This window comes from Tasmannia lanceolata, unplaced genomic scaffold (genome assembly GCF_043159265.1).
Source record: "Tasmannia lanceolata isolate RefF3 unplaced genomic scaffold, GAP_Taslan_0.1 ptg000003l, whole genome shotgun sequence".
In the NCBI taxonomy this organism is placed as follows: Eukaryota; Viridiplantae; Streptophyta; class Magnoliopsida; order Canellales; family Winteraceae; genus Tasmannia; species Tasmannia lanceolata.
Window position 1 is genome coordinate 11,918,988 of NW_027518680.1, and position 72,089 is coordinate 11,991,076.

The 72,089-nt window shown below is 38.0% G+C and overlaps 3 protein-coding genes and 1 pseudogene across 4 annotated transcripts in view; 2 read left to right on the plus strand and 2 right to left on the minus strand.

The window, feature by feature from the left end:
- The window catches only part of GLYR2 (glyoxylate reductase 2), a 14,735-nt gene extending 2,343 nt beyond the window's left edge, over positions 1 to 12,392 (plus strand). The window contains exons 3-12 of the mRNA XM_077360587.1: positions 726 to 791; positions 1,348 to 1,423; positions 1,501 to 1,556; positions 10,389 to 10,473; positions 10,625 to 10,685; positions 11,231 to 11,283; positions 11,361 to 11,431; positions 11,543 to 11,615; positions 11,737 to 11,841; positions 11,960 to 12,392. Of these exons, the coding sequence (XP_077216702.1) occupies positions 726 to 791; positions 1,348 to 1,423; positions 1,501 to 1,556; positions 10,389 to 10,473; positions 10,625 to 10,685; positions 11,231 to 11,283; positions 11,361 to 11,431; positions 11,543 to 11,615; positions 11,737 to 11,841; positions 11,960 to 12,130 (817 nt within the window). The 3' untranslated portion in view covers positions 12,131 to 12,392. The remainder of the gene's footprint in view (positions 1 to 725; positions 792 to 1,347; positions 1,424 to 1,500; positions 1,557 to 10,388; positions 10,474 to 10,624; positions 10,686 to 11,230; positions 11,284 to 11,360; positions 11,432 to 11,542; positions 11,616 to 11,736; positions 11,842 to 11,959) is intronic.
- Positions 12,393 to 25,093: 12,701 nt separating this feature from the next.
- Positions 25,094 to 34,218, minus strand: LOC143851253 (uncharacterized). Its single transcript, XM_077360609.1, has 4 exons — positions 34,059 to 34,218; positions 33,843 to 33,949; positions 25,430 to 25,508; positions 25,094 to 25,323 (listed from the first exon to the last, which is right to left on the minus strand). The coding sequence occupies exons 1-4, from the start codon at positions 34,059 to 34,061 to the stop codon at positions 25,276 to 25,278; spliced, it is 237 nt and encodes a 78-aa protein (XP_077216724.1). The 5' UTR covers positions 34,062 to 34,218; the 3' UTR covers positions 25,094 to 25,275.
- Positions 34,219 to 35,282: 1,064 nt separating this feature from the next.
- On the minus strand, positions 35,283 to 58,738 carry LOC143851245 (WD-40 repeat-containing protein MSI4-like). Its single transcript, XM_077360596.1, has 15 exons — positions 58,519 to 58,738; positions 58,241 to 58,304; positions 56,655 to 56,741; positions 55,698 to 55,760; positions 55,272 to 55,337; positions 55,005 to 55,079; positions 54,617 to 54,692; positions 52,668 to 52,902; positions 52,222 to 52,303; positions 49,444 to 49,517; positions 49,094 to 49,205; positions 48,874 to 48,948; positions 46,131 to 46,210; positions 41,916 to 42,015; positions 35,283 to 35,649 (listed from the first exon to the last, which is right to left on the minus strand). Exons 1-15 carry the CDS (start codon positions 58,644 to 58,646, stop codon positions 35,539 to 35,541), a joined length of 1,428 nt encoding a protein of 475 aa, XP_077216711.1. The 5' UTR covers positions 58,647 to 58,738; the 3' UTR covers positions 35,283 to 35,538.
- A 3,380-nt stretch (positions 58,739 to 62,118) lies between these two features.
- Positions 62,119 to 72,089, plus strand: part of LOC143865468 (ATP-dependent zinc metalloprotease FTSH 5, mitochondrial-like) — a 20,164-nt pseudogene continuing 10,193 nt past the window's right edge. The window contains exons 1-2 of the transcript XR_013241875.1: positions 62,119 to 62,151; positions 63,200 to 63,282. The product of XR_013241875.1 is annotated as an ATP-dependent zinc metalloprotease FTSH 5, mitochondrial-like (transcript). The remainder of the gene's footprint in view (positions 62,152 to 63,199; positions 63,283 to 72,089) is intronic.

Below are 72,089 nucleotides of genomic sequence, written 5' to 3' on the forward strand. Positions count from 1 at the left end.
GTAATATTGCTTTAGGCCCTGCTCGTTTAAGATTATGACAACCGTGCCAAACCGATTATCAGACTCAAAATTATGTTTAAATTTGAGCCTGATAATTGGTTTGGCATTCACAATCGGTTGTCATAATCTTAACTGAGCAGGGCCTTAATGTTTTCTTGTAAGTTTATATGGCAAGAGTTTTGTCTTCGTGCTCCATATAATGATCATCTCATTATTGAAAGGGGTTCAGGATATATGCATGAGGTACCTTTGGAAGAGGCGTAGGTGTGTGTGTGTGTGTAGGTATTTGTTAGCTACCGTTAATTATTCTATTAAATTAGTGTATAAACTGGATAACATGAACCATATGCTGATTGTATCCTCTATTATCCTAATCTGTTTGTCTTCTGAAAGAATCTGTCCACACCGACTACTGCTATTGCAGGTAGGACTCACTAAGTTCTTCATATTTTTTTCCAGTAATGACTTAAAGTTTCGTCTCCATTAGAATTGTTGTTACTATTATAATATTCAACTAAATGTGCATTTTTTGTTTATATTTCTTTCTAATATCATCTATTACTGTATGACTAATCAAACTCGATAAACATTCATGCGAATTGTAGATTGGATGTGACTGTCTATAATGTTCAACTAAATGTTGCATTATTAATTTGTTTATATCTCTAACATCATCTATTACTCTATGACTAATCAAACTCGGTAAACATTTGTGCGAATTGTAGATGTGATGTGACTGTTTGGAATAGGACCAAGAGCAAGTGTGATCATCTCATCAACTTAGGGGCAAAGTAAGTTGTGATATGTCAATTGTTATTGGAATTGATGTTGACGGGAGTTTTTGTTTCTATCCATTGTTTCAACAGCATTTCTCCTTTTTTTTCCATGAAGCACTTCTTGTCCTAGTTAATGTAATGCTTATTGTCATTGTTGTGTACTTGGGGGCTTATCCATATGAAGGCTACTTTTCTCTGCTGAAGCTATTACCCTCATCCATAATCTCCACTTTCCTTAGTTACTAAATAGAGTATTACATGGAAGTGTTTCTGATGCTCTTGAAATATTTGTCCTTGATGGTAGGAATCTTCCATCCAGAACCTCCTCTTGCGCTCGACTATTAGACATTGCTACCATGACTCCATCAGGACGCCACCTTTAACTTCACTAGTTCACTTCTTAGAGTCTAGGAACACAAGCTCTGATGAGTGGAAGTTTTCTATAGCTATTCTGGAATTATAATATGTAAATTTTCAACACAGAATGATTAGTTGACAAGAAGAATTATAATATGTAAATTTTCAGCACAGAGTGATTAGTTGACAAGAATGCTTATTGTTCATTTTGCAGATATAAGCCTTCCCCAGAGGAAGTTGCATCATCTTGTGATGTGACATTTGCTATGCTTGCTGATCCTGAAAGTGCAGTGCGTATCGTTACTCTTATTAGACATGCTTTTGCTGGTTGTTTGACCTTGACCAATTATACATGATTCTCTTGTAGGTGGATGTTGCTTGTGGGAGGCAGGGGGCTGCTAATGGAATGAGTCCAGGAAAAGGGTATTCTTTTATATGAATCTCTCATGAAAAGGAGTTTTAAATTGTTTAATCACACCAAAAAATGCTTCTCTAAATGTATTTGTTCTCCTTTATGTTAACTTTGTGCGGCTAATCACACTCACCTTATTCAAAGATTTCCATTGTGTCTCTAGAAAATTTGGGATGCAACGTTTTGCTTCACCAACTGTGCTACTGAAAATACACGAGATCATGATGATAATGAATTGATTGTGTAGATTCTCTTGCAACTTATCCCACTAATAAATTTTCTTACAAAACTATATACATTTACGTATGAATATACATGTCTGTTTTTTATATTTATGAATATATGTCTTTTCTTAATTTTTTCTTTCTATTTTTTAAACTTTGATAGATACGAAAGGTTTTAACCCTCTAACCTCATCATTATGCACTTGGGATCATCATGACTAAGGGAAAGGCTACATACACGTGTATTTATGTTTGTTAACAAAGAAATAAAAGGGAGCTTGAAATGAGAAGAGAGGGAGAAAAGAGAAGAGAATAAGAAAGAAGAGTCCATTCAAAAAAAAAAAAAAAGAATAAGAAAGAAGAGGGGAGGAATGCCGTGAGGTCTGGACGGAGCGAGCATTCCAACCTCACGAAATTTTATCTTTGGTATTTACTCCCCCTCAACCTGGAGCATAAATATCTCCCATGCCCTTGGCAAAGATGTCTGCTAAGTGGTAACTGATCTTTGGACTTCAGATATTGACGCAGCCAAGAAAGTACTGATATTGACTGATCTGAGTATAGAGAAATAACAGGAGATAACATGCAGAAAATAGAGCCATGGCAGCTTATTGATTGTTGCTGGACTCGCTCTACCACAAGATATTGCAGCTCTATGGAAGGTAATTTCATAACTTTGAGATGTAAAAAGCAGAATGTAGTAGCTTGATGAAGTGTTATGGTCAAATATAGGGGCCATGGCACATACTGCGGGAGAAATGTTGTTGAAGAAATTGTCAATTGAGATATTGTTTTGATGTTCATATGAAAAGTGTATTATGATAACCAAGCGGCTGATATGTTTACCAAAGCTGTTGGTTCTAATAGGTTATGCACTCATGGATGTAAGCTAGAAATGATTGACCTCCATGCTCCAGGTTGAGGGGAGGGGGTGTTGAGTAGGTAGACTAATATATTTGTCAATTTTTTTTATCTTTATGCTCATTTGGATTTACCTCTTTCACCCTTGATTAGTTGACTAACTATTATTGGCAACTTTGTAATTGTGACCTACAAAAAAAAACTTTGCAATTGTGCTTCATTATTAATGGGAGGCCATAATGTCACTCTTTCAGACTCTTTCCTCGTCTTCTTCCTTGCAGAAACTAAATCACAACAGTTTCTCTTTTCAACTGAGATGTCTGGGTAATTTCCTGCTTAGGAAGAATGACCCTTGGAAAAGTGAAAGTGTCCCAACACCTTCAATCTATCCTACATAGTTTGTTTATCAAGGACTGTTTTGAGAATTTGGGTTATCATCTAATTGTTGAGAAAGGCTACATCCATAGCTTCAAATCAAAGAATTCTTTGGAATTTCATTAATCTTGTAGGGATATTGAAACACCTAACACTGCTGTGCCAAGTGTGACTACGGACTGTTTTTAGTGTGTTATTTCTGATTCGAGTTCATACCATAAACTGATTAGGCTAGCAGATCACTGAATCAGACATAACTAGCAAGATGCAGAACTGAAAAGTCTAGTTCAAGTGAGCTAGGTTCTCTTGGTTATTTTTCTCTTAAACCTGGTTAACTCGTTCTTTTCAAAAGTTATGTGTTTGCTTGGACTTTTAATATATTGGAAACTTCAGAAAGAGAATAAATTTTACTTTGATGAGCATTTTTTTTTTTGTGTATTTTGAGCTAATCACCAAACATTTATTTCTAAGAGATTTTACTATGAGATTTTGTTACGAATCCGAATCGGTTCGCAACGTGATTCGATCTTCTTAGAGGAAAGATCAGCCTCTTGATCCACTTCGAGGGAAGGATCAGTCCTCCTTCGTGCACAAGACACAATTTCTCAAACAAGTTTCTTCATTCATTCATTTCCATTACAGTATCATATGCTTATATACAGCTGTGGACCCCGATCCGAGAGAGGCGGGGGACGAGCCCCACACGAAGTCTCTCTGGATCATCCACGTGAATGGAGAGCTCTACCAAGGAACTCTCGAAAGAAGTGCCCCTCACAGCATGAGTGGCGATAAAAGGTGAGATACCTCTCGATTTGGGGACTAGTCCAGATTCGAGGCGTACCTTAAACCAAGAAGAGTCGCAATCCAAGGAAGTGGGCCCTGGATCCCATACTATGCTCTGTTGCAACGGATAACCAGAGATATAAAAAGAAGGTTCGTGCCTGGTTACGAATTTGGAAGGTCCGAAGAGCACCTCGTCCGCCCAAGTGCAAGCACCTGGTCTTTTATGCCATTTATTTATTGATTTTGAAGAGTTTTGGGCGAAAGTCATCTGAAATGTGAACGAATATCTCCGAGAAGACGTCTATCTAATCATGCATGTCTCGGAGATGAATAATAAGCACACATAAAAGAAATGAAAAAAGTGTCGCCTAAGAATAGCTAGGTTATGAATGTCATTCCTAATTGGTGTCTAAGTTCTGGTGTGCAAACACATGCATGCTACAGCTAAAGGTATAGGATCTGTACATGAAAGTAAGAAAAACACAGCAAAACATACAACACAAATCAACTCTATACATGACTAGACAAGACGAATCCTAAAACTCTAATGCAGGACTTGACTCAGACCAAGATGGCCGTCCATCCCAGCTGCTCTACGTATCCCGGCCTCGGGAAGAATCGGAGTCAACGTTGTTCGATGACCTATTCTAAACTACGATGCCTAACCATTTAGAATCGCTATCCTAGACTCGATCCACTAGACTCGATTGATTTTTAAAGCTTTTTGTACGATTGCTTAAATTCAAGTGAATTGTAATTTTTAGGACTCTCTATATGCCCTAACTAATGCAAGTTGGTTAGCCTTAAGCTAATGCAGGTGGGCCCTATACCCTATGTGTATCTAGGCTGTGCATTCTAAGGAAAACCATGGGTTGACTATATGCTTCCTAGTCTAGCCATCGGTTCGACTAAATGTCTAACCGATCAATTCGAGGCCTCCTAACTCTAGGGACACTCACGCAACAGGACACACCATATCAATACAAATCATGACAGCCTCCTAACTCTAAAACACCCAAAATATCTAGGACAGAATCCTAACTCTAGGGGAAGATCTCTTTGAAAAAGGTTTTGAAATATTTTTGCATTTTTTGAAGGTTTGAAATGTTTATTTTTAAAGTTTTGGCTGGACTTGGGATGTGGATCCCAAGCTGCACTACGTACCCTGTGGAAAGGAATCAAGCCAACGTAGTTCGGAAATAGATTTTCCTACTACTCTCCTAATGACACGAGATTTTTGAGATAATTTGGATTTTTCAGATATTTTGATGGTTTTGAATTTTCTAAATGTTTTTGTTATTTTTGACACAAGATGACAGAATCCTACCATCATAAAGGCAGGACGGACTCCTGATATCCCGCAAAAGTTGGACAACATCCTATGCTTTGCGGGGGGAATGAACAGAATAACAACTCTGCAAAGGTTGGACAGCATCCTATACCTTGCAGGAGCGGATAAAAATCACATGATTTGATGAGAGGTTGGAAAAAATCCTAACCCCTATGATGATAGGACTAACTCCTGAAAGAATGACTGACTCTCTAGCTAAGGATAGACTCCAATGCTAATGGAAAGACTTTCTAAACTGATAACTATATGAGAGGGTGCTATCTAGACAAAGCGTGTCTTCTTAGAGAAAGGGGAGACAAGGAAATGTGCTAATGAGACTAGGCAAGTCTCCAAAAAGAGAGAACAGTATGACCAAAGAGACAAAGCCAGTCTCCAGAAGGTTTGACCTCTCTGCTGAGACATAGCTTGTCTCCCTAAAGATGGCTCTAGATAACTCTTTCATTGCCCTTGCAATGAAAGGGCTTCTAATACTTAAGGGTATCCAAAGATTAGGCTAGTCTTCTAAATTAAAGAAGGGAGTGCTATTTGGACTGAGCAAGTCCCTTAAGGATGGGCTTGGGCTAGCGCCTTCATCGCCCTTTGCAAATAAAGGGCTACTAGTGTTCAAAGGGTGTCTAAAAAGCTAAGAAACTTCTATCTAAAGAAGGAAAGAGAAAACAGGGGGTACTACCATGACAAGGTATGTCCCTCTACATATGGGCTTGGGCTAGCGCCTTCATTGCCCTCGGCAATGAATGGGTTTGTACAATCTAAGATACCTGAAAGGAGGAGAGGTCTCTACCTAAAGAAAGATGAAATAAGAGCGAAGAGGGTACTACACGACCGGATAAGTCCCTCCAATGATGGGCTTGGGCTAACGCCTTCATCGCCCGCAATGATAGGAGCTAGCAATGAAACTTGGATTGTGTCTTAATTGACATGTACACTTGATCAACACACAACATATTGTCATCATTAAAATCATCTTGAACATAATTGTCAACCCCAAACATAACAAGAACATAGCTTTCAAGCCTATTCTTCTGAAAACAATCCATAACTTCACATCTTAAATCCTAATAGTTCTGTAATCCAAAATTAATTATATATATGGCTTCCTATCTTAAACAATGAATAAGCATGAATGATCAAATAGAGAAAGCTTCATGTTCAACAATAGAAATCCAGTTCAAGAATCCACTTTTTTTTTTAGTTCCAACAAGGCAACAACACTAGTTCTATATTTGACTCTTAGAGGCTTAAGTGGAGCTTCACAAAAATGTAACTTGGTGCAATTTCAAACATCAAGGCTTAGTCCAACTCACAGAGCCATTCAATCGAACACATGGTGGCCATCAAATGTCCACATAGGTGTTTGATCATGAACCAATAGACTGGTTCCAACACAAGTTCAACGGTTGAGAAAGAGAAAACTCAACTATTTGTTAATTGAAATGAAACTCAACTGTAGCATTACAATTCACTTCCAAGTGAATTAAAACCTTGTCCTGAGAGTGAAATTTCAGCCTCTGAAACTTAATAAATATACTGGATGCACATCTTCAAATCCTCAAAAAAATGTGACACAAGATTTTCATGGCAGGCAGAAGTTCTTAAACATGCATGTAAGGTACTTCAAGAATTATCAAAGGTCTCTGTGAAACCTCAGGATCAAAATGCTATATAATTGCAGATGAATTTAACAATGCAAGGGCAGAACCGAGCACACAGGAATTGGATATTCCTTGCTAAAAATTACTTTCCAAATATTCTCTTTAAATTTGGCATACTCAAGTATAGCCTAGAATCAATGATACTTAGTTGGAATAAATGGCGAAACCATCAGAACAAAGGCGAGGTGATCAGAATTCAAAAGAATGGCGACAAAACTTTACAGATCTGATCCGAGGTAGGAGAGCTCGCCGGATATCCAACATATTCACACAAAATCAACAAATTTGGGGGAAAATGACAGAGAATTACCTCAATTGCAGATTTCGGACAGATTTTTGCAAAGAACTTACAGATCCATACAATTAATGTCCTGTGATGTTAGCACCTGGCGAAGGCCATGAACGACGAGCAATTCACCGTAATACATGTCTGGAAAGATGACCAGAATTCCGCTCAACACCGAGATATCACCAGATCTGGTGACATTGATTGAAAACCCCTCTGCAATAACACTAGAAACCCTATGCTTCTTCATCTTCTTCTTCTTCACATTCTACAAACCTTAAATGGAGATTCTCCCAAAGTTCAAATCTAAAGAAAAAACTGAGAGAAGATCTGAAATTTGAGGATCGGAGGTTAGGGATTAGCAATAGAAATGATGGAAGCCCGAAGTAGATCGTCGGATCTATGAAAAACTCATTGAAATATGAGGAATTCCGATCGAAAAATGGGTTAGGGTTTGCAGTTTTTTTTTTCTATATTTAAAAAAAATGAGGTTCGAGGTTGAAGAAGGCGTAAATGGTGAACGGATCTTGTAGCGGTGATGATGGAGGTGTTGATGATGATGATGAGCGGTCGGAAAAACTGAAACTCCGGTGAGATCGTCGGAGAAGAAAGCTTTTGGCCAAAATGCAAGATCCGGACGAAGATGAGCTCCCCATAAATGGTGGATCGACCGGAGAAATAGCGGAGCTCTGGCGAGGTCACCGGAATGATTGACCGGAGAAGAAACCCTACTCTCTCTCTCTCTCTAACGAATTTTTTCTCCCTTTTTTCTTTTTACAGATTTTTTTTTACTTTTATAGAAAAATATGGGGCTGATATTGGCACTACCCCCTTTGATTGGGGCGCGGTTTTGCGCGATTTTTTTTTATGAGCACGCGACACAATCGTGTCCTATTCGGAATCCGCTTGGTACCGTTCCAGGATAATTCACCCCCCTTTCCGGTTTACACTACGCACACTATCTCGGCTCGTTTACTAGGCAAACGTGCTTGGATCTTGACGAAATTTCACAGGGACCTTGATGAGACCTTAACCAAGCTTAGGGTGTAATTTGGGGTCCTACCTCACTGATTTGATAGGGTTATTAATTTTCACAGAGAGGTTTAGGGCCCGGTCAAAATGAGGTGTCTACAACAGCACTCCAAGATAAACATGGAAAGATCTAGAAAGATCTTATGATAAATATAAAAACAACTAAATAAAGATTATACTAATCTAAATTAGTATTCTAATCTACCAAACTACTAAATATATCAGATCTAGTATGATATGATCTTATTCTATAACATAACAAAGTACTTTATTCCATTCTAAATGGGACCCAGGACCCATTTAAGCACGTATCATTCCACCCCTCTTGAAATCAACCTTGTCCTCAAGGTTGGAGATTAAGCATTGGTTGGTGAAAAATGAGATCTTATGTCCCTTTCTTCCTCTCTTCATCTTGTAATTAGTCATCATTACTCATGTCGTCATCATGAGTTTAGGCAGCTCCATTTTAAAACTGACATCATCAGGCCTTTTGTCAAAGCTCTTTCGTTGCGTTTTTTGGAATGGTTTGGATGGTGATTCACGGATGGTTATGAGCGAAGATCTTTACGTTAGTGTTGGACGGGCCGAGATGATTGACAGATTTTCCGGCGGCGAACTCGTCGAGCTCGACGACATTGAAAATCAACGATGATTTTCTTTTGTGGCTTCTTCAGTTTTTCTTCTATCTGCTTTCTTTCTCCATTCTTCTTTTCTCCTCTTTTTCTGTTTCGCCGTTTCTTTTTTTTATCGTGCATGCCTTTTCAATCGTCATCTCAATTTTGTTCAAGCCTTCCACAAACCGTCGATGTCCTTCCATCATTTCCCAAACGAGTGCTTTGATCTTCTGAAGATCTCCACACATGGATTTCCAAAACTCTGAAGATGTAGTCATGGCGCAAGATTGGCCGCTCCGATACCACTTATTACGAACCTGAATTGGTTCGCAACATGATTCGATCTTCTTAGAGGAAAGATCGGCTTCTTGATCCACTTCGATGGAAGGATCAGTCCTCCTTTGTGCACAAGACACAATTTCTCAAACAAGTTTCTTCATTCATTCATTTCCATTTAAGGGTGTCAATTTTGGCTCGAGCTCGGAAGCTTGCTCGAGCTCGGCTCGAATTCTTACCGAGCCGAGCCGAGCCAGCTCGTTAAGCTTAACGAGCCGAGCCTGAGTTAGGCCAGGCTCGGCTCGGCTCGTTAAGACTCGTCATGTCACATCATATGTCACATCATCTGCAAAAACGTGTCAACATCACCTGCAAAAACGTAACGAGGGTGCGTATTAAACGGCTGTGGAAAATCGAAATTAATTTTTCCCTCGTAATTGTCCTATCTTTTAACTTTTTTTGGTATTTTTTTTAATTGTAATAACTTTCTACCTTTTATTCGTAATTTTTCATTTTAAACTTTATAAATTCAGCTATTATACTTTCTGTCTGTAATGATTACTTTTTTTTTTATTTGCTTTTTTGCTACCGACCTTTGCCAAGTGCGAAACTTTCAGCTATTTTACTTTCTGTCTGGAATGATTACTTTTTTTTTTTTTTTTGCTTTTGCTACCGACCTTTGCCAAGTGCGAAACTTTATAACCCAAGCTCGATAAAGCTCGCGAGCGGCTCGCGAGCCTGCCCGAGCCTAGTTCGAGCCCGAGCCAAGCCTTTGAGCTTAACGAGCCGAGCCGAGCCTGGCCAAGCTCGGCTCGGCTCGGCTCGTTTACACCCCTATTTCCATTACAATAGCTTGTGCTTATATAAAGCACTCTAAGATAAACATAGAAAGATGTTGTGATAAATATAAAAATAACTAAATAAAGATTATACTAATCTAAATTAGTATTCTAATCTATCAAGCTACTAAATATATCAGATCTAGTATGATATGATCTTATTCTCTAAAATAACAAAGTACTTTATTCCATTCTAAATGGGACCCGTGACCCATTTAGGCACGTATCAGATTTTAATGTTTCAAATGTTTTACCAATTTTGTTGGTTGATTTTACAGCAAGACTATTGAGTGACCCTGACCTTTTTTTTACCTGAAGGTTAAGTCTTTGATGTCCTTAAGGATAGCTTACCGACTACAACACACCTTCATATGTATTTTCTTACTAAAATGATACCTTTATATGTATTTTCTTCTATAAAGCCTTATCAGTTTATATTGATAAGGGTTTGATGTATTTCTCTTAGAAATCAGTCTCTGTTCCTGTGATGTGGTTTAGGATGTCTACTGTTAGAATAATCTCTTCCTTTAATTTGAATGAGCTTTCACAGGTATGTAGATGTCTCCACAGTTGATGGTATCACTTCTAAATTGATTGGTCAACGTATTAGAGCAACAGGGGCATCATTTTTAGAGGTAAGATTGGTAGCAATTTCTTTTATTCAATTTTATCTACAATTCTTTCAGGGAAGCAGTAATCATACAATAATGCCTAGATGTTTCCTTGATATGATAATAATGTCAGAGAATTTCCAATTAGATTGCAAACAATAGTGCTTTTTAATAGGCTCCAGTTTCAGGCTCGAAAAAGCCCGCAGAAGATGGGCAGCTGATATTTCTTACTGCAGGTAACTTCTCTATATGGTACTGGATACCATTTGCTTGGGCTTCTAATTATTCATTCAACTGAGATAAATTGCCACGGGAACAAGTGCCTTTAATTCAAATGCTGAAGTTGAGAAACTCGAAAACGTTTTCTGACTTCCTATGCGAAGGCCAAGGTTTTAAATTTCGGTTTCGGACATAGCCGAAATTTTGTAAAAAAAAAAAAAGCACATTTCATTAGCTTGCCGAATTTTCCGAAATTTAAGCCGAAATTATCAAACTTTTGTCCGAAATTTCGGTTTCAGGTGATTTCGGTTTCGGTCTTGACCGAAATTTCGGTATTTCGGCCGAAATTTAAAACCATGGCGAAGACACATGCATTTATGTCTGGACCCAAATCACAATGTTACGAGTCCAAATGTTTCTAGTTTCCTTTTCAGAATATCCTTTCTTTTATTATTACGTTTTCATTAACACTGAGTTGCTGACAAACCATATTTCTTTTCGTTCCTTTTGGGACTCCCTCATTCCACTCATGGAAACTGAAGCAAAAACTGATCTTTTGCAGGTGATATATCTTTATATGAAAGGGCGGCACCTCTCTTAGACATCATGGGGAAGGTTGGGTTATCTTTTCAGATATTTTCTTTTCTTTTCTTTTTCCTTTCCCATTTGATGTTCTTTGATGTTTTTTCCAGTCAAGATTTTATCTTGGGGATGTTGGAAATGGTGCTGCTATGAAGCTTGTTGTCAACATGATCATGGGAAGGTTCTGACAGATTCCTTTCAAACATACATATAAGATAGAAGGGCTTTTGAATTGAGCATATTCTGTATGCATTGCACTCATGTTTCCTTATATGTTTCTATTTAAGTGCAGTATGATGGCTTCTTTTTCTGAAGGCCTGCTTCTTAGTGAGAAAGTAGGGCTGGACCCCAAGGTTCTCGTTGAGGTATCTTGAAAATAGGACAAGAATTTCAGATATCACGTCACATTCTTCCATTCTCTTTTTTATGATTATGCTTATTTGAGTCTGTTGGTCTGGGGTTTCATTGGAGCATATTCTTTTGTAGGTAGTTTCGCAGGGTGCTATAAGTGCACCAATGTTCTTGACCAAAGGCCCTTCAATGATCCAGTCTACATATCCAACCGCATTTCCCTTAAAGCATCAACAAAAGGTTTGCATTCTTATTCATCAAAAAAATAATAATAATAAATAAAGAGAAGGTTTAAATTTTCTCAGATTTCCATGTATGAACTTTAGTGACCTTTGAAGAGCAAGTTTTGTCATGGCAGGACTTGAGACTTGCATTGGGGCTAGCTGAATCTGTCTCTCAGCCTACTCCAATTGCAGCAGCTACAAATGAACTGTATAAAGTAGCGAAATCTCATAATCTTGGCGACGAGGACTTCTCAGCAGTCATTGAAGCATTGAGAACGAAATTGCAACGCTCGGAAAACCAGTAAACTCCTTTCTATTAGAAAGCTTCATTCATGTCTGGTTTCGTATTTTTTGCAATTGGGGGGTAAAGACATGCGATCGAGTACTTTATTTGGGCTTTCTGTTGGCATTGTGCTTTTTTGTGGTACTTAAGCCCCTTAAATGTATGCGAATGGATGAGAACATACCCCAACTAGCCTGAATGTACTCAAATTGGACACTGTCAGAAAGGAAGAGAATTGCTAAGACAATATGAGTGCATGTACTCATGTAGTAACTTATGTTCTACATCTTGATTGCACTTTCACTACAAAAGGTATAGCAAATAAGTGACCACTCTAAACAACAGACTCATTTTACTTAATGAAGTTAATGGATAAGCATAATAATATCAGATGTAGGAAAATTCTAGCAAAAAGAACTAGAAGTGAAACTAGTTTGCAACTAAGAATTTTTCAGCTATTTGACACAATTTGTACTGGTTAAATTATTCGAAAACTGTAAAAGAATTAGTAGAACTTACTAGAAAAATTTTATGGACAGAATCAATCAATTCAGATCTTGTAGCATCAGATAACAAGGGGATTTCGTGCATCACACCCAAAGGCGAACTGATATATTATTTCAAAAGCTAAAACATCCTTGGGCACATGGCAGTCCCCTTCAGACCCTACTTTTAATCATAGCTCTTTGTTGATCTAATTATTCTAAATGTCCTTGTTCAACAAGAAAAAGTTCCAAACCTCACCAAAATTTGTATGCTGAAAGAAAAAAAAAAGTTTCAGCTGAATTCTACTACTGAGTTCTGTTTTTTTTAGCTAGGCCCACAGGACCAACCTAATTCAGAATTCAATTATAAATTATTAAAATCCCTTCCCTTGTCAGAAGTAAACCACCCTCCATATTTGAGCCCTAACAAAGATCTAGCGACTTCCAAAACTCAAATTAGAAAGAAAAAAAACACCATTCATGTTTCTAGAAATAGAACTAACTCAAATCCCACCAAAATTCACCCTTAAAACCGTTAAAAGTAACTATATTTTCAAATAAATAGTAACAATCAAACACCCAGAATTCCAGTTTAGATGAAGTCCTCTAGACAACTTTTCCCCTCAATGAATGCTCTTGCATTAGCATCTAGCGTTGCTCGACATTTCAAAGTTAGCATCATCACCTGTGTGTTTTCTATATGTTTGTTGTTTCAACACTCTTTTCTATCCCTTTCTACATATTCATTACTCTAGGAAAACTGTTCTTAGTTCTTTCTACACAGTCAGGGTAAGCCTCCATGTCTCAAAGAATGATCAATAGGGATATAGAGGAGTCTGATCCATTAGTCTCATTGACTGGTTTTGCTTACTAATCTTCTCCCATTTCCACATTTGTGGCAGTTAGCTTTAAATGGTAGTTGTACTGCTTTAAGATATCAGTTTGTCATTCAAAGGTATTTTCAGATTGACCTCATTTCCAGCATAGCAAGTGGGTTCATCTCACATTGATTACTTTTGAACTCCATTTTAAGAAATTCAATGCCTTTAAGCTCAGGTCTGTTTAACCTTTACCAAAGTACTCACTTGATCAGTCACTTCCTCTGCAGTGCCTAATAGGGAAATCAGACTACATTCATCTTTAGATTTTTAGAATTTAGAGATCTTGGAAGCATACTAACCTTTGATTAGAATCAGCGGATTGGCCTCCCAAAAAGACACTAAAAAAACAAGACTGAAATGCCTGGAAAATCTCATTAACGACTAAATCATCCACATATATTAGAATAGATATTGTGAAACTTGAACAATCAATTTTGGACTGAAAATGAATTCTTATAATCTAAAACGAAGAGGGACTCACCGAAATTTTGAGTTCTATAATCAATTTTGAACTCACAATCTTTTCTCAAAATCCAAAACAAACGGAGAGAGATGCCCGCATCTAATGGGCATATTTTAAAAATTCAGCTATGCATCCCCATAGAAAACTCAAAAAGGATTTTTCTGATTCTCGAAGAATGAGGGGCAAAGAGATTATTGATAGAGAAAGATCTCTTGTTCTTATTATAAGATCGTGATATCCTAATCACCATACACATTGAACATCTACTGAGTCATGGTTCCAATGGGTTGTACTTGGTGTCTTATACGATGAATGCCCCATATTTTTCCATATTTTTCAAATATCAGGCAAAAGTACAAAGTGAAGAGCACTTGCTCAATGATCCAAACCACTTACTATTGCCTAGGCCTTGCTAGGGATGAGCTACGGAGCAAAACCCACTTCCATTTAAACAATTCAAACCCTCCAATCCAATTTGTAAAAGCTTTCTCTACCAGCGTTAGATTCATCCAACGGTGGTGGATTTTGTTCTACGGCCAATCCATAGCCAGGGCCAAGGTTGGATCATTGAGCAACTGGCCCCGCCATTACTTTTGCCCACACATATGGGAAGTGATATATTCATATATTCCACCCCCTTTTTTCCTCGGCCAAAACCCTGACCTTCTCTCCTTACTGGGATTTGCTAGCGTCCATCGCAGAAGGCATTTCACGGATGGTCTGTTGCATGTGAGTGCAGCCACCTCATGAATGAAGTCAAAATCTGCTGAAAAGTGAGCCTGTGTGGCTGCACTCACATGCAACAGACCATCTGCGAAATGCCTTCTGCGATGGACGCTAGCAAATCCCAATACGGAGAGGAGGCCGGGGGTTGGCTGAGCAAAAACAACTCCTGTATTTTATAAACTCAACTCAACCAAGCCTTTGTCCCAAACTATTTGGGGTTGGCTAAATGAATCTTTTAAAAAAAATTCATGAAAAAGGTGAAAAGATCTACCCATTGACTAAACACCCCTGCATTTTATTAAAAAAAACCCCAAAATAGTGCGTTTGGATTGTGAGATTAAGGTGCTGAAATCAATAACCTATTCTAATTATGCTTGATTCCATTGTTTGGTTAAAAAGAAAGAACTGAATCAAGGAGTAGAAATGATACAGTGATGGAATTAAAGAGAAAAGGGAAGTGATATATCCACCCCTTTTGATCACTTGGGACACCCAGGGGCAGTGTACGTGGCAATCAGCCCCATTCAATCCTTCCGACATGAAGTATATCAGCCCCTTTGCGTTCATTGATACACTACAGCTGGGTGTCCCAAGTAATCCAAAGGAGTGGATTTATCACTTCCCAGAGAAAAATACCAAAATATGTTTTCTGTGGTATTTTGATTCTACCCTGGAATGAAATTTTTATTGAAATATTTTTTGAACTAAATTTGTTATTTTAATTTTTTCCATTCCATTTCCAAAAGTGTCACAATACACAGGAATCGGAATGAGATGTCAATTCCAATTCTTAATTCCGACAACCCATACGCAGCCAAAAAGTTATATATTAGGAAAAAATAAAGACACACCCCCTCAACTTTCTGACATTTTCAATAGCAGAACCATTTTCAGTTCCAAGTCTTAATTCCGACGAAACCATTTGGAATGGTGGAAAATGAATGATAGGGTGTCATTATCAATACAATGAAGTGCAGATGTAAACTCTACTATGATTGTTATTAGGGTGATGATTTTTTCGCCCCACTGTAGGATTATGCGCCCCCTCTTTTAGTGTGATTTGACGTCAAATAGCGTTAAAGTCTGCCCACAATTCACATAAAATTGGGGCGCATAATCGTACAGGGTGGGGGGCGAAAAAAACCATCTCCCTTGCTATTATTATAACAAGTGTGTTTTGGCAACTAAATAAAAATTATCAAACTCGTGTTAACTTGGAATTCCTTAAGGCTCTGTTCACTTCTTTTCCCTGGAAAACAGCCTTTTTTCCCCCTGACAAGACAGAATTCTGTGTTCACTTCTTTTCCAAGGATATTATCAGATGTAGAATTTCTTATTTAAAGGCTAAAAATAATGTGGAAATTGACTTTTTCCGTGTTACTTGAGATTTCCTTTCTGATTAAATATATCGGAAAGAGGCTTTCCATGGAAAACGAAGCCTTTTCCTCTTAATTCCTTTCCCTTCTGCCATGTCACCTGAAAAGGAAAGGAAAACAAAGCCTTTTCCTCTTCATTCCTTTCCTTTCCTTTCCGGGGAAAAGAAGTGAACAGAGTCCTGAGAGCCCGTTTGGATACCTCGGAACATACAGCAAATTAAACCCTAATTATTGGAAATTGCTAGGCAATTTCTCGCAGCTCACTTTTGCAGGAGAGAACAGCCCACCTCATATGAATAAAGTCAATAAGACAAAGTCTCCTTAAATGAAATCAGCGCTACCTATCTTTTCTTTCCTTTCTCAAATCTTTCCTAAAAAGCTAGCTAATCTCTTCCCTGACACACTGACATTCTTTGCTTTTATTCTCTTCACCCAACCAACGTGATACGGGCACCCCCTCGCTCTCTCTCTCTCCACTCTTGGAAACTTAGGGCACGACCCTAAGCCGTACAAAAAATGCCCGAACCATTACCTCTGGACGCGTGGCGTTATCTAGTTGTTACACGTGTCGCCCAACCATTACTCTGATGGGACCCTCCTCGGTCCCAGTCGCATGTGATGTGAGTAACACCGACAACACGTCTTTATCTTTTCGAAATATCCGTCATTTGTCGCCGCCAAGAGAAAACGACCCATTTCAGAATGGGACCCACTCCCACGTGGCACACAACTTGCCATGTCAACATTACTTCCTAACATCTTCCTTCTCTCAAAACTCCCTCTATAAATTACAAAATGTCTAAACACCAGGAGCCTGAAATTTGCTTGTTTTTTTTACAATTGTATAAGTGTATAACTATGGTTTTAAATTTCGGATTTCTGTGGAGACCGACACCGAAATGCACCAAAATCGAAACGGTCATTTATTTCGGTCGAAATTTTGGTTTTTCTAAAATTTGACCCAAAAAAAATGTTTTTTTTTATATTAATTTAATATTTTACCGAAATTTCGGTAGTTTCGGCCGAAATTTAATATTAAATAAAATATTTGTTTTGGGTTATGTACCAGATTTCGACCGAAATTTTAAACCTTGTGTATAATCCTATGTCACATGTATAAACCCTTATAACAAAATGTTATTATGCTTGCATTCTAATATAGGGAAATCTTATTATGCTTCGTGAAAATTTGAAGATTAATTTAGACTTGTTGTGGCCAAAATTGGGATGCTGCTGATGTGGTTTCAGATATGAGAAGAGTTGCTTGCGAACACAGACAAACGGTGAGAAGTGATAGCTCAGTAATTATACCACTAAACAAGGGGTAACTCAGTAATCATGCCCCCAAAAGAATGCCCTAAAGCAAATTCTGTCCAATTACAGATTGACACCTATCTAAGCGTAGAAAGGTAATCTAATACCTAAGCTCCCACTATAAATAGCCTTCAAAGGCTCAAAGGTAAGGGGTCTGAATCCCCTAAAAAGTTACTATTCACGGTTTACTTTTCTTATCTGGTACAGTTACCGACTTAAGTATCGGAGGACCTATCCGGAGTCACCAGTCCGAGTCGGTTGTCTGACCGGGTGCTACTTGCGCAAGTCAGATGAGCCACCTCATGAATGAAGACACCGGCTTTTGTCTCCATTCATGAGGTGGCTGGTCTGACGTGCGACAGACTAGGCACGAAATGCCTTTAGCGATGGACGCTAGCAATTCCCTTATCTTATATTTAGAAAATGAATGAGGCATGCACATTTACCTTCTTCTATTTTTAAAATAATATCCCACTAAGGGATGCAACTCTGGTCGGGTTCAACCCGAACCCAACGGGTTGAACTCGAACGAAATTCAGGTCGGGTCGGGTTGTGTTCGGGTTTGGGTTGAGTTTTCCCAACCCGGGTTGGGTTCGGGTTAGGGGTCTGGGCAATCCGACCCAAGTTAAACCTGACATTTTTTATGAAATTCTTATTTTATAAGCTTAAAAACTCAGGTCGGTTTCGGGTTGCAAAACAGGTTGAACCTCATCGGGTTGGAAATCAGGTCGGGTCGGGTTTGGGTTAGAAAAATGGGTTCCTTGGTCAGGTCGGGTTGGCCTCAGCCCAACTCAACTTCTCTCAACCCGACCCGAGTTGCACCCCTTCCCACTGCACGTAACAACTTTATCTAAATATAACACCTTTATCTAGTAGTAGGTGAGTCAATTAAACGAGATATTGCACGTAGCAAAGCATAACGGCCGTATTTAGTAATTTTGGTTTAATTTAGCACTCATAAAGTTGTTTTAAATGTATGGATAAGCAACGATGCCCCCCGGCGTGGCATGGAAAATCTTTTGCAAAGATTACACGGAGCATGTGCAAAGTAAATGGTGATAACAAGCTTGGGATTATTTGAGGTTGAGCCTCTAACTCAATTAGTAAAGAGTAAAGACTACGTTCTTTGGTCTGGGCTTTGATCCCAGCTTACCTATCAAAAAAAAAGATTGCCAAATATAAGTAAAAAGGGTGAGAAATGACAAGGTAAAATGTATTTTTCAAAGCCTGGCTAGGAGTAGGGGTGGCAAAATTGGCCGAACCGAATCGGAACCGAGCCTAAACCGAACCGAATTCGGTTCGGTTAAACCAAACCGATTCAAATTTCGGTTTGGGGATCAAACCGAACCGAAACCGGATATTTCCAATTATTATGAGTAAGGGGTGGCAAAATTGGTGGAACCGAACCGAAACCGAACCGAAAATTCAGTTTTGGTTTGGTAAAACCAAACCGATTCAAATTTCGGTTCAGTTCGGTTTGGGGGTCGAACCGAACCGAAACCGAACCATTGCCACCCGTAGCTAGGAGGGATTTGCTAGGTAATTTTGCCGAAACCCATTTGTCCGCTCACTTTTGCAGGAGAGAACAGACACCTAATATGAATAAGTCAATAAGACAAAATCTGTTAAAAAGTGAGTGATCTCTAATGCAAAAATTAGTCACAAAATGACTTTCCGCGAAATTGCCTAGGGACTCCCAATTTTTTAATGATAAGGGGCAAAATAGTAAAATGAGATCGCTTTTCTCGAGATACTGACAAAAAGTCTCTACTAAAGACCAGGGTGCGTGTTCTTGCCTCAATTACTGAACAAATCCCTCCCTTCCACGTCATCCATCCTACGTGGCAGAACCGTTCCAATGCCGTTTTGCACGCCTGTCAAAAATATGTCCTACGTGGCAGAACCGCCTTGCCACGCTGGCACTCCTCCCTCTATATATTTCCCGTTTTTCACCTTTTCCCCTCATGCACTCTCAACTCTTTTTTTTTGAAGTCTTTTATAGGAGACTATGGAGGAAGCTCGGAAGCGGCCGGGAAATGACTCCGGCACCGGAGAACCGGCCAAGAAGGCAAAGATTCCGGCCATATTGGAAGAGTTAGAAATCAACGTTGGAGATTTTCCAATAGATGATATGATGGTGAAAACGGTTATGAAGAAGCTAGAAGACGAGATTAACGGTGGGGATCATTTTCCACCAACAGCTTTTAACGGTAATGATGAGACATGTGGGTCCTATTTATCGGGGTCTAGTTCGAGCGTGATGGCTAATGTTGATATTGGTAGTGTTGGGGTTGATATTTCATGTATGGTGGGACCCATTGGCGGTATGCCGGTGACCACGACTGCTACTACTGTGACTACTACGGTTAGTACTAATACTAGTGAACAGGACTTGCCAGTATTTTTGAATGATTTACCGGAATTTTTGGAGGAGGATTTTTTCTGGCCTTTGGATGATGTTCCTGGTGGTGAGGTGGCTGATCATGAGACGGATGATGAAGAGTGGATGGCTCGTGTTCTTAGTGGGCCCAACTTTGGATTTGAGTAGTGATGAAGAAGATGGATTGAAGGGTTTTAGGCTTTTAGTCTTATGGGTTTTTTTTTTTTTTTTTTGGTTAGGTTTTGGGTTTTGAGGAGGTGGTGGTGAGGGATATATACAGCTCATATACCCATGGCTCTGTGTAGAGAAGGGTTTTTTAAATCTTACTGTTTTTTACAGAAAGGGGAAAGGGTGTGATGGTTTTTGTCTGTGTTTTTTCTTCAGAGGTCTGTATAGTTTCTCTGCAAGTTGAACATTGATGTTTTACATCTTCTTGTTTTAGTGTATTTCTCTCTTTTTCTCTTGGGTGCTGATATTGGCACTACCATTATTTTTTTTATAATTGCACAAACCCAACTTCTATTTTATTGTTTCAACAGCTGTCTAAGGTTATTAGAAAGAAAAGACAAGCTGAGTTCGTGCAGTTATCAAAATATGGTGGTGCTGGTATCAATGGCTTTTTTTTCTTCTGTGTTTTTATTTATTTTCAGGTGAATGATATTTCCACCACCTTTCGTTTTTCTTTTCCTGAAGTAAAGAAAAGACCAACAACAGCAGAAGGTGAAAAATGCAGCCATTTTTCAAGAAAAGAAAAGGAGTAGTCGTTTAAAGTTAAACATGGAGGATAGGGGTGGAAATATCATTTTCTCAATTGGGTTTTTGGAGATTGCAAAACGGGGAAAATGCGCTTTTAATTCGATTTTTCCATTTTTATAATTTTTGAATGGAAATGGAAAAAGGGCAGCTGGTGGATTAAAGTGAAAGGACAGGGACGTTTATGTAATTTTATGTGAGGTGGAAGAAAAGTCCCTGTCTAGTGTCTACGTACGCGTTTTTTGCATGGTACGGAAAAGCTTCTGCTTTTTATCTCTTGCTTTTTTGGGGTTGTTTCCAGCAAAGTTAATTCCGTCAACTTTTCTTTTGTTATTATTATCTGACAAAAATGCCCTCCAACATATTTCAGAGAAGATGAAATTTCGCCGAAATCCTCTAGGGCCCGTTTGTATACCTCCCATTTGTATTTGTATTTGGATTTGGAATTGAGTTTTGAATACAAATTGAATAGATCCGGCAGCTCATGTAGAGGGAGACACAGAGGGAAGGAGGTACTTCCTAGTGGAGGGGAGAGGTTGAGGAGCAAAGAGGGTGAAGGAAACTGCTACATATGTGGATTTCCAATTTCTTATTTTCACCGCATATTTAGAAATCCGATTTTTTTCACTGTCAGCTGCTGGATTAGAAATCCAAGAATTTGATCCGATCCAAATTACAATGCAAAAAGAGCTGCAAATGTGAGAAATCCAAATCCAAATCTTCTCGGCATCCAAACGGCCCTTAACGTTTTGGGTATTGGGTATTGTACATTTTGGTTTCAGGGATGACCAAATTTGGATCGAAATTTAAAACCATGGTGGCCGCACAAGGATTATTCGTCTAACTTTTCATGATGGAACCCTGAGGAAGCCCTAATGGATCAAAGAGACTAGGATCGTTCGATCAAGGCATAGATGTGCTTGTAGTCGATGCAGATCAACGGATTTGATCAGTTTTAACATTTTAGCATGTAGGACGAGCCGACGAGGGTGTCATGACTAATTTTGAGGGTTTCCATATCAGATCCTTAATTATCCCTTAGTATTGGGGAAATGATATATTCGCCTCCTAACACTTCACCGGCACATATATCCATCCCCTTCTAGCGTAAAAGATTAGTCATCAATACACTAGATGGGTGGGCCCCGGGACAAAAAGGGAGTGAACATATCACTTCCATACTATTATTATTATTATTATTACAGCAAGAGAAGGCACATGGAACAAGTTTATACTTAGTGTTGGTGGGTCAAAAGAGGTACAAGTTAAAAGGATTTTTGTCCAAACAATTGCAGTCAATGAAAGTGACAAGGATTCTATATGGGGGTGGGCGTTACCAAACCCATATGGACCTATAGAAAATATTTAAATATTTAATTACCATCAATGTATGTGCACTCTATGCCTTTATTATGCTTCTTATTTAGGACTAAGTCAAAAAATAATAATTTATAGGGCACTTATATTTCTACCCATGAATTTAACACTTCCAACTACTCTACTTTTTTCTTACTTCATATGCTTTTACTCCTAGAAATTGGTATTGATCCCTAAATAGGTTGTTTGGGCACAACAACGTAAATCGGTTGTGCCCTAAAAATCATTTCCATAGGATGATCCTAACCCTCCGTAGAAGATTCTATAAATGATTTTTGGAAATCTCCATTTTCATACCAGTTCAGATCGGAAGGTTATGATCATCCTATGGAAATGATTTTTGGAAATCTCCATTTTCATACCAGTTCAGATCGGAGGGTTATGATCATCCTATGGAAATGATTTTTGGAAATCTTCATTTTCATACCGGTTCAGATCGGAGGGTTATGATCATCCTATGGAAATGATTTTTGGGGTACAACCTATTTACGATGAACGGTTTGGATCGTAAAAAAAAGTGGGCCGTACCTACTTTTTTAGACTTCACGTGTTTTCACGGCCACCCATCGTATAAATTCTCTGAGTATTGTAATCGTTTTTCACACTATCAGGTTGTCTTATTTCAATATTAAGCCTTTGGGTGTCATACCTAATTTGAAAGGTAATTATACCTCTCCCTTTGTTTTCGCCTATGATGCCCTATAAACTATCTTGACAAACCAAAATGCACCATACACGTTGGACACGTGATCTCTACACATGCACCACATGTTTTACAAAGTTTGGAATTGGGGAATAATTCGGTGAGAAAATGTTTTTAAAGCTCGGAAAAATGTTTTGAAAGAGCTACAAACACGTGTTTTTATTATTTATTTGAGAAATGAAAGAATGAAGGGCGCCCCTATTTCTGCAAAGTGTGCGCCGAAAAAAAGTAGATGGCGCCTAAAAAACGTGGAAACCGTGTTGAATTTGTAGAAATCAACCAATAAAGGCGCCCTTGAAGCTGATTTTTGCAAGGGTGCCCTTCATTCTATCATTCCTCTTATTTAGAACACCGATGTCTGTTGTGCAAATACTTTTTTGGGGATTTGGTAGGGAATTTTGCCAAAAGACATTCTTCGGATGACTGTTGCAAAGAGAGAATAGCCACACAAGCTCACTTTTATGCAGATTTTGTCTTATTCATTTAATTCATCTGAGGTGGCTCTTCTCTCCTGCAACAATCAACCGCGAAATGCCTTTCTGCGAAATTCCATAACGAATGGTTTAGTTCATGTGGTTGCTAGATTAGGATGTGAGTTGAGTTTTCACAACAACTAGTTTGTTAATAGTTTTGAATTTCTCATGAGCTTCACAAATAATTCTCAAAACTTGTGTAAAAACTGGTTACCAATGCACCTTAACGATAACAAAACCCTACAAATGATATGCAAAATTGGACATTATTCATTAGAATTTGCATTTAATTTAGGGAAATGATTTCAGCGCTCCAATGTTTTTGATAAACATGCGCTCGGCATGTTTGTCTTGTAGTATTTAAGGGCTTTAAGAGCTTTCTGACAACCGTAATATTCCTCCGACAGCCCTTTGAAAACTACATGACAAAAGTTGGAGCGCATGTTTATCAAAACATTGGAGGAGTGCAGATATCATTTCCCTTAATTTAATAGTGTCTTTTAGGAAGGAGCGTAAAAGTGACTTTCTTGGAAGCATTTTTTCAGTTACTAGATAAAGTTGAGCGAACCATGTATGGGGTCTAAAGTGGATGCTAAATTCATTGCTCATTTTTGAGTTTTCAAATAATCTGTCTGCAAGTAACCCAATTGGATGGTTAGGATCATCCGATCAACCCCATATTTAGGCCCTGAGTCATCCAGGGGAGAGTTAGTATGCTGTCTTTTGTTGGAATTTTTCTTCAATGATGTAAGAAATGCAGAGAGACTTGAGAGGATTGTGTGTGAGTTTGTGAAAAGAGAGAGTCTGATTAAAATAATTAAAGGGGTAGGAACAACAGAAGACATATAAGGATAAGAGAAGTAGGTGGGTTATTTTGGGTTTGTTGGTGAAGATGGAGAAATGATTTTGGTTGGAAAAAATTTGGGCCCTTTCCTAAGGACAATCTCTGTTTTTAATCTCTTTCTTTTTGGCTTTTGCAAGCAAACAATTGAGTTATCAGGTCATGTTGCGAGTACCATAGTTGGTTCATGCCTAAAGCATCTCCATTAAGGAGGCTAATCCTTTGATTAGTGGCCTGCAAATTGGTGATTAAGCGTTGATCTCAATGGATCCTACTGAGGATCCGAAACCCAGATGGGTTTCATGCTGCTTTCTACAAGGCAATTTGAGAGTTTGTGGGACCTTCACTATTGCATTTGATTAGGGTTATGATCGACTCTGAACGAGATCTTGAAAGATCTAGCTACAAAAAGAATAGAAAAAGCTCGGACTCACCAAAATTATTAATATGGTTCCAGGGCATCAAATTCAGTAATGGAGGTTTCTGTTGCCTATAGTTGGATATAGAAAAGGCTTATGATGTATTGCAGACTTACTTAGCTCTACATTTAGCAAACGCTCTCTCAGTTAACAAGGATATAACCAGCAACAAGAACTTAACTATGACAAGATAGTCAATCGAGTAAACAAGAGTAGCACACTCCATCCAGTTGTAGCCTTGGTCAACCCATTTGAGTTGTTTCGATGCACTTCATCAGGTATGATCTTATGGTGTGTTGATACTATCATTGAAAATTTTAGGAGAGAGAGAGAGAGAGCCCAACCAGTTCATTATGGTTGACACTTAATTAATCTTCACACCACCGTGCACTGAAGAAATTGTGATGAATCGATCCAACAATAAAAATTTTCCAAATTGTGAATCTCTAAGGACATGTTTGACAACTTCAAAAGAATCTTCCTAAAATTCTTTTCACTGGAAAACTAATTTTCCAAGGTATGGTAAACTACTCATTTAGGTTAGATAAAAGATTTTACATAGAAAAAAAAACAACCCATGTTCTAGCTTTGATTTTATTTTATTTTTTCCTGGGAAACTTTTTCATTGAACTTTTTAAAGGGAATAAAAGTTTTGCATACACAAAAAATTCAGCATGGCCAAAAATTGAAAATGCATGCAATTATTTCATTGTTGTATACCATTAGATAGCCACAAAATTGTATCAAGGAAAGATGAAAAGAGGGAGCAAGGAGAATTTAATTGCAAAGAGGTGGAACCAAACCAACTTACCTTGCTACTTCCATAACTTAATATGTATGAATTTCTTAAATGAAGCAAAGAGGCTCCCACATCTCTAGAAACAGGCACAAGGTTAACCAATAATGTCAAAAATTATCTCATTTTCATGGAAAACTACTGGCTGAGGTTCTTTGGAAGAATGAGTCTTCACTGGAATCAAACATAAACACCTGTGGCCAGGAGCAAGAATAAAGATCCAAAACCCTGCAATAGAAAAGACCAATTTTCAGCTTTAGCAACAGATTGGATTAATCTTCAGGGCCTGCCAAATTAAGCTAAAGATAACAGAAATAATAAATTCTAAGAATACCAAGAAAACAGATGCCACTGCCCCAGTTGTAAGCTCCTTGGGTAAGCTGCGGTTTCGCCTGGATGAAGTAGCTTCGTAGCTGCAAAAGACCACATCAGATGTCTACTTTCAGAAACCATAACCTAAGGTAGCGAGGTTAAAAGAAAATCATACAGGCGACAAATTTAGTTTAATTACTGTATATAACTTGTGTGATGTTTACCATGCTCTCTATGTTGAGCATGTAAAAGAATTCTAACAAATGCATCCATTTTAATCTGTGCATTATGAAAAAAACCATGACATAGGACAACCTTGACGAAGGAAAGGTTGATAATAGCCTTTCTAGGTGAATTAGATGGAATCCAAGTGGGAAAGTCCAAGAAATAGCAATTTGAAAATTTTGTCACTGCCAATATCAATATTAAGCTAGTGTCTCACTGATTTAAATATGAATTGACTGTTGGATCAGACCAAAATTAGATATATGGTACTAGATGAAAATCTAAGGTGACTACTAAATTTTAAATCCAATCCAAGCGTTGGATGACCTCAAATCTGATGAAATTGCAGATCTGCATGTTTCATCTGACACTGTGGAAAGCAATGACTCAGAATTTCAGAAAAATCCAATTTCTAACTTTACGGGGTTAAGCTCAATTCCAGATTTCGTGAGCAATCAAGAGCCAGTCTTGGGTTTGTAATAGAATTGATTCCAGATTTAGGGTTCATCCAACACACACGAGAATAACAATGAGAAGATGAAGGAGAAGAAGATAAAAGTAGAGGACAGAAAACAGTTAGTTGGAGTCTGACCAACATACCCAAAAGTCTCACACCTCTGGTCCCTTGTGGTCTCTCTCACACCCTAGAGGAGAGAAGACCTTGCCATAATCTTTGCTCAAGCAACTCAATTTCATCCCTTCATCAATAATGATCAAAAGCCCTTAGGCATAACAATTTATAGAGGTCGAAACCCCCACAGAAATTTGACGTCGAATAGAAACTATAGTTTCCAAATCCAAACACAAGTTGCTAAAAAAGCTTGTTCCTTATCCCAAAACTTTCTATTTTAATTGATTGAATTAATTAGGATCAGTTCCTTTTTCCAATTGTCTGTATTAGATAGGCATTAGGCAACAAGCTTTTTAGCAAGTAGTGCTTGGAGACTCGTAACTTACAACCCAGCTGAAGGCCCTCTAATACTAATTAGGAAACTAACTTCAATAAACTACTATCTAAAATATCTCAACCAAATTAGTAGTAACTACTAACCCAACTCTAAAGCAATTAATCTAGCAACTAAACTCTAGAATCCCATGTGTAATCCTTAGCAGACCCCACACCTATTCTTGAAAACTCAGAAGAGGAGAAAAGGAGAATACCACGACGTGTGACAGTTTGACCATGGTCAGCTGTAAAATTTATAGAATTGCCACTTGGTGCAATTTTTGAGAATCAGGAAATGGTGGAATGTGCCCAATGGACCCACTTGATCCTAGAGCTTTCGAAAGCTCAAATAGATGATTTACTTGATTGAATGTGGTGGACGATTTTTTATTTTTTATTTTAATGGTAATGTGGTGGAGGATGGTCCACATGAAAACTAGAAAGAGGGGAGAGGAATGGTTACCAAATTATACATCACCCATAATGTCAACCACTACTCAATCTTGTGTTATGAGCAACTGGTTTCATCTTTAAAAAAAAGCCTTTGCTGTATCCAATCATGGGAATTTTCTTATATGAATCTGCATACTTAGGTTAGAAACTGAGACACATGCCAGGTCAGACGCATCAACCCCAAATGAACCAACACGCTAACAACTTCATCCAGTTATGATTGTATTGAAATGATAGTTTACTACATGAATATTATTTCATAGTAGCATAATACTTTAAAGCATATCCAGCAAAATGAGTAACACATTAAAACCGTACAAGCAATAAATATTTCATAAGAGAAACCAAAACAAAAGTAGATTAAGGACTTCGCCTAAATTAAGGTCCCCAAACGACTCCGTGGAAACCCATGTCATCCTGAACCATTTGAGAGCCATGCCCATAATCCGAGTAAGAGAACAATGCATGAAGATGGAACTAACTGATTCCTCCACATTCTTTGGTAAAACACACCCAGTTTCCAAATGAAAGAGCTCTTAAGGTTGTCAATAGTGCTGATCTTACCATGCACCACATCCAACAAAATTCTTGAATCCTAGGAGTTCAATGAGAAACTGCATTGAGCTTTCGCGACCCTTACTCTACGATCCTCAACTACTTGAGAAAACATAAACCCTCCAAAAAACTAAGGATGAGAAGAGTGACAGACTAAATCCTTAAATTTTTTTATGGAACACCATCCCCAGACCACTCTCTCATAACAATCAAAGATTAGCCTTTTTGCCTCTAGCTAGCTTAAAAAGATCCGTGAGAGCATGGCACGAGGAATGGTTGGTTAGATCCACCCAAAACCTTATCCCCTTCCTCCTTCCCACCCTCAACCAAACCTTTCACAAGAATTCACCCCTAAGTCCTAACTTAACAGTCTGACCCACATATTCCCAACCCTTGACCTCTAAACCTAGCCGCCCGCCGCCCCCCCCCCCCCCCCCCCCCCAACAACAACAAAAAAAATCTGCACCAACAAATCTCCAAATCCATATCCGTAGGAGTGATTTATTCCAAAGGACAAGACTCCCCAATCCCAATTCCCCTCCTTTTCTCAATTGCCTACCTCACCAAGTGCTTTATCTTCCTCCCCTACCCCTAAAGGAAACTCCTTTGCAACTTCTTCGATGTCTTCACAATCTCTTTTTGTGGCCCCAATCAATGTCCATCTATCTCCAAATGAAAACTATCCCTTATTCCACCCAACCAACTTCCTCTCCATTCGGTAGCAAGGCTCACAGAGCCTTGGTAAGAATTTCCATACCAAGCAGTAGGCCCAAATACGAGATTGCCACAACTATACTTTACATCCAAACACCCCAGCCAAGTTCAAAAGCCTGCTATGATGAGCCATGCTAAAACCTATCATGAAGCTCTTGCTCACATTCACTCGCAAATCAGATCCCCAAATCACCCAAGAAGGTATTTCAAGTTATGCACCATCTCTTTTGCTACACAACAAAAATATCAAGGTAGCATCCGCAAACATAGCCGAGTAATGAATACATATCCTTCTCCCCTCCAAATCAACACACCTTCAATCATTCCACTTTCCTTTGCCCTGCTCAGCAATCTACTTAGCACCTGCCCACCTTGCGTCAACCCTCTCAAACTCCGAAAAACCCCACATTTGACTTCAATTAATTGAATTTTTTTTTCTTGAAATGATAAATATTTTATTAAAAAAAAAGGCTAGGGTCGAGGTGGCCCCAACCCAACAAAACTAATACTAGCAACTTCACAGAATGTGAGGAGTTTGAAACAATCATATTGCCATGCTCTGCTAACTCATCAGCCAAGGTATTTTCTACGCGGGGGATATCAGTTGCGAATGTGAGAAATCAAATTTGCAAGTCTCCATGGAGCCGAGGATGTAATGGCGACCAATGAATTGACATTAGTCGAGTCACTCTCAGACCAAATGCTATTCCCTTGGACATCATTGAGAAGCTGCAGGAAATAACCTTCAAGGAGAGCTTTTATCTCGGCTTCCTTCAAATCAACAATGCCAACAAGGCCTGAGAAAGCATTGATCACCTCTCGTCGTTTCCAATCATGCCCCCAATCCTATCAGACCAGGGTTGCATTTAGAACAGTGTCATTCCAACCAAGGTTGCTTAAATCATCAATATTTCTAACATAAACAAAGAGGATGATCACCGCCAGAGTTTCATTTAGTCCCGATGTTAGAGTTTGATGATATTTCAAGAAAGGAGAGTCCGACGTTATCTGAAAATTTCCAGAAAATAGAAGTTGAGAGAGAATGAAGTTTTGTAGGTATCATCGTACCGCGTACCAAGCTACCATCGTACCCTGCACTCGTTTCCATACTGCGTTCCGGAATGAACCACATTCCAGGAAGCATTTATCTACATGTTCCTTTCGCTCCGTCCCCTTCCATCCTTCCGGAGGAACGAACGTAGCTTTTCTTGCTTGGGTAAGGTGGGCTTACCAAACCAGAAAGCAACTCCACTCAAGAATAATAAAGTCTAAGAAGGGCATTTAGGGTGAGGGCCTATTAGCCCTTATTTAGTATGGAGACTCTATCAGGATCTTAGGAATCTACATATCTCCAATAAGTTCTATGAATCTAAAGATCTCAAAATTGAAGTCCCCTATTAGCCATTATCACGCCCCTATTAGCCCTTATTAGGTTGGTACTCTCTTCTCTCTTAAGCTTGGTTGCTCACCCTATTCACTCTTAAAGGCTTAGACACTTCACTCGCCAGGTTCCTGTTCATGTTAATGTAAATCCATAAGTAGCCTATTTTTTGGTATCCTACCTTCAGAGAAACCTACGCTATCTTCTCTCTCTTCACTTGAGCGAGTCACAGGGGACCACCCTAGCAAGGCAGAAATCAGCTGTCTCCTTGTCTCTGATAACCTGCCACCGGTCATATAGAGTTCTCCGCCCACCACCGCATGTGGGAGCAGGGAAGGAAGAACAGCCGTTTGACTTTGGAGATGAGGTGGCAGCTTTGGCTAGGTAACATAATGGAAATGTATAGGACTGCAAATCTTGGAATGATGGTTAGAACCCGTCTGTGGCCCTGGAGCCCAACTTGCATCACTAAACAAGCAAGTACACTCTTTGTTGCACTCGGCTTAGCAACGTACTGAAATGGTACTAAATGTAGAAAGCCTCAACTCACTCTGAAAGAAGAAAATCAGGTTTAAAGTCATAGAGTATAATACTCGATTTGAACTCGGAACAGGTCCCCGGAACCGGCAATCAACAAATTCATGAACGCAAGTCTTGTGTCTTGTCCAGGACCATCTATAGTTCTGGTACCATATTAATCTTCGAACAATACACTTATACAAATCATATGGATGAAGAAGAAGAAGAGGAGAGAGGGGGGTGGGGGGGGGGGGGGGGGGGGGGGGGGGCACAAAAGAATAGATGAAAGGAGAGTCTCATTGAGGTTAAAGTCCAACCCCAAAACCTCTAGTCTTTACATATTAGAGCTCAAGTAATTACGACTTATGGCATTGAGGCAATCTATGATGGGCTTTATCTTAATAACATGAAATAAGCACGAACTGATGTGATTTGGCCATGACTACATGTTACTTTAGAGACTTTATATTGGTTTTGCAGTTATTTCTGGCATCTAGGACCTTTCATTTTAGAATATTATTAATTTAGGGCCTAGACGTGGGGGGTTGTGCACATCATCTAGGACTCACCACCTCACACACTACTTCAAATGCCTTATTCCCGAGTTGGAATTTTTTGCCCTTGAGTTACAAGTTTCCCCTTTGTTTTTAAGTGAGGTAAGTAATTGTGTAATCACTTAAGTAATCTAAGTTTAAAAGAATCTCATTGGTTACAGAGGGGGAGGGGGCACTAATATTCACTTAAGTTTTATTATAAGAGACTCAAGGAGGAGAAAAATGATTTTGGATGTGCAACCCCCCCCACTGGGAAATCGTACCTGACCCGCAATCTCTCCTCTCCTTCGATCCCCTCCCCTCTTGCTACCTTTTTTATCCCTCTTCTCCGTTGGACCTCTTCTTTCTCCCTATCTATCCTCTTTTCTTCCCTTTTGTTCCCTTTTCTTTTTTTCCCCGCTTATCTCTACGTTTTCCCCTCTAAATTAGTCCCTTGACTGATTTGTTGCCATGGCTGCTACGATATCATATCTTCTCATTTTTCTACCCCTTCCTCCCATCTCTCGTCTCATCCTTATCTTTCATTTGCCGTCTTTTCTTCATATCTTGCTATCCATGCACTCCTAGGGCTGTATGGTAGTGTTTTAGGGGCCGCTAATCATAACAGTCCACTCTCCCTTCATTTTCCTAGTCCCTCTGTCACTACCTCGTCCTAGTGCTGCACCTTGCTGTCCGGGACAGCCTTGTGTTGTTTTCCTTCCCGATTCAGCCAAATTACTGCATATTTTATTCTTTCTTGGCCTCTTTGTTACCTGGAGTTGCACATTTCCGTATCTAAATCATATTTTTTGCTCTTGACACACCACGCCATTGATCGCCGCTACTTTGGGACTGATCGGAGCTTCCGGACTTCTCCTCATCATCTTAAACCTCCTACACGTGTGGTTTTCCTTCCCGATTCAGCCAAATTACTGCATGCTTTATTATTTCTACGCTTCTTTGTTACCCGGAGTTGCACATTTCCGTATCTACATCATATTATTTGCTCTTGACACACCACGCCATTGATCGCCGCTACTTTGGGACTGATCGAAGCTTCCAGACTTCTCCTCATCATCTTAGACCTACACGTGTGATTCAGACCAAGATGCTGACTTTTTACTGGGTGAGATCCCTATTGTTATTTTAGCCTTTGGACACATTTTATTTGATTTTTTATTGAATTCAGATCTATATTCATTGCAGCCTCATATATAGATGGTCTTTATTTGATACATATGAAATAGCTGATGGTATCAATTTAGCAACGCTTTCTCCCCAGGATCTATTGCAAGAAAGGGATAATGTGAAATTCCGTGTTGTCAATTATATCCTTTATAGAAATGGCAAACCAATTCGAGGAATTTATTACACAAGTATGAGAATAGCTATTGTCAATGCATGCTTGAGAACGGTTTAGACTCACTGTTGAATCATCTTGTCAATTAACTCAACGTAAGCATCCTAGGCTACTTTGATGATTTCTACATTTTCTAATCTGAATTTGGGTATGATTTGGATTTTGGACTACTTTAATTACAAGGTTAACCCATTGAGCTCCTAATGTACAACGAAATCAGAAGTGAACCCCTGGATTTGCACCATGAACTTAATAAAGGAACTACACTGAAACAATTGTATAAATCTAACTGTTTTTTTGAATGGTCAAGTTAAATCTTAACTTAAACTATATAAAATCTTAATAATTATAATTATATTTTTTGAACGATTACTATTAACAATCATATTAGTTGAATACCTATCAAAAAATTATATTGGTTTAATTAGTTTCTTTAAGAATGACAATGACTGCCCCATAGTTATTATTAAATCTGAACATATTTTTTTCCGTTTCTATTTATTTGACCATTTGTTATTGTGGTTTTTTGAACCACTACCGTATTAAACCCGATTTTTCTCATCTCGCTTTTCTTTTTTGCCATGTCATGTTTTGCTAACTATGGTCAGCCCTAACCATAAGTGCGACAACAGCCTAATTAATAAGGTTGACTTAGCTATCCGCTCGAGGTTTAAGTCACTAATTGAACATAATTTGTTCAGGGATAAACATAGCATAGTCAAAACCATTATGGAATTAAATAAAAGCACAATTACTGAAATTTAAACAAAAATGCAGAGGGGTATGATGGGTCACAATGTATGCAAGAATAAAAGGATCTAGTAGATACTATGAACAGAGAAAAAAGGGGGCAAAGGGCTGAGAGAGGGAAGCAAAATATATTATTTGAGGTGCATCTTTTACCCTTATCCCAGTATCCCCATCTGATACTCGGAAATCTCAAGCTTTTGAAGGATCCGAGCACTACCGGAGCAATATATGAATTACGATAGCTTAGTCTTAACCTATAAGAAGTTTGCCATGAGGTGTGGGGTTCAAGATTGGTGGTTGAGAGATCAAAAAGTCTTAACCTATAAGAAGACACTTTTATCTGATACTCAAAAGCCCCGAGTTTGCACTGACTTTAGGATATTAAACGCACAACGCTTGTGCAACTGTGGGTTCAAGCTTATGCTAAAAAATCAAGCAGGGGAGGTTTGAAAGTGTGAGAGAGGGAAGAGGAGAGAGTTCCGTGCGGGATTGCACATTAGGACTACTAAGGTTAGGATCCCATATGCTCCCAGAAAAAAACTCACAGTGCAAAGTACTCAGACAACAAGCTGGTGGCTTGTAATGTAATCTGGTCCTTTACTAGGATCTGTGCTATGTGTGAGGAACATGGTGATCCCTCTATGAGATTGTTTGCATGCCAATCGCGTCTTCTAAAAATTGCACAATTATACACATAATTCAACACAAAAGGAACAAAAAACCCAACAGAATTCAAGAAAGAATGAATGATCGCACACATAATCCTCACAGAAAATGCATAATTTTCTTCTTCTTTCCAACAACAAAAAAGGGGGGATGGGTATGTGGGTGCTTAATTTTACACATAATTCCAACAAAAGAGGAACCCAAAAAAAAAAAACCCAACAGTATTCAATAAAACAATCAATGATCGAACACATAATCCGCACTAAAAAGCATAATTTTCTTCTATTTTCTTCAACAAGTTAAAAAACAGAGGGGTATTTTTTGGGTGCTTACATGAAGAAAAGAGCGGTAACGCTAAGGCCCAATGCTATCAAAAGAAAGGCCAAGGCCGGATACCATGCATCTGGAACGGGACTGCTGATAGGTTTTGATGCCGGAGCCTGAGATTCAGAGAAATTGCAGAATAAAAACCCTAAAAACCCTAGATCTGTCTATGACAATAGAAAAGAATAGAAGAGATGGAATAAGGGTTTAGTGCTCGAATCTTACCATTTCTATATCTGTGATGGTGATTCGCGAGACAAGACGAAGACCGCTCTCGAGGGTTTTCTCACTCTCTTGAGTTTTGATTGAAGCATAAATAAGTAGGCTTTGAAGGTGGGAGGGAACTCGGACAGAGCTCAGTCCAACAGACCGAGTTGACAATGTAACTCAGAACAGTTCATCTTATAAGGAAGGTGGGGGATCAAGTAGGGCCCACTTCAATTTTATTGATTGGTTTGAACGTACAGGATTGACCCGTTCTAATCGTTGTTGTTTTTGCATATTCCACATTCACGAAATCAGAACAAACTAGAACATCGCTTAAAAACATAGAAGGGAAATTACACGAGGAAACCCTTGTAGGATGGCCCTTAAGACGCACATTATAGGGGTGCAACTTGGGTTGGGCACTTGGGCTCAACCCGATTTTGGCTCGGGTTGGGTTGGGAAAAGCCAAACCGATTTAATTTCGGATCAGGTTTGGGTTGATGCCTTGGCAACCCAACTCGACTCAACCCTTATGCGACCCGATTTCGGGTTAGATGGGTTTGATTAGAGTTGAGAGATTTAGAGGCGGGTTGGGTCGGATTAGGGTTGAAGGAATGCTATCTCGAATTGGGCAAGGGTTCGCCTCAACCCGAACCAAATCACACTAGGCATTTGGAATTGGAATTGGAAGTTCAAAATAAGTTGATGCTCTCTCTTTTTGAAAAAAAGAGGAATCCTAAACTGAAGGGAGCCTCCATTGGATCCACGTCAGCAATATACATTTATAATTGCAATGAATAATGTAAGTGCACTTGCAAAAAGCAGCAACTTGGATCCAAGAGATGCCCTTCAATATAGCATTCCTTTTAAAAAATTATTCAGGTAAAAAAAAGGATGAGATAGAATCTTCTGTCTGCTTTCGTAAGTTTTCTTCCCCTTCCTTCTTCTGTTCATCTCCTAAAACATACCACAAAACACTTCGCAATAAGAAATGTATACAATCTAAGCACATGTGAAAAAAATTAAAAATGGTGACATGCCACATTTCGTGAGAAAAAACCCTATCAGGGGCCGAGGATGAGAGTCTGTGGATCATGTCCCTGAGGACCCTGACTAGGAGGTAGAGAGCTTGTATAAATACTAATGAAATATAAAGCCTCCCTGTAAACCCATCTTTCATCAATTCCACTTGGCAAATTTACTTGAATGCTTTCCCACACTGAAAACTGATACCTAAAATCATGAATGCAACCGTAGGTACCACCCTAATTTTAAAAACAACGATAATCCCACACAAGTATGAAAATACATAAAGTTAAGTTTGTAAACCCATAACCTAGCACTACTCAATCTGGGAACAGGATCCAGCCTAACAGATACATGTTAACATCCAAGCATCAATCTACTCTACAAGGAAATATAACCATCCAATCCGTATTCATATACGGAGTGTGTAAGATGGATTCAATGTCCGGATCAAGAGCAGTTTACTGCCATGTCATGCAGCTGTAGGTTTTGGTTTGCAAGTGAGAATGTGTGATTTGAACTTCTCAAGCTCCGCTAGAACCTCCTCCTCTGGCCTGTATATCAAGTCACTCATCCGCCATATCTACATCAAACACGAGCAGAGTCAAAAAAATAAAAATAAAAAACTATCCGGGTTGAGAAAATCACTAAGAAGCCTGCGACAGAGATTATCACATAAAGTCAAAACGTGGTATATTAAAAATAAAAGATTATGCAAAAGGAGTCTGATACAAAGGGTAACTTTTTTGTTGATAGTGCAAGAATGTGTCAAGTATCCAAGACAACTTCGAAAATTGGTAGGTCTATGGCACCTGTCTTTTCCAAGGTCTGACGGTGGGATAAACAATAAGACACATGATCAGTTTTTGTATATATTGTTTTATAGGGCATAAATTCTGAGAACATATACAGGAGCATGTCATAAGTTAAGGGGCGGGTGTGGTTCTATGCCCAAGCAGAAGCAAGCCAAGTGTGGCAAATGGCAACCCAATCAATTACAAACAAGTCTTCTAGGTTGACAGTCAATATACCTGATGGAGCTACGGTTACATTCTCAATGCAAGATAAGGGAAGATTGATCTGTGTTAACGTCTCCTTCGCATTATGAAACACTCGGCTGACAGGAGGTTTTGTTAGTTAGAAAAGGTACAGATCATGATACGAAGCTGGCCCACCAAGAGTGAATCCATTGTAGTTGTCAGAAATGCTTTTTTAGCTACTGAAGCTGCCGGATTTTCTCAAAAGATAGCTAAGCCTTACTAAAAAAATACAAATAAAAGCCTACCAATTATTCTCCATCTTCTATCTAAAGAAAAAAAATAAAAGCACGAGAAGGAGCAGCCGCCCCTCCCCGGCGTCTTCCTCCTCCCCTCTCACGCATGATGAGTTCTCTCTCTATTTCTTTCTATTTCCCCCTATATTTCTCGTTTCTTCTTCTCCCTAGTTTTCTTCTTCTTTCTTCTTTCTCTCAACCTCTCTAACTCTCCAGTTCTCTCTCTCTCTCTCTCTCTCTCTCTCTCTCTCTCTCTCTCTCATTTCCCCATCACTTTTCCTCTTCTACCTTATCTTATTTTCTCCTACTCTCTTCTACTTTTCTTTTACCTCTGCTAATCTTTTTCTCCTCCACACAATTGTGCCTAAGAGCTTCTCACCCACACTCTTGGGCCCTCATTTGCACGGATTCGAGGTGTAAGGACTGCTATAATTCTCGGTGAGAAAAAATCCCTTCAGTGAGATGGGCTTCCAAGCTGGAGACTGGGTATGCAACGACTATAAGTACCATAACTTCAGATGGCGGAAAAAATGTCGGATTTGTAAGGCTGGGAAAGAAACAGGTAAATCCTGGCGTCCTAGAGAGGTGCAGGAGGAATATTCAGGGAGCTGTTGGAAAAGATTCTGGAAATATTTTCTCCAACTCTATTGACGGGATTCCAACCTGGACTATCTCTAGTAAAGAGGTGGTGGATCGATGTACCCTTCTAAAATTCTGCTTGGTTGGAAGGCCAAAATGGGATATTTGGAGCCTATCGGACATTTGGGATCGAGCTCGATCTTCTTGGAACATCCCATCGCTTCCAAGGCCCGGAAAATTCGGTCACAACATGATTTTATTCATGTTCACCAGTCAAGCTATGACTGCCAAAGTTTTAAGGATAGGAGTTGCTTGTGGGTCTTTCCTCTCCTCTCTCTATGTGGAGCCCGATTATCAAGCCTGAGAGAAAGCCAGTCTGGATTAACTTCTCTGGAATCCCGCTGCATGCTTGGGCGACGTCCACGGTGGAGGCTTTGGGCCGTCTCTTTGGAACAGTTTTAAGAGTCAATTTGAAGGGATGACGATTGCCTCAGCCGTGGTCCTTCTCTCGGGCATGGCTGAAATCAAGCCTTTTGCCCATATTCGAATTCAGGACATCATTTGTCGTATTGATATTGAATCTCGGGTTCTCAAGCCCACTCATTTGGAATTACCGTTGAGTGCTCCCCCACCCCTCTCGGATCCTCTGGAATTGCCACCCTTGGTTAAACCTCTAGAACCTTTGATTTCAGATGATCGGAATGTTCCTGGGGCGGATAAATCAACGACAGAGGATGGTAGTGAGGGCGAGAGCGGGTTGAACCGGGGGTTGATTCCAACTTAGTTGAGCCAACTCGAAGCCACTCGGTTGGGTGACTCTTGCGGTCCTCCCTCGAATTTCAAATTTCAAAATGATTTGTCAAACCGTTGTGGATCTGCCATATCCAAGGGTCACATCACGAAAGGTACTTCTAATTGCCAGCAAAAAGATTGTCAAGTCACAAATAGGCCACGGAAGCCAAACCGAAAAGCCTACAAAGTGTTGGGGGATTTTCTGCGCAATCTTTTGAGCTACGTCTCCCTTCAATCCCCTAGGTCTGGCATGCCCCGATTGCGTCAAATTTTGCTATATTTATTGCGTTGGATAGGCAATAGTTGGTTTCTCAAAAAAGATGTTCGAGGTTAGGTAATTATTACCTCAACTCTCGTCCCAATAGTCCTTTCACCACTGTAAATTGATGGTGGTTGCTTCAGTCTTTACGCCTGGAGTTACGGTTTTTAATGTGTCTCTTGGTTGGTACGTCTTCTTCTATTTATAATAGTTTTGGCTATGACGTTCTTGAGTCTGGTCGGTTTCTGCGTGGTAAAAATGGACTATGTTGCCTCGGAAACCCGAATAGCATGGCGAAGAAGATCGGAATCGGTTGATTGTTCGGAGTGGATTCATACTTTAGGGATGGTTCATGATTTAAGGTATGACAGGTCCAGAGCTTCGGCTGAAATTCCTAACCCCGCTGAGCTTGCTAAGCGAGAAATGAAGAGTGATTGGGACCAGTTGAAAGAGGATGCCCAGCGGAACGTTGAGGAATTGTTTGCTTTAACAGGTTCGCGAAACATTGAGAAAATTTGTGTGCCGGTTTACAAGCTTTAGTTCTTTAAGGACAAGTTGCACTACCAAGACCTCATGCGCCGTTGGAATGAGAGGCAGATCGGTCACTCTGCCTCAGTAAGTTGGAAGAATTAATAGCTACTTTAGAGGATCCTATGGAAGAAGTCCCTACTCCAGGTTTCGAGATTGTGTTCTTCCCTAAGGAAAAACGGCTGAAGCTTAGCGTGGAATTCCTTCTTGGGAGGGTAGGGAAGTGTGCTTTGGTCTGTCTGGCCGGTTCTGAGAAGAAGTTTCTCTTTGGCAAACCTTAGTTTTGTTTTTGGAAAAATACGGTTGTTTTGGATTGTGGAAAGTGGTGGAATGGTGGTATACATAAGTAGTGTTTTAGGTTTGATTATAAATTCAAAAGTGGTTTTGTGGATATTCAGGAGTTTTAGAAGGAAGATTGGGCCCATATAAATTTAATTTTAGATGTGCTGGTAGAAAGATATAGCTCCTCCTAAGCTTGAGAGACCACGGTCTTTCGCTTTTGAAGGCATGGTTGTCTGAAAATTTCAGGGGGGCTAGAAGATTATCTGGGTGCTCTTGAGTTGTAATTGTGCTGGTAAAACAATGAGTATGTTTTGGTAATGAAGTGTCTAGGTCTTAGGGCCTATTGGTTGTTCTTGGTATTTTAGGGTATGCCCTGAAATGCCTCGTCCGATACTATGTAATGACAATTGGGACTCCTGGTCCCTGATGTATATTTCATGGTATCAATGAATACAAGTCAACTTTCAAAAAAAAAAAAAAATACAAATAAAGGAGGATCTAAGATGGTCAAAGGAAAAGGATATAGAAATCATAGTTGCCAGAGTGTGAAACGAGTGCAAAAAGTGAAGGCGAGAGGCGAGGGGTTTAGAAAAGAGAAAATTCAGGAAATGAAAAAGAACAAAAGCTAAAGAAAGTAAAGAGAATGTGTGAGAGGTATCATTGAAAGTCAACATGAAGCATGCAATAAGCCTCACTAGAAGCGAAGAAGTACATAGAAAGAGTAGGATGAAATTGAGGCACGGCATATTATCACATGGGGCTGTCTGGCTGTCTGGCAAATAATGTGTCACATGGTGCCATTGAGGCATGGCATATTAACCTCACAATAAGTTTTTTTACTAACAAAAAAAGCTAAGGGTAAACGAAACCACACAAAGTACAACATATTATCTCTAGATACATGACAAAATCCCGACATGACACACATATTAGGCAATAAACAGTTTATAGATACTTCCATTGTGCAACCCCCCACCCAAAATAACAATAATACATAATTAAACAAAAAATAAATAAAAACATAAAAATTTGTATTTTAACTAAAAGATATAAGACTTTTGATGGAATTCCTTGCCGACATTTAAAATAGCATATGCCCAAATTTAAAGGGATTTGCTAGCGTCCATCGCAGAAGGCATTTTGCAGATGAGCTGTTGCATGTGAGAGCAGCCACAGTGGTTCACTTTTCACAGATTTTGTCGTCATTCATGAGGTGGCTGGTCTCACATGCAACAGGGCCATCCACGAAATGCCTTCTGCGATGGACGCTAGCAAATCCCAATTTAAAATAGCATCTCATGTTTTATTGTAATAATATTGAGGGTCAGGCATGTGGTAGTGTGCATTACAAGATGAGAATGTCGAGATGCCATGATGGACAATGGCTCAAACACATGAACACAATTTCAGCAAAAATAATATGCCAAATGGCAACGCTATAGCATGAAGCATGTAAAATTGAAAATGGTTCATTCACAAAAAACAAAAAATGATGAACTGGGTGCAAAGCAACACGACACATGCCATCATTTGGGTGTTATGAATTGAGAGTAGTTTTAAAACTATATCCTCGACCAGAAGCAGGCATCAAATCAAATGATTTACTTGGCAACACATCAATGCATAACATGGATGCAATTAAGGCTTGAAATTTCGTATGTGTGACCTTGAAAATATTTCTAATTACGTATGATAATGCAAAGCCATCAGAAACACGGCGTCACAATAGTGATATACATGACATGGCATCATCTTGGTGTGAAGTGCATCGTGGGAACCATATTGCCTATATATACAGCATAAAGTGTAGCATCGGTCAAGCATGTCAATTTAAAAATCAAGAACTGAGAATATGGTATTACCACATGGGTAATGCTCAATATATAGAACCATGAATACCGTCCCAAATGGCAGCACCATTTGAGAGATAATGTGCAATATGTATCAGGCCAAAAGCTCTTTAAGAATGAAAGATGAAAACAAAATGATGAAGTAGGGTAATGAGTGGCATCTAGCAACATGAATATTGTCCCATATGGTAGCACCATTTGGGAGATAATGTGCAACATAGCAAATTATCTCATTTTCGCATGATATGTATCAGGCCAAGAGCGCTTTTAAGAATGAAATATGAAAACAAAATCATAAAGTAGGGCAATGAGTGGCAAGCATTATCTCATTTTTAATGCAATGTCACACTTCTATGTATCTCCCACTTTTTCACATTAGAATTCTAAAATATGCCACGATATTCAAAAATAATTTCCTGCACGCAAATTTTATCAAAAAATAAATTCAAACCATAAGAAACAAAAAAAGCCAAACCATCAAGGCATTTCATAAAATAAGTCTAGAGAAATTCGTCGGAGAAAATTTTAAATTAACCTTGCAAGAATTTTTTTTAATTTTTGAAGAAATACCTAGCAGTAATTTCACTTAAAAAAGGTCGCCAGGTTACTTTGAAATTTTATAAAGAGAGAAAAGTCACTTGTTGAGAATAACAGACATTGAATTTTCACAGTACTTCTGGCAGGATTTATATTGCAATGGTTAGGATCTTGACATTTTTAGTAGGGAAATCATGAAGTGAAGACGATTCTATCATACTAGAGGACCGACATCCATAACATATGACTTAAGTATGAGATGTTATGCATGATGACTGTTGGTATTTTCTTCTATCTTTTCCTGATCAATGGAAAGCAAATTATATCAGAAGAGAAAATTATGAAGTAAATGCACCAATGGCGTAAGAAAATTGTGTACTAGTAATTTGGCACGAAGGTCCAGTTTCTATGGGAAGTGCAAGTCGTAAAAAAAAGGGAAAGCCTGTTTGCTATTAAAATTCCTTTGCCGCAATGCAAGAAATATGACCCAAAGTGTAAGAAGAGAAGAACAATATCAATGTTTTTCAGCTTCAATCCATTTAACCTCATCAAGTAACATTGTGCATGAAATCATATACAAGCATGCAGTAGGAAATAAAGAAATGATCACTGGATTTTGAAGAGAGGAGATAAAAGTACTCGTCCATGCATGCCCATCTAAATAATGTACAGATAACCAAGGAGCAACTTGCAGACACAATTAAAGATCTAGAATTCATTTGGCAACCAATAAATAAAAAAATGTTTACCTGTAATGTCCCACCTCCACCAGTACTCTCACAATCATCGGATACACTAACAATAGTCCATGGATCTGACGTGTTCCAATGAAAATCAACAACTTTATCTCTACACGCGCACACAAATAAATGAATTCTTACCAGATTAATCATAAAATCAGGAAATGAGTACTAATAGGTGAATTGAACGTTCACTTTAAAAAAAATTGCCAATTGAACAAGCACCAAAGAATTATGAAATATACAAAATTTCACTCTCAACCATCTGCTGAATGCACCATAGTAGACACATTCTATTAAACTAAGCTCGAACTTAAAGACAAGTACCGACTATATGGGTAATTTTCTCATGTTATAGATTTTTTCCAACAACTTTAAAATTAAATAAAAAGTTATTATAAAAAAAAAAGAAACTAGAAATGTCAAAAAAATAAAAAATAAACAGAGATCGAGAAAACCTGGTAAAAAGAAAGGAATTGTATGAGGCTTAGTTATTGGAAAATTTTGTTTTGGTGGGTGTTTCATTTTGCTCAATGGAGCAAAATGTTTCAGTGTTTTAATACAGGATAGTGACGAGTAGTCCACAAACAAGGAAGCCGGATTCTTCCCTGGAAGACTTCAATTCCCGCTTTCGATTCTCGCTCTGGCAACCTTGAGTAGGATTCTTCCCTAGGAGCCTTCGATTCCCGTTTCGATTCCTGCTTTCGATTCCCACTCTGGCAACCTTGCCACAAAGTAACCGACGTATAGTGATGGGAGTGAAAATGCTAGTATTGGACTTTTGGCGGGCGTGGGTGGGTGTGGTGATGGGGGAAGGGGGAAGGGGGATGTCGGGGTGTGTTGAGCAACGATGGAGGAATTGCCAATGGGGGCAATGAGTCATGAAGGTATGGGGGATGTCATAGAGCGCAGATGCGCATGCATATAGGATGGGTTCAACTTTATATGGATCAACACTGCTAGCACATGACGCCCATGTCATGCACCCACATTTGGTGGTAATACTCATGCACGTTGAGCAGTATGTCTTATATAAGTATGTCTGGGCATATCAACAGTTGAACTTGATTAGCATGTCAGCGCATGAGTACTACTTCATCGAGGACCAAATTTGTAAGCAGGTGCATCACGACCATCATGCTAGAGATTGGAATGATAGATTTGAGCTGGCCCGTGTTGTGGTATTGTGTATTGTGTATTGACCTACAGTTGGTGTCCTTGGGGGAATGAGTGTCCATTGTCTCTTTATGTTGTACTCTGTCATTATATTTAACACCAGCAAATTGTACTTTTTATGGGATAAATGTAGTTTCTTAAAAGCTGTTTTCCTACACTTACATAATTGTACACATTTTAAGTATAGAAATACTTAATATTCCAGGCATGTGAAATAGTATATATAAATATGTATGTCTAAGTTGTCAATTTCGTTTCGTTTCGTTTCGGCCACTCGTTTGAAAAGCAAAACGAAACGACAGAAATTTCGTTTCACTCCGTATTTCGTCTGGTTTCGAGAATTTTAGAAGAAATTTAGGATTTCGTCCGAAATTGTCTTTTTTCTTTGTTCTACTCTCCTTGTCTCTTCTTGGTTCTCTTCCCTTCTCCTTTTCTCTTCTTAGCTTTAGATTCCAAAGTAATTCTCCATAACTCTAATTTAGCATTTACTCCTGCTTTGGTTTCGTCGATTAATACTATGTCATCTGCAAATAACATACACAACGGCACTTCATCCTGGATACCCTCCGTAAGCTCATCCATAACTAGCGTAAAAATATAAGGGCTTAGAGTTGATCATTGGTGCAGTCTTATTGTAATTGAAAACTCACAAGACGTGCCATCCGTGGTTCTGACACTAGTTACTGCTCCATCGTACATATCCTTAACCACATCAACATATTTAGTAGGCACTTTTTTCCTTTCAAGGACCCACCACATAACACTCCTGGGAACACTATCATACGCTTTCTCCAAATCAATGAAGACCATATGAAGGTCTTTTTTTATTCTCTCATATTTTTAACAAATAAAAAAAAAACCATCGTCGTAGAGGAACGAAATCGGAACAGAATGACAGAAACATACCGTCTCGGTGACCAAAACGAAATGGCCACCAGAACGAAATTGACAACTTAGATGTATGCATGCATGTATGTGTGTGTGTCGATCGACCAGGTTACTTATTTGGTCCATCGACCATAAATACATGGGGGCCCACATTGTTTAGGTGATGCAAACCATTCGTTTGATGGGTGTGGGCAAAAAATCATCTATGTAGGATCATCCTAACCCTTGATTTGTGGAGGTACAAAAATGGACGGCTATGAAATCTGTTCATTTTGCATATCCACAAATTGAGGGTTTAGGATGATCCTATGGAGATGATTTTTGCCCACACCCTATCTATGTCAGGGCCCATCAAGTGAGTGGTTTGGATCACGCACACACTGTGGGACCCCACTATATTTCTAATCGAAGGACCAGATAAATTCTCTGGTCGTTCGACCAGATATATACAACGCCCCCAACACCCACCCACACAGACACACGCACAGGATTTGCTAGGGACCATCGCAGATGGTATTTCACAGAGAGAGCGGCCACATAGACTCGGATTTTGTCTCATTCATTTAATTCATCTAAGATGGCTGCTCTCATGCTACAGCCGCTCCATGAAATGCCTTCTGGGCTGGTCCCTAGAAAATCCATATATATATATATATATATATATATATATATAGAGAGAGAGAGAGAGAGTAAATGTGATGTATATGTCTACATATATGTGTGTACATAAGCATGCACCCATACATGCATGTACGTACATAAATGTTAGGTTTAAATTTTTCTTCATCTTTGGAGTGAAAACCTCAGTCACTAATATCACCAAGATCTTTAAAAATCTCACAAAAAAATCTCGATATTTTGATTAAATGATAAAAAAAAAAGTTGTTACAATAAAAAAAAATGTTATAATAGAAAAAAAAAAAACCGTGAATTTTTCGTTATAAAATTGCAACTTTAACTGTTTTCTTTTCTACCTTATAAAACCTATTTCTCATTTTAAAACCTACAAGCTAACCAAATTGACCATCAAACCCTCTCGCTTACACGAGAAATCCATCCCACGCTTTCCCCTCCAGTCCTCTCCCCTGCACTAGAAATCCCCGGCAAAAAAACTAAAACCCCTGACCACCCCTATGCAAGAAGAAGAAGAAGAGAAGGCATGTTTTTTGTCTAGAATTCTTTCAGATTTTTGTTTCTTGAAATGATTTGTTTGGCTTCAGCAATCTGTTTTTTTTCGGTCCATCTTGTTTGAGATTGTTTCTCAAGAAACCCGATAGGACAGCAATCTGTTGGTGAATTTTTTTTCAGTTTTTTGGCGTTTGATTGGTTTGAGCGAAGAAAAACCTCGATTTTGCTATCTTTTTTCGTTTTCTTTTGTGTTGCCTTGTGCTTGTTGTTTCTGATTTTTCTGTTCTTTGCATTTTTCTGTTCTACAAATATATGCATATATTGCTGAACTGCTGATTTTTCCTTTTATTTTCTCTTCTGTCTTTTCCAGTTTTCCTATTTTTCTTTTCTAGGTTAATTGCTTTGGTTTTCTTCGTTCACTATCGAAGAACGTGTACAGAAGGATCAATAAAGTAGTCGTTAGACGTTGTTGGAGTTTGTTTGGTTCTTTGATTGGTATGCAGGTATCAATGTAGTTCTATGATTTTTTATTTTTAAAAGAATTTTATTTTTACCGTTACTTTTTAGATAGTTTTTTTTGAGTGGTGTTATTTTCCCGATATAAACCCGAACAGATAAAAAATTAATTTATCCAGAGATTTTCCCTTGGTATGTAGTTCTACGATTTTTTTATTTTTTAAAAGAAATTTATTTTTACCGTTATGTTTCTGAAATAAACCCAAAGAACTAAATAATAATAATATATCCTGAGGTTTTCCATGGCTCAGAAATTCCAGAGAACGATATTTATGACAGATGAAAACACAAGCAAAAGAAACTTGTCAAAGATGTATAAACATTAGCAAACCACTATTGCCATGCCATCTTACATGAGGACTGTTTCAGCCCTCCAATGGAGTTTCTGTAAGGGACATCCTGGCATTCCCAAATAGAAAAACAATGGATGTCCTCTCCCACAGTACCAACTCTTTTTCAATTCTTAAAATAGATAAGTCAGAACCAATATATACAAGCAAGTAGGTTGCATCATACCGGTGCCCAGCATGTTGGAAAAACAAGCCTGGAGGAGAGTTTGGCATCCTTGTTCCAACACGATCTTTCTTTTTACCAACCTGTATTATAACAAGGAACAGAACTTATACATTTATCCACACTTGCATTTTTAGACTTTACGGATACAGATCAAATATATAAGTATTCATTGAGATGACATCTAATCTCACCTGACGAGATGGATCAAAAAACGGAAAGAAAATGCAGACCAAGCAACAGACCAAGCAACATAAAAGGATGAATTAGTTGATGCAACATTGGGTTATTTGGGATTTCTCTGGCTCTCCAGATTAATGTTTACTTCTAGTTACAGCAATAAAAAAGAAGACAAATAAAAGGTAGAAAAAACACAAAAAACAATAAAAAACAACTCAACTTCCTTTGTCCCAAACTAGTTGGGGTCGGCTAATGAATCCTTTAGAAACTTTTCATGAAGGTGAAAGAATCTACCCGGCTCAAATTGACTAAGTCTAATCCTGACACTAGTTGGGTTCATCTACATGGATCATTTTCTTCCATTCTCTCCTATCCAAGGTCATGTTCTCTGTTATGTTCCTAGCCGTCAAGTATTTCCTCACTGTTTCTACCCAAGCTGTTTTCAGTTTGCCCCTACCTTTTTACTCCATCAACTTGGCACGAGTCACTTCTTCTCACTGGAGCATCCAAAGGCCTACGTTGGATATGCCCAAACCATCTTAAGCGGTGCTCTGTCATCTTCTCCTCAATTGGTGCCACTCCCACCTTTTTACGGATGTCTTCATTTTTTAATTCTATCTAACTTTGTGTAGCCGCACATCCATCCCATAGCCAGAAAACTCTATAAAATTGAACTATTGCAGGAAAAGCAAGAGAGAGAGAGAGAGAGAGGGGAAAAGTAGCATCTTCGAATGCTTCACATCTGTCATATGTATTAATGTATATGTGTATCAGCTGTAAACTCCGGTGAGTCAACTGATCACTCGCTCATGGTCCAAGAAACAGAGCAATACATTATATTTCAGCCAGTTTTTTTTTTAGTTTACTCTTATTTTTAATGAATTTTAGCATATTTTGATCAACTAAAAACTATGATTTGATAATTTTAGCGTTATTTAATAGGACGTGTCTGTCGAAGTTGCCTGTAAGATTGTCTATCAATTTTTATTGCCTACTAAAAATAAGTGTACAAAAAACTCTTTCAGCAAAAGAAATGAAAAAGGGTAAAAGTTGAACACTAAACCAACAACATAGGTGCCACAAGACTAGGTACTAATGTTGGATAGGAACTAAGCATAACACAAATACATCACTTACTCTAACAAGGTTATACTGGATACTCGCATTGATTGCTCAACTCAACTCAACTCAGCAAAGCCTTTGTCCCAAGCTAGTTGGGGTCGGCTAAATGAATCCTTTAGAAAAAAAATTCATGAAGAAGGTAAAAGGGATCTACCCGGCTCTAATCCTGGTTCTAGTTGGGTTCTTCTACGTGGATCATTTTCTTCCATTCTATCATATCCAAGGTTATGTTCTCTGTTATGTTTCTAGCTATCAAGTCTTTCCTCACTGTTTCTACCCATGTTATTTTCGGTCTACCCCTACCTCTTTTTACTCCCTCAATTTGGCACGAGTCACCTCTTCTCACCGGAGCATCCAAAGGCCTACATTGGATATGTCCAAACCATCTTAAGCGGTGCTCTCTCATCTTCTCATCGATTGGAGTCACCCCCACCTTTTTACGAATGTCTTCATTTTTAATTCTATCTAACCTTGTGTGGCCGCACATCCATCTAAGCATTCGCATCTCCGCTACACTCATCTTATGCACATGCTGCTTTTGGTGGCCCAACATTCTGAGCCGTACAGTATGGCTGGCCTCACAGCTGTCTTATAAAACTTTCCCTTCAACTTGGTAGGGATTTTACGGTCGCAAAGAACTCCTGAGGCAAGCTTCCACTTCAACCAACCTGCTCTTATTCTATGGTTAACATCCTCTTCAATCTCTCCTTCCTTATGTAGAATTGAACGAAGATATCGAAATATATCCCTCTTAGGTACCTCCTGTCCACTCATATTTACTACGTCCTCGTCCCGCCTCCTTACATTACTAAAGTTGCATTCCATATATTTTGTCTTAGTCCTACTCAGTCGAAAACCTTTAGATTCCAAAGTAATTCTCCACAACTCTAATTTAGCATTTACTCATGCTTTAGTTTCGTCGATTAATGCTATATCATCTGCAAATCACATACACCACGGCACCTCGGCACCTCATCCTGGATACCCACCGTAAGCTCATCCATAACTAGCGTAAAAAGATAAGGGCTTAGAGCTGATCCTTGGTGCAGTCCTATTGTAATTGGAAACTCACTAGACGTGCCATCCGTGGTTCTAACACTAGTTATTGTTCCATCATACATATCCTTAATAACATCAACATATTTAGTAGGCACTTTTTTCCTTTCAAGGACCCACCACATAACACTTCTGGGAACCCTATCATACACGTTCTCCAAATCAATGAAAACAATGTGAAGGTCCTTTTTATTTTCTCTAAATCTCTCCATTAACCGCCTAATAAAGAAGATAGCTTCCATAGTCGATCGTCCGGGCATGAAACCAAATTGATTCTCTGACACCTTAGTCTCTTTTCTTAGTCTATACTCGCCTTGATTGAAATAAAAATAAAAATAATCACTGATGATGAGAATGTCATGGACTGGAAATTTACAGAACAGCTTACCTTCTCATAATCCCAAACATTTAAGAAGCCATCTTCTGCAGAACTACCAAAGACAGATGATTTGTCTGGAGACCACTGAAACATAAAACAATTGCTTAACAAAAAGCACTACAGAAAAATATTAAATAGCCATAAAAAGTTCCTTACATTGAAACAAAAGTGTAACAAAGAAATACAACATAACAGAGAGAGAACTAAGCCAAGAAAAATTGTCCAATACCTGCACACAAAGAACAGCAGCTTTGTGGCTTTCAAACTTATAAACAGGAGATCCAACACCATTAGATGTGAGATTTCGGCGGTCAAACATGCGAACAGAATTATCCGCTGACCTGAAGGGATAAGGTAACATAATAAATAAGCGTAAGAATTTTCTACCTATGAAATCCAAAATGCAACAGCAAGGTGCAATTGCAAAGACATAAAAATGTTGATGTCATACAACACCTTAAGAGGTCGCAGACCACAGTAAATTCAAATACATCTTAAAATTCATCATAATCGCATCTTCTATCAAGATTAGGCACATTCATTGCTAACCACTAAAAAAATTATAGTGAAAAAACATACCCAGTTAGAATAAGGTTTTCATCATGAGGGTTCCAGTCAACACAGTGAAGATCAGCATTGTGAGCTTTCTCAACCTGGCCACAGAGACAAACAACACTCAAGAACATATCCAAATCAAAATATGAAGCTTGTTCAAAAAAGCAAAAAATTAATATTTGGCATTGGGTAAATATATAAAATGCTGAAGAAAAAGGCAAAAAAATTAAGCAAAATAAAAATAAAAAATGATGCACATTCAACAAAATTTAATACGTATTTTACAACCATTCGAGTTAGTAATAATCTGGATTTAAACACGTGTTGAAGCAATAAAAAACTTTGAAATATTCTATTGATTAATTTTGAGAATTGAGAAACAAACAGCTCTTGCTTCATTTTTTTTTATCATGTGACTACTACTTTTAGTGGGTTTTTTAATTTCTCATTTATTTTTTAATCTAGACACCTAAATCTGAATTTTCAAGTATCAAAGCTCTAACCTAGAAGGCTCTTTGTGTAAATTCCATCCATGGTTGCTTCAGGAAACCAAGAGCGAGAGAATGTGGATCGCAAGTTCAACGTAAGGAATATATACAGGGTGTTCATAAGCAAGTTGATTTGCTATACGATATTCATACTTTGCAAAATGAGCAAACCAAAGACCAATGGGAAGATAATCCAATGAATCGATGATGCATCCCGAAGAAGATGAAAGCCAAGAGCTGACTTTATTCATGCAGAGCGAGAGAAGTTGTGGATCACAAGTTTAAAGTATGGAATAAATACAAGGTATTCATATGCAAGTTGATTTGCTAAAACATAAACAGACTTTGCAAAGTGAGGAAACCAAGACCCATGGGAAGATCATTTGAGGAATAGATGATGCATCCCAAGGAAAATGAAAGCAAGATCTAACTTCATTCATGAATGAGTTGACAAACAGTGATATGAGGAAGCACCACAATGCCTAGTCAATTGCACAATCAATATCTGAAAAAATGGAACTCGGTGGATTACGTATTTCAAATAACTATTGCAATGAGGAAGAGGAACCTCAAGAAATCCAGAGAGAGGGAGGAATCATAAATGCTTATACAACTTTAATCACCCACATTGGCCTTTGTCACCATCTGATGATGATTTCGTCGACCAATCCCTATTCAGTGTTGTATCTGCAAGGGGTTGAAGGGGGTTATGTCTACAACAAGGTATCCTGTCATTTACTCATATCTTTGCAGCAGTGGGCCTTGAACCATGTCCCCTTTCATCCACAAGGACCACAACTGGCGCACCAACCTCCATCACCCACTCATATGGTGGGTCATACTCACCATCCTCGCATATGATGACTGTCAAATTGAGGGGATCGATGTATTCCTATCGTTACTCACTAGCAGACATGTGCTTCATCATCAACCACATTTTGTACTAGACTTATAAATAGCTCCACTCTTCCGACTGGTATTCCTTCGCTGCTTGGCCTATTAATACAGCCTCTAGTTCATCATCAATTTCCTTAGGGTATAGGTATCTTGTGACCCCCCTTCCATAAACTCTATCTTGTTGTGGTTCATATGATGCTGCCACCTAATCTGGTGGGTACAACCAAACCCACTGGCCAGTCACGAGGAACATGGAAAACCCACCTTCATCACCAAACCAACCTGGTGGGATATGGAATTGGAATAGGCGAGTGCTCTCGGACTGCTTCAACCGGATATTTACAGGGTTGGTGCTTCAGGAGCATTGGGCTTTAGCTTGTTTACATTGGTTCATCTAGGAGGTGAATACTTGGATGGCCTAAAAAGATCGAAGTGGGCTATGGAGAGGTGGAAGAGAATGGTGATGATTGGCTGGGAAAGCACCACCATCAGGGTCTAGCTTGGGAGCCTTCATCGGGTAGCTCTAGATGGTGAAGAAGTTCAATTTTATGGAGTGGAATAAAAGAGTAATAATAGACGGAAAGATATTGGTCTTGAATTAAAGCTTTTGCAATGTAGGTAGAGAGGATCGGTGCATGAATGGAGAACCATAGTGGCTGGGGAATGAGACAGCATTAGGTCCAACTATTTCTCGTGAATTGAAGAATACAACCCAAAATTTACTCTAATTAGAATTGATGAAATTCAAGGTTTTGGTGTATGGTTTTTTTTTTTTTTTTTTTTTTTTTTTGGTGGGGGGGGGGGGTTGTTAAATTTCGGTTTCGATCACCATGGAAATAGAGGTTTTAGTTGAAAATTTCAGTGAAAATCCTGTAAAATTACAGAAATAAATGGAAACATGTGATAACGACAGAATTTAAAGATGGAACTTCGGGAATTGCTAGAATAAGCATAAATACACACTTAACACATCATATAAGCAAGGTATCATCCATAATGCTTTAAAAATACTGAACACCAATTGACATGCACCATCGTGCATGTATGATAATTTAGTACATGCCAAATTCTACATGTCATTCATATGTATTTATACATAATGTATGCGCCGCACGGTTTTTTTTCTTTTTTTTTTTGGTGTGTGCCGCGGGAGTGGGGGGGCAACTTCAATCGCTTCTAATTTAGTCACCCATTAAAGAACATCGAAATGTTGAGATTACAACTATAGAAGAAGGGAGGGACCAAGCAGTTACGCCATCAAACAATAGATTCCCATTTGAAGACTATTCTCAAAATAATAAGCAACGAACATGGGAAGCCAGATATACTTCCAAAAGTAAAATAGAGAAAGAATGAAAGAAACAAACAGAGAGTAATTTTTTTAAAGCAACAAGTTCATTGAAAGAAAGCATGTTACCTTGACGGTTGGAGTAACACCAACACGAGCATCCCAGAGAATAAGACAAGAATCATCACCTACGCTACAAAATACTTGTGCACTTCATGACATAAAAAAGAATATTGTTAGTAGCAAAACAACATATCAAAATATTCAAATAGTGGTGGATGAAAATTGCATATTTAAAAGAAAAAACAAAAAAGGCACGAGAAAACAAGGGTATGATTTTCTTCAAGCTCCTGATAAAAAAATGTTTTCATAGGAAGTGCGAAATGCATCGGAATATGAAATCAAACAAAAATATTGGCTCTCAGGAATGAGATAGCATCTATTACTGATTGTCAAAAAGAAAGGATCTGACGCACAATGCGTGAAACTATGACACCTTATTATGAAAAGGACAACCATATAATATGTTATCAAGAGATCCACAAAGATGTATTTGACTACGACATACTAATTACCTTGAAGGACAGAACTGCACATCTTCAACAGTATCCTCATGCCCTTGGTAGGTACCCCGTGGTCCGATTGTAGGACCTTCTGCAATTTTATCAGTACCACTACCCTTGGGGGATTGTTTAATGATTGAGCCCCCAGATGGTGTCCCAGGAGTTTTTGCTGATGAAGGCGAGGGCTCTGCTGCTGCAGCCGAGATATGATCATGTATACTCCATAACACGACTAATTTGTCCTTTCCTGTTGTAAGATTTATCACATTTACAAGGATGCATAAAGAAAAATCAAACCCGAACACTAACTTCTGGAGAACTAAAAAGGATGTTTTTTTACAATTTTTTGACATCCAAGCAAAATCATAAAGTTCCACAATGAAGTAACACAGATCATTATCCCCAGGATATAACAGACATTTATATGCTAAACAACAGAAACAAGCAAGTAGTTCATTCTCTAAATCCATCTGGAACAACAAAAGAAGAAAAGGAACAAATCCTGGTGAAGCCCAATCAGGTCAAGTTACAGAAAAAGGTAACCATTGCCATTTAACCATAACATATTGGGAGGTTTCCCTTAATCAGAATTCTGCTTTTCAAATTAGAGCAAGTTGGATTAGGAGGACCAATTTCACAGTTCATTATCAACAGGTTATAACAAACATTTATATGCTAAACAACAGAAACAAGATACTAGTTTTTTTTTTTTTTTGAAGGATAAACAAGATAGTAGTTCATTCCCTAAATCCATGTGGAACAACAATAGAAGCAAGGGAACAAATCCTGGTGAAGCCCAACTAGGTCAAGTTAAAGAAGAAGCAGGTCAAGTTAAAGAAAAAGGTAACCATTACCATTAACCATAACATATTGGGAGGTTTCCCTTAACCAGAATTCCGCTGTTCAAATTAGAAGAAGTTGAATTATGAAGACAAAATCAGATATTAGTTCCATGCCTAAGAGCCTAATAATTTCTATAACAACAAAGAAATTTTTTTATTCATTGACACCCCATTAAAATCATACACGGCATAATAATGCAACGCATTTAGTTGTTGACAGGCCTAGCAAACTATCCATGGTTTTAAATTTCAGCCGAAATCCGAAATTTCAGCCGAAATATTTTGGTTTTGGTTTGGACCGAAACCGAAATTACATTGAATCGGATTTTTACATGATTTCCCCGAAATTTCGCCGAAATCCGAAATTTCGTTTTTCACCCTAATTTACAAAATTTCTACCGAAATGTAAAAGATTTCCACCGAAATTGCCGAAATTTCCACTGAAATTTCTACTTTTCGGTGGAAATTTTAACGAAACCGAAAATTTTGTCAAATTTTTACATGATTTCGGCCGAAATTTCCACCGAAACTGAAATATTTCGGTTTCCGTTGTGGCCGAAACCGACACCGAAACCCACATTTAAAACCTTGAAACTATCCTCATTCCAAGCTTGTAATTAACACCTCAAATTCCATGAGAAACAATGGAACAGAACAAATCCCAGTGAAATTCATTCAGTAAACAAACAGAAAAAAAATGAATCATTGCCTGGTTAAGTATAACAATGTTAAGGAAACCATTTCCATTAGCCCTAGTGCTAGCACTGTTGTTTAACTTGGAAGAAATTTTATCACCTATCAACTCTATTAAAGAAACATAAAATTCCATCTAAATTGGGAATATTTCACAAAAAATATTTACGTAAGGTCCCCTATGCGGATGGTCAATTTTTAACCTCTGGAATGTTTGTACCAAATTACAATTTACATGAAAAATTCTTTAAAAAAATTTGTAAGCCTTGCAATGTAACCCGAGACTTATTTTTATGAAATACCCCCAGCTCAGGATAATTACATTACAACTTACACCTATAAAAGATTGCAAAAGTCTGATATACAACACAAAGACAATACAAGTGCATGGAAAAGTAAACTATTCAAAGAACAAAACTTTTGAACCTCCAGACAGCACAAAGGGTTCAGTAGGGCACATGGCGAGTGCAAATTCTGCATTGTCTTGGTGTCCAGTCAATATCTGCAAGATAATAACTTCCAAAATCAACTGAAGTGTGACTTTAGAGAAAGGAATGAATACTAGCTTTAACGAAGAGTATGTTATCAAATAGATAAATTACAATGCTTTTTCAAAAAGCTAAAACTGCTAACTTTAAGTTACTACAACCTTCCCCTTCTTCAGCATGATGTAAAAAACATTTTAGAAGGAAAGTGCTTAAGCCAAATGGTCGGCTCTAATCTACCATTTATAATATAGAATTACACATGAAAGTGAGAAAAACTACAAAGTTCAATAATCAGCTAAGGGTTGAGTTCATTAGCATGAACAGACCAAATCTGGACGAGAATCCGCAGCTCCAAGGACAGCATGGCGATTTGGTTGTGCCTCAACATCCCAAATGAGAACCTTATTCAAAATGACAAAAAATCCTTTAGTTAATACAATATGCTATTCAAAAAAAAAAAAAGGTAACCCACTGGTGACTTTGTTACGTTGTATCATTTAATCAACAAAAGATCAGAAGTTACAGAATAACAAAAGAACTTTGATGAACACTATGAAAATTAAACACTAACTACAGTATCTGAGAACACTTACATCAGGACTGTCAGTATGTGTAGCCACTATCTTACTGTTTTGGGGAAGTTCCCTGATTCTGTTGACCTACAAAATCATAGGGCATCAAATATGAAGTAAGTGAAGCAATTTCAGTTAAACTATTCCCACATCGTTCAACCTTATAAGCAGTATTCCTTCATCGGAAATTCAAGAAGACAAGGACCACCCCCATCATTAAAAGAACAAAAAAAAAGAACAAAAAAAAAGTCAATGAGATGCAAAAATGGTTCCAATGAGCCAAAATGGATAGATAACAGAAGCAAATATATAGGGCTTGTACAAAGAAAAAGGTGCAGCCACTGTTCATTAATCCAGATTTACCCTTATTTCTGAACCGGTCAATGATTTTTCAAAATTTTGCCCCTAATTTTAAAGAAACTACAGTATAAAGACTACAGTTCCTACCTCCCCAGGATGTATAATGGTTTTGAACTTCCTCACAAATGGAGAACGTGCCTCTTCATTGAACTGCAAATCAAGAAACAATGGAAAAATGACTTGCAATAATCAAGAACTAAAACAATGTCACATTAGCATGATCTCGATAAAATTGAAAAAGTGATGAAGCAACATCGGCACGTGGCAACTACAACTGATCAAGCTCAAAAAAAAAAAAAAAAAAACCCCAAAGGACAAAATCTTCCAAGCATGGATGAATCAACCTCAAATCTTTCAGATATATTTCTAAACTTGTCCAAGTCTGTTAAGAATATAAAAAAGGCATCCAATTGAGAAATACAATCCAACTACCGAATACCAAATAATCAAAAAGAGATCTTGATGTGTGTGTGAGCCACGCATATACACATAAAAGCAATTTTGAGTTCAATGAATGTAACATGGCTTGAAAACAACACTTAGATTACATTTCCTTGGTGTCATAAATGCTGAGGGTGCATAAGAGAGAGAGAATAAATGCCGGTATCTATTTCCCGGCCCAAGAGGTGGTATTTTGTATCTGCCTGGTCGGATTGGAATTTTTATTAGAAGTTATTTTGAATTAAATTTTTATTTTTGATTTTCTCATTCCATTTGAAGAAGAATCGGAATAGGAATCAGAATACGATGTTGATTCCGAATTCTCACTCCAAATGTGAAGGTATCAAGTGTTGGTATCGAGGTGTATCAACTGGGCACCGAAATGATGCGTAGATCGTGTATCATCCAATAAAGGTCTTACAAGCAAAACAATGTATCACAAAAAACCACACTTAAACTAAACATCAAAAACTGTGTCAGTACATTTTTTTTTTTCAAGAACTCAGTATCACTAGCTCAGAAAATGCATCAACAACAAAACCACTTCACATATCATCTATAAATAAAAGAATTATCAAGAACATTATATCATAGAGATTTCACCTGTGATATGTGCTCTGCAGCGGCAACTCTAGGTTTTACAACTTCACAATTTGCTATGACCAGAGTATTTGGAACACTACCATCGGTCTGAAAAGATTTCAAAAAGAATGTCAATAAAGTAAATAAAATTAGCACAGAATAGGCACATGCTTTAGTTTTTCTTTTACAAAATTGAAATTACAAAAAGCACCCAATCTGACACCAAAATATATAAACGAAAATAAATGGTATCTGAGCTCAAGCTCAGAAATTCTATTTGAGGTAGAGTTTTAAAATAGTGTGGCTGCCTATGTTGTTTGGGTTATGTTAGATATTGATTCTATAGGACCTAACATACATAGGGTGTCCCTAAGAAATCATCTCCATAGGATCATCATAAGCGTTGATTTGTGGAGGTTTAAATGGACGTATACAAAATGGTCCATTTTGTGCCTCTATAGATCTAACGGTTAGGATGATCCTATGAAGATGGTTTGTTAGGAACAACCTATCTATGTGAGGTTCTATGGAATGAATGGGTTGGATGAGTCAAACAACATGGGAGATGCCCTATATAAAAACTCTACCTCAGATTTCCTATATGAACTTGAGCTCATATACCGCGCCCCCATAGAATAAATAACCTCCTTCAAAGAAAAAGAGATCAAGCATGATGATTTGCACCACTATGACATTTTTTATTTTTCATGGAAGCCTACTAAGGAAAAGTCTAACAAATTGTTTAACCACAACCACAAGCCGATCCCTTCTACAGCATTGAGAAAGCAATACGAGAAGAGTTCATGCCATAGTTGTCACAGTGGGAAGCGAGTGCAAGAAGTGATGCGGGAAGCAAGAGGTTTAGAAAAGAGAAAATGCAAGAAGCAAAAAACGAAAAGCTCTAAAGAAAGCAAAGAGAAAATGTGTGAGAAGCATCACTTAAGCATGTAATAAGCCTCATTGGAAGCGAACATAGAAAGAGTAGGATTGTAGTAGGTTAGGGAAAAAATGATATAGGCAAGAACTACAAGTAGAAAAGACGACTCTACGACTTAATAGAATTACAAGTTTTGAGAATTTACATTCTCACATGTTTTATTCACGGATATTTAGGGGCCGTTTGGATACATGGATTTTAGAATCCGGGATTTCTTCAAAATTGTAGCTAAGAGACAAGAGAAGAAGCGGACCAGCTGTCATTTTTTACTTCTTGCCCTTCTTTCCGTCAACAAGAGAGTAGCAGATCCTCCCATATTTCCAGGTTTTAGAAATAGAAATCTCAGGATGCAAGAGAGATTTTTAAAATCTGAATTTCTCGCTTAAAATCCAAGAAAAGCTGTCAGGACAGCATACATCAGCTTGATCATGAACCCTCTTTTACACTGTTTTCAAACTAAAAACCTGGCCTGGATTCTAAAATCCATGTATCCAAACGGCTCCTTAATGTTAAGAGTTTGTAAAATAGATCAACAAAATTGTTATTTGAAACGTAAAGATTAGTTTTCAAGTTTTAAATGCCCTCGTTTTTTAAATGCTCTCCTTCAACACTATTAGAAGAGAGAATAACGTCTATACTAAAAATAAATAAAAAAAGTAGTAGAACTGGCCTGTTCAGAAAGGTAAAGACGCTGGCGATTCTTGTAAGTTGCTTGCTCTAGCTGTGGACCCCATCTGTCTCAAGAACCATTAAAATGAGTCTCGGAACCCTAGAACATGATTTTAGTAATATAGAAAAGTAGATGGAACTAATAAAAAAAAATAGCAATAAATCTACTCCTATTTATGCTTGTTCATCATCATACTCTAGTTAAAGCATTTACTCAAATCAAACATAGCACAAACAAGAAAAAAAACAAAAAACAAGAGAGATAGAGAGAGAGATGACCGGCAAGAGAGTGATGGCCAGACGAGATTGTGATTTGCGAGCCAATCGTAGAGCACAGGAACCAGAGATTTCCACTGCGTATACCTATCGTCTACAGAAGGCTGACCTAATTTTCCTCTATCCTTCATCTCTTCTTCTTCTTTCTCTCTGCTTTTGATCTCGGACTGGAAATGAAAGGGCCTAAGAAAGAAACCCTATTTATGTTTGCTTATCTGGGAAAGATTGTGAGCAAAATGTTTAGACTTGAGATCACGTGAGTCACGTGAGGGGAGAGAGCGGGAAAAAGAGTGCGTCGGCGGGGCGGGGAGGCGGGGGGGGGGAGGGGGGAGGCTGGCTGAAAATTTCCTTAATCGTGTGGGACCAACCAATCAACCATCGTGTTTAGCATCTACCCCACGTTGATCAATCTGGACTGTCCATTCGGTGGATTCCTGACATTAGATTAAAAATTGACTTGGATTGCTTGGGATTAAAAGCTTACGATTTGGATGGTCCAAAAATAAATAGTAGATATTTAGAAAATAGGATTTGCTAGCGTCCATCGCAAATGGGATTTTGCGGATGGTCTGTTGCATGGGAGAACATGACCTTGGATATGATAGAATGGAAGAAAATGATCCATGTAGAAGAACACAACTAGAGCCATGATTAGACGCTGGTAGATTCTTTCTTAATGATGTATTTCTTCGTTCGTTTGGTTGCCGATTTTTTTTTGGTTCTTCGGACTTTTGTGGAATTTCCGCAGGAAACCCACGTTTGGTTGCTGGGCCCAAAATAATCCCAAGAACCAAAATAACCCCGCACGAAACCCTACGCTGGAAAAAAAATACTTCCAGAAACAAAAAATAAGCTTGCTGAAGAATTTTTTTTCTTCCCAACAGCTCAAGCAACCAAACATGGGAATTTTATTTTACCGGGAGTTTTTTTTTCCGCCAATCTCCCAGGGAGTTTTTTGTTCCACACCTCTGTTTGGTTGCCAGTAAAATTTAAAACCCATGAAGTTTTTAGTAAAATTTTCGTCCCATCCCATGTTTAGTTGCCTTTTAGCACTAGAATTTTTTAATCTCACTCTTGTAATGATTGCTTATGAGTATGACATGCCTTGTCCCTTCTCTCCTCTCGTCCCATATTTGGTAATGACACCCCGAAATTTTGACAGGAATTTTAGGAATTGTAGGAAAAAAAAAACCTAGCAAATCTCGTTGACTTCACTGTTGAGATTAAAAAACTCATAGGATAAAAAAATTTACTGGCAACCAAACGGAGCTGCTAACAAAATCAGAAGTTCAGAACTTATCTTACAAATTGAAGCAACTCCTAATGTTCAACAAATTGAACGGTCTTGATTCTATTAAAAATGTCCAAATGTGGGACCCTAGAATCTACCGTCACCATTCTTCCCGACCCCTAGTTGTCTTTCTTTGATTGAATAAGTTTTGTTTTTTGTCGTGATTCTCCTTGATTTTTTATTTTTTTACGATCCAGGGGATGAAATTGGAAGAAATCATGGTGCTTTAGCGGTCACAAATCGCCCTTGAGCCTGGCTTGGCTATGGTGATAAGATAATCACCTTCCACTCATGCATTTAATAAAGCACTAGCCATTGGGTACTTCTTATTGAACCTAGTAGCTTTTACCTATGCATTAATTGCTTGATCATGAAATTTCAAACTAAGCCCCTATTCAAATTCCCATTTGGACTCCTCTAAACCTCAATTAAGATCATGATAAATCAAAGTGGGTTTCCTATTTTCCTTCCCTCTTCTTTTGTTATTATCCTCAAGGAAACATCAGAAGAAGATGTGGGTGCTTGTGTGACTTGTGGGCCACTTGAATTGCATCATTGCTCCCCTTGAAATTAACCCACTGAGTTTTAAGTCCTCATATACTTGAAACATTACTAGCATCAATTCTTTGTAATTCTTCTTTGTTGGCCCATGTGATAATCTCTATAGGCATAGGTCTCCAATGTACAAGATATTGGACAAATGTCTCCCTTCTTCCTACCGACCATACACTGTTCGAAGATGTCTTCAATCTCTTTCCGATCTTCCTCGTCAATGTCCTAGACATTGTAAACAGTATCTCTGAGAAGCTCTCTCAGGTCCACATTAACCTCATTCTTCTTACCTTACGTTCTTGGATCAAAATTGGATAAGATTGTTTCCTCCTTTTAAGATCTGCAATCTCCCTCATGGATGTGTAATTTTCATGTTATCTTGATACAATGTGCAAGTATTCTAATCTAAATGATGAATACTTCTTTGATCATACAACTATCCTGTTCCTAGATGTGCAACTATGTCAACCACATCACACATAATAGCGTCCTTACATTTCTCACCAATCAATAAATAAACATGGTACCGTGTAAAATCGTGTATCTCCATTATTCTTCCATGTTATATTGTAGAGAAAATATGAGGTTCACTACCCAATTTAAAATCATCCACCATGAGTCGAGATAGTATTCTCACAACTCCCACTATCAATAATGATGCGACATTGCTTTTTGGACCATACACATTGTGCGTAAAATATTGTGCGGTAGCCATCATCTGGTGCTGTAGGCACATACATCACTCATCAAATAACAATGGTTTAATTTATCCTTCATCCCTGTATACAATTCATCCTTTCATAGTGGATCCTCTGTTGATGAATATCCCACCTGATTGCACCTAAAGCATGCAACTCTACGTTGATTTGATCCCTGTGTGGAGATTGTTGTTAGTAGAGGTTCTGGATTTAGTTAACCTTTTGATTCACTTGTAGTTTCTCTGACCATTTCTGGATTAATCATACAGCCCGTACTCGTACTTATGGCAGTCTCACTCCCTAGTGGATCTAGTCAGTCAACTACGCATCGAGCATAACTTTCTGTGTGTAGTTCAGTCAATCTTTGTAATTGGCCATTGTTTGTGCAAATTTTTTCCATCAAGGTGGACTTCTACTCCTTTGTTTTTTCAAAAAAGAGGTGGACTTCTACTTTCGCCTCCAACTGGACTGCATCAGATACATATGGCCCATATCAGTTGTAACTTAATGAAATTCTTTATCTGTATTTGCATTGCTTGTAATTTAATGAGATTCTCTATATGTACTTTCTTGACTCAAAACATATCGAAGCACGAGCTTATTTTCATTCTCTTGGAGTTGTAATACAGTCAAGCATTAGAAGTCACTTATTTACTCCTTTATTGTAGTCTCTTTCCTCAAGATTTGAAATTGTTGGTGCGTACATTGATTTTCGGCTTCTCCATTTGCAGCCTGGTAGCTTACATCTCATCCCACCACGGCGATGCATATCCCCACAATTTACAGAACAACCACTTTTCTCGTCCGACTGGTCAATTTATTAAAAATCCCTCTCAACTTCATTCCACCAATCCAAGAATCCTTCGATATCATTTTAGCTTCAAACTCTAGACTACCACTTTTAGTTAGGGTCATAGTAGCTGAAAACTCCTTGGGGAAGTGGGAAACTCCTTTCCCCAAAAAGGCTAAAATGCATGTCAGAAATGTTTCCGAAACGTAATAAAAAAATTGGGAAAATGTTTCCGAAAAGCATGGGAAACATGCGAGAAACTTATGTGAAACATGTGTGAAAGATATGGAAAACTTGTGGAAAATGTATGTGAAACTTACGAAAATCGTTTTGCAAAAAAAAAAAAGCAAAGACAAAAAATTGTGGAATAGATATTGAAAAGAAAAACAAAAGCATAAATTGTAATAAAAATAAGTAAAAAATATGCTAAAAAATAAAATATATAAGGAACATATTTATTTATGACCCTAATTTAAATAAAATTTATGAAAAAATTATAAATATATGTATAATTATAATTATAAATATATGCTTAAATTCCCATAGAAATTTGAAATTAATAAATTCCCATAGAAATTTGAAATTAACATATTTTAAATCTACAAAAACATATATTTCGTGTTTCCCTTGTATTCATATGCATTTTCATTGACGTTTTTCTATCGTTTCTGAACCATTTTTAGTGCATTTCCCAAGATGTTTCTCATACGATTTTCCATCGTTTTCCCGTTTCTCGTCTCCCTACTATTCGCCGTGTTTCCATGTTTCCGTTTCACGTATCGCTTCACGAATTTGTTTCCCAACCTGGTACCTATGGTTAGGGGTTCTCTTTGGATTCATAAGTGACATCAGTTTCATGGTGCTGTTCCATATCGTCCCTCCCAATAATCAATTCCTGTTGGAAGTCCCAACTGAATATGGCAGCTCAGAATTCCCTCTGAGAGCCTCCATAGTATGGGCATACCATTGCTAAAACTGTCACTAGAAAGAATTTGATGGAACACATTTCTTTCTTCAAAACCATTATGTGATGGTTACATTCCAAGCTAGAAGACTAATTATTTAGCCTGAGTACTGCCTCGGTTTTCTTGCGTGTCTGCTATCTACAGATCAAAAACTAAAAATAGGAGTACTTTAGCTGCGTTAACCACACTTTATCTGCAAATCAAAACAAAAAATAGGAATACGTCACTTGTGTTAAATACTTAACTATACTTTCTTGTGTTGTATCCGCTTCCCTACTTTTCATGTGTGTATTCTTTACTTGATTCATAGAGGCAGCACATTCTGTCAGTTATCTTGACGAATTATTTTGTTCTAGTTATACATTCAGCCTTATTTTTAATGTGACAGGTTGCAAAACAGCGATTTGACTTGTCATATTTTAGTGAATTGAGTGGCAGACCTCATCTCGCTTTATACAAGTTTCAAGATGGAAGGGGAATATTTTTCTTTAATTCTTTTTACCTTCTTCATGAATTTTTTCTAAAGGATTCATTTAGCCCACCCCAACTAGTTTGGGGCAAAGGCTTTGTTGAGTTGAGTTGAGTTGAGTTGAATTGAGTCCGTTCTTAACTTAATTGCTTATCAAAAAGGCAGTGATAAATCGACTTCCCAAATGGATAAATAGACTCCCCATGTGCCTATCTCTCTCCTCTTTCTCTCTCTAACCTAGAGGAGAGAGAGACACATGGGGAGTCGATTTATCATTTTGTGGAGTCGATTTATCACTCCCCTATCAAAAACTTCAATATAAATAGCTACATTCGCTTTGCATGTGATTCGCTTACGAGCTTATTACCTTCTGTTCCATTTTTTTTGTTTATCACATATTAATGCTCCTATGCTAGTAAAAAACCCAGTGCGATGCACGGGCCGACAAAGAATTGTACAGAACACATCATAGGTTGATGCAAACCGTCCATGTTATGGAACACAACATCAATAGGTTGTGCCCGTAAAATCATTTCCACAGGATGATCCTAGTCCCGTGCGATGCACGGGCCGACAAAGAATTGTACGGACCACATCATAGGTTGATCCAAACCGTACATGTGATGGAACACAACATCAATAGGTTGTACCCGTAAAATCATTTCCATAGGCTGATCCTAGCCCTCCAATCTATAGAGGTTTCCATAATTAAAAAAGCATAAAGGAGGGGGGCAGGATTGAAATTATGTGGCTTTAATGGGTGCCTTTGTTAAAAAGCATAAAGGAGGGGGTAGGATTGAAAATATGTCGGTTGAATGGGTGCCTTTGTTAAAAAAAAGTTTAAAAAAGTCAAAAAAAGTGATGTGTAATTCTCATAGAATTCTGGGAGAAATTCAAATAATTCTCTCCTATATATATATATATATATATATATATATATATATATATATATATATATATATATGAGAGAACATTTCCTACACACTTGTGTAGGTAAGTTACCTTCACACTAGCTTAAAATACAGTGGGGGCCCACATTGTTTGGGTGATCCAAACCATTCATTTGAATAGTCCTCACAGAGATAGGGTGTCCACAAAAAATCAGATCCATAGGATCATCCCAAACTTACGATTTGTGGAGGTAAAATGGACGTGTATAGACCTTCACAAATTAGTCCATTTTTTGCCTCCATAGTTTGAATGGTTGGGATGATCCTATGGATATGATTTTTTGTGGACACCCTATCTATGTGAGGATCATTCAAATGAATGGTTTGGATCACCCAAACAATGTGGGCCCCACTGTATTTTAAGCTAGTGTGTAGGTAACTTACCCACACAAGTGTGTAGGAAATGTTTAGTAAATCGCTTCTACCTTGTGATCTTTATATAGATTAAATTGTTGGGCAGTACTTTATTACCAGGCTCCTGGTTTCAAAGTTTGAGTTTGACAAGCTGCTGATATGCTAACTGTCGTTTCTCAAACACAGAGCTAAGTGCCGAGTTTGGTGACATTGATTTAACTAAATCAGTCCAAGGTAGTTTACGGTCGTCGATACTAGTGAGAATAGCAATAGTCATATAGCATATATGTCAGTCCATGGAAGAGATTCTATTATTTAACTATTACAGTTTTTTTAATACTTATAAGAAATTCCCTATAGACTAACATATAGATTATAGACTGTTACAAGGCTGCGATTCGAACCATTTGTCTCCAACATGCTATGTGACTATTGCTATTCTCACTAGTATTTGTTGTGAAATTTTCCTCTAAATATAAACTTATGGCGTACCTGAATTCTCAATTTTCTGGAAAAAACAGAAATAAATAATTAGATGAAACCTTTTCCATGAGGCGAGATGAGGCACCGACTAGGTCGCTCTCTTTAAGGTGAATTTGCGCCTCTGCGGAGAAACCCGGTGCAACAGATTCGAACGCAATCACCCCTAGGATACAACAGCCCGACGCACCGTCGATATCTATCTGAAGTGCACAATTAGATAGATCTGAACCAGACGGTGAACACTCCAATTGCCCAAAAAACAAAACAGTAGAAAAGAACAGAAGAGAAGAAGAGTGCACTGTTCTGTTAAGAACAAAGAGAGTAAATAGTAAAGTTGTTTTTAAAAACGTTGGAGAATATCTGTTTTTAAGGCAAAACGTGTCCGTTAAAGACAGCCTTTTAAAATACACAAGCACCTCTTCAAAACGTAAAAGGGTTGTAACGGTCGGTTTACGTTATTAGAAAAGGGTTCTAACGGTCGGTTTAAGTTGAAACAAAGAAGCATGACCTTTGGGTTTAAAAAAGAAAAGACATGATTGGGTTTAAAATAAACACAACTCTTTGTGATTAAAAAGATAATCCCGTTTAGGGAAAAACCCCAAATCCAAACTCACACGCACACGCCCACGCCCACGCCCCGACCCGACACGGCACGGCTCGGCTCGGTGCGCGCGTGTGTTTTTATTTGTTTCTTGTTGTTCTTTTTAAAATTCCCCAAAGGCAAACAAATTGAATGCCCTTGAAAGGCTCAAGCCTTTGTCTCAACACTCCCTCTTATATGAGTGTAGAAATCTTTCTCACTTTTCCATCTTGAACTATCTTTTCAAAGAGGTAAGAGAGTTTCCTTCAAAACATTTGAATTCTTTGGTGGGAAAAGTACGAGTAAGAGAATCTCTTTGAAAACTTCAAATTTGGGTGGGAAACTCAAAAGCAAAAATAATCCTTTTTAAAAAGTAAAAATACTTTTTAATTTTAGTATTAAAATACTAACAATCCCCAACTTATTTTAATAGAAAAATTACTAGTAAAACTTAACGCTTGGCAATCAGCAAAGTATCACGTATAATAACGGTGACTATGTCTTGAACCTTTACTTAGTGTAAGTGCATTCTAATTGTAAAGAATTGATAGTGATTATGTCTTGAACTACAATCCTTGGGTACAGAGAGACGTGCACCACATACATGATACTAAAGAGTTCAATTGGTTCCAAAAAGCTCGCACATTACGGCCATGTGCTACATCCCAGTTTCCATGTAAGCATAAGAAAATAAGCCCTCTTCTCTTTTGGAAGCGGCCCACTTTCGCGCTAACATGTAGGTGAGTCTATCAAGGAAGCTCCTGTAGCCTAGACATCCCACTCATACGAGCTATAGATCTCATTAAGAGTAATAACTCAACCTTACAAACGCTTCAGGATATCATGTTTGGTTTACATCATAGGGATGAACATTGAGATAAACTCGAAATCAGCATGATCGTCCACTAATTACACTATGCTCGTTTTTCCCATTGAAAACCTAGTTCTTGGGATCTCCAGTCCCTAGGTTGGGTATCCATCATAGGTAACTATTTACAAATGGACTTTAGTCCCATCCCCCTCGATGTATTGCAGATTTTCTCCCTTGACAATGCCTTAGTTAAGGGATCTGCCAAATTATCACCAGATCTCACAAAGTCAATGGTGACCGATCAATTAGAGATAAACTCTCTCACAGTACTGTGCTTTCGCCGTATCTGTCGTGACTTTCCATTATAGTACTTATTATGTACTCTTCCAATAGCAGTTGTGCTGTCACAATGAATCAAAACAGCAGGAACATGTCTTTCCCAAATAGGTATATCAGATAAAAAGTTTCTCAACCAACTAGCCTCTTCACACGCAGAGGTTAGTGCTATCAACTCAGATTCCATAGTGGACTGAGCAATAATAGTTTGTTTCTTGGATCTCCAAGAAACTGCACCACTACCAATAGTAAATACATAGCCAGTAGTAGCCTTGGAATCTTCTGACAAAGTATTCCAATCGGCATCACTGAATCCCTCTAAAACAACAGGAAACCTATGGTAGTGAATTCCATTATTAATGGTTCGTTTAAGGTATCTCATGACTCGTGATATAGCATTCTAATGTTCTATACTTGGATTACTAGTATATCTACATAAAATGCCTACCGCATATGCTATATCAGGTCTGGTACTATCTGTAGCACACCTTAAACTACCAATAATACTAGCATACTCTTTTTGATTAACACTATTACCTTCATTAGAATACAATCTAATACTAAGATCAAAAGGAGTACATACTGGATTACAATCAAATTACTTATACTTTTTAAGTATCTTTTCTATATAATGAGATTGGTTTAAAGATATACCACTTTCTGTTCTTGTAATTTTAATCCATAAAATTTCATTAGCTTCTCCTAGATCTTTCATATCAAAGTTTTGCTTTAATAGATTTTTGGTTTGTTTAACTACTTCTAAGTTAGAACCAAAATTAAAAAATCATCCACATATAAGCAAATAATAATACAATAAGTATCAATATACTTATAATATATACATTTATCACTTTTATTTATTTTAAAACCATTTGATATAATGACATTATCAAATTTCTCATGCCACTGTTTTGGTGCTAGTTTAAGACCATACAGTGACTTCATCAACTTACATATTTTATTTTCTTGACCTGGAGATATGAAACCACTAGGTTGGTCCATATATATCTCCACTTCTAGACTACCATTTAAAAATGCAGTCTTTACATCCATTTGATGAATTACTAAGTTATGAATTGCAGCCACTGTAATCAAAACTCTAATGGATGTAATCCTAGTAACTACAGAGTATGTATCAAAGAAATCTATATTTTCTTTTTGCCTAAAACCTTTAGCAACAAGCCTAGCTTTATATTTGTCTATAGTTCCATCTGATTTCAATTTTCTTCTAACAACCCATTTACATCCCATGGTCTTAAATCCTTGTGGTAAATCTACTAGTTTCCAAGTCTGGTTTGACATCAATGACTCCATCTCATCATTGATGGCTTCTCTCCAAAAATCGGCATCTGAAGAGGATAAGGCTTCCTCTAAAGAAGAAGGATCTCCCTCCAAACTAAAGACGTAGAAATCAGAGCCAAAATCCTTGGCTATTTTAGGTCTTTTACTTCGCCTAGGTTCAATCTCAACTTCAGGGTTTGCCTCTAACCTAAGCTTGGTACCCTCACTATCTCCAATAGTCACAGTACCCCCACTATGTCTAGATTTAAAAGGAAACTTATCTTCAAAGAATTCAGCATCCACCGACTCTATTATTACACTGTTATCAAGGTCTAAAAATCTATATGTCTTACTAGTGAGTACCCCATAAAAGCACACTCTATGGCTTTACTTCCTAGTTTGGGTCTCTTAATATTACGAAGCCTTACATAGGCTAAACAGCCCCAAACTCTAAAATAACTCACATTGAGTTTTCTATTTTTTCATAATTCAAAAGGTGAGACTTTAGTTTTATAATTAGGAATTCTATTAAGAACATAACAAGAAGTTAGAATTGCTTCTCCCCATAAGTTAGAGGGGGCTCCTGAACTTAGGAGTAAAGCATTTGTAAGTTCCACTAGTGTTCTATTTTTCCTTTCTGCAACCCCATTTGAGGCGGGGGAGTAAGGAGCGGTTGTTTCATGTCTAATTCCCAATGACTTAACAAAGTCAGTGAATTTTAATGATTCATATTCACCTCCTCTATCACTTCTTAGTCTCAATTCTTCCTATTTAATTGGTTTTCAACTTCTAATAGGTAATCCTTAAACATTTTTAAGGCTTCACTCTTATGTCTAATTAAATAGATGATTGCATACTTAAGAAAAATATCTATAAAGGTTATAAAGTATCTTTTACCACTACGGGTTAAAATACCATCTAATTCACATATGTCACTATGTACTAATTCTAAAAGTTCTGAATTCCTTTCAATGCTTTTGAAAGGTTTTCTATAAATTTTAGCTTTACTACAAGTTTCACATTTTTGAAAGTCTTCTAAGACTACTTTAGGAATCAAACCTAATACACTCATATTATGTACATATTTTCTGTTTATATGACACAACCTAGCATGCCATGAATTAACACAAGCTAGCATGTAAACAGAAGAATAATTTTCATTCATTATTTCAACATTCAGTTTGAACATTCCATCACATGCATATCCTTTACCAACAAAGGATCCAAACTTGGTTACAACATACTGGTAAGACTCTATGGTTTGTTTAAAACCAGCCTTGTTAAGAAGAAAACCAGAAACTAAGTTCTTCCTCGTGTCTGGAGTATGAAGAACATCATTCAGCATCACTTTCCGCCCTGAAGTAAAGCAAAGCTCAACGTCCCCAACACTGAGTACCTTTGTAGTATGCGAGTCCCCTAGAAGCACCTTCTTCTCATTATCTGCAGGAGCATACGTCTTGAACCACTTCTTTTCAAAACACACATGACGGGACGCACCAGTGTCGACCCACCATCCTTCAGATCCACCAACCATATTAACTTCAGTGATCATCGCCACAAGTGGCTCTTCTGTCACGTTGGCTTGAGGGACTGGCGCATTCTTCTTACGTCGACACATCCGTGCAATATGACCTTTGAGACCACAACTATAACACACAACTTTGGAATAGTCATTCTTTCCAGAAGTTGTATTTTGGTTCTGACGTTTAAAGGTACCCCGGTTTTTGTTCTGTTGCTTTTTCTTCAACTTCTTTTTGGGCTTCAGATTCACTTGCGGTTTCTGGTTTTGATTATTAACAACAGAAATGACATTCACATTAGTTACATTTTCAGTATTCCCTTCTTTCTTATCTTGGTTACGGTTTTCTTCTTCGATCCGAAGACGAACAAGAAGACCCTCCATCGATAGTTCTTTAGTTTTATGAAGAAGGGAATTTCTAAATTCTTTCCAAAAAGGAGGTAATTTGTCAATCACGGCTGCAACTTGAAATTGTTCACTTATAGTCATTCCTTCTGCAAGGATGTCGTGAACAAGTTTTTGCAACTTGTGGGTTTGAGAAATCACCGTCTTCTCATCCACCATATAATATCTAAAATACTGACTAACCGCATATTTATTAGATCCTGCCTCTTCCGTATCATACTTCTTCTGTAAGGCTTCCCAAAGTGTAATGGAATCCTTACAGTCACTATAAAAATCATATAGTTCATCGGAGAGGCAATTTAGAACGAAATTTTGGCAAAGGAAATCAGAATCTGTCCAATTCTTTTTCATGACAGACCTAACGGGTTTAAGTTCTGATCTCCAAGGCCTTGGGTCATCCAAAACATGGGATACTTTCTTAGTGGATAAATAGAAAAACATTTTCTTCTTCCATCTCTTAAAATTAGCACCACTGAATCGAAAAGGCTTGTTCGGATTTGAAGAATCCGACATAAGCTCATCATGGGATGCCATATTTTAGAAAGAGGAAAACATAAATGAAAATTCACCTTAAAATTGTTGTGAAATTTTCCTCTAAATATAAACTTATGGCGTACCTGATTTCTGAATTTTCTGGAAAAAATAGAAAATAGATAATTAGATGAACCCTTTTCGATGCGGCGAGATGAGGCAGGTCGCTCTCTTTAAGGTGAATTTGCGCCTCTGCGGAGAAACCCGGTGCAACAGATTCGAACGCAATCACCCCCAGGATACAACAGCCCGACGCACCGTCGATATCTATCTGAAGTGCACAATCAGATAGATCTGAACCAGACGGTGAACAGTCCAATTGCCCAAAAAACAAAATAGTAGAAAAGAACAGAAGAGAAGAAGAATGCACTGTTCTGTTAAGAGCAAAGAGAGTAAATAGTAAAGTTGTTTTTAAAAACGTTGGAGAATATCTGTTTTTAAAGGCAAAACGTGTCTGTTAAAGACACCCTTTTAAAATACACAAGCACCTCTTCAAAACGTAAAAGGGTTGTAACAGTCGGTTTACGTTATTAGAAAAGGGTTCTAACAGTCGGTTTAAGTTGAAACAAAGAACTATGACCTTTGGGTTTAAAAAAGAAAAGACATGATTAGGTTTAAAATAAACACAACTCTTTGTGATTAAAAAGATAATCCCGTTTAGGGAAAAACTCCAAACTCACACGCACGCGCGCCCACGCCCCGGCACGGCACGGCTCGGCTTGGCGCGCACGCGTTTTTATTTGTTTCTTGTTGTTCTTTTTAAAATTCCCCAAAGGCAAACAAATTGAATGCCCTTGAAAGGCTCAAGCCTTTGTCTCAAAACTCCCTCTTATATGGGTGTAGAAATCTTACTCACTTTCCCATCTTGAACTATCTTTTCAAAGAGGTAAGAGAGTTCTCTTCAAAACATTTGAATTCTTTGGTGGGAAAAGTACAAGTAAGAGAATCTCTTTGAAAACTTCAAATTTGGGTGGAAACTCAAAAGCAAAAATAATCTTTTAAAAAAAGTAAAAATACTTTTTAATTTTAGTATTAAAATACTAATAGTATTGACCGATAACTACCCATCAGCTCGATTAGTTAAATCATTGGCCTCCAACATGCTATATGGCTTGCTATTCTCACTAGTATTGACCAATAACTACCCCTCAGCTCGATTAGTTTAATCAATGTCCTCGAACTTGGTTCTCAGCTCAATATTTGGTTTGTCTAGGAAATGAGCAATACGTTCCAAATGCTCATTGATTTTTGGAAAAAAAATAGGTTGATTACATCATCAAGGCACTGATTATTTCATTAATTCAGCTGAGCTTATGTACAAGGTGTTAAGTTTTTGTTTTAGTTTCGGTCGGCATGGAAACAGAAACCTTTCGGTTTCAGTTGAAAATTTTGGTTGAAATTTTGTAAAATTATGGAAACGTATGGAAACATACGCAAATGATGGGCATTTAAGATGAAACTTCAAGACTTGCTACAATAAGCACAAATATATTTTTAAAAAAATAACGTAAGCAAAAAATCACCCATAATAGTTAAACAACGTAAAAAACTTAGTGACG

Excerpts from the sequence above, each read along its gene's own strand:
- LOC143851253 (XM_077360609.1), bottom strand. Across the intron at positions 25,509-33,842 it reads GTTACCGCTCTTTTCTTCAT|CTACGAAGCTACTTCATCCA; the intron begins GTAAGCACCCAA and ends GGTCTTTTGCAG. Across the intron at positions 25,324-25,429 it reads CAGTGGCATCTGTTTTCTTG|GGTTTTGGATCTTTATTCTT; the intron begins GTATTCTTAGAA and ends TTTCTATTGCAG.
- LOC143851245 (XM_077360596.1), bottom strand. The coding sequence starts at position 58,646 with ATGAAGGATAGAGGAAAATTAGGTCAGCCTTCTGTAGACGATAGGTAT. Across the intron at positions 55,080-55,271 it reads CACATACTGACAGTCCTGAT|GTTCTCATTTGGGATGTTGA; the intron begins GTAAGTGTTCTC and ends ATTTTGAATAAG. Across the intron at positions 54,693-55,004 it reads CGGATTCTCGTCCAGATTTG|ATATTGACTGGACACCAAGA; the intron begins GTCTGTTCATGC and ends ATTATCTTGCAG.